The sequence below is a fragment of the Halichoerus grypus genome, chromosome 1 (assembly GCF_964656455.1).
Source record: "Halichoerus grypus chromosome 1, mHalGry1.hap1.1, whole genome shotgun sequence".
Classification (NCBI taxonomy): domain Eukaryota; kingdom Metazoa; phylum Chordata; class Mammalia; order Carnivora; family Phocidae; genus Halichoerus; species Halichoerus grypus.
The window spans coordinates 209862407-209934495 of record NC_135712.1 but is presented as its reverse complement, the minus strand read 5'-3'; the positions used below and the strand labels follow the sequence as shown (position 1 = coordinate 209934495).

Below are 72089 nucleotides of genomic sequence, written 5' to 3'. Positions count from 1 at the left end.
GTCACCCCATCCCTCCCACCCCACCCCCCACTCCAGCAACCCTCAGTTTGTTTCCTGAGATTAAGAATTCCTCATATCAGTGAGGTCATATGATACATGTCTTTCTCTGTTTGACTTATTTCGCTCAGCATAATACCCTCCAGTTCCATCCACGTCGTTGCAAATGGCAAGATCTCATTCCTTTTGATGGCTGCATAATATTCCATTGTATATATATACCACATCTTCTTTATCCATTCATCTGTTGATGGACATCTTGGCTCCTTCCACAGTTTGGCTATTGTGGACATTGCTGCTATAAACATCGGGATGCACGTACCCTTTCGGATCCCTACTTTTGTATCTTTGGGGTAAATACCCAGTAGTGCAATTGCTGGATCATATGGTAGCTCTATTTTCAACTTTTTGAGGAACCTCCATACTGTTTTCCAGAGTGGCTGCACCAGGTTGCATTCCCACCAACAGTGTAGGAGGGTTCCCCTTTCTCCGCATCCCCGCCAACATCTGTCGTTTCCTGACTTGTTAATTTTAGCCATTCTGACTGGTGTGAGGTGGTATCTCATTGAGGTTTTGATTTGGATTTCCTTGATGCCGAGCGATATTGAACACTTTTTCATGTGTCTGTTGGCCGTTTGGATGTCTTCTTTGGAAAAATGTCTGTTCATGTCTTCTGCCCATTTCTTGATTGGATTCTTTGTTCTTTTGGTGTTGAGTTTGATGAGTTCTTTATAGATTTTGGATATTAGCCCTTTATCTGATATGGCATTTGCAAATATCTTCTCCCATTCTGTCAGTTGTCTTTTGGTTTTGTTGACTGTTTCCTTTGCTTTGCAAAAGCTTTTTATCTTGATGAAGTCCCAATAGTTCATTTTTGCCCTTGCTTCCCTTGCCTTTGGCGATGTTTCTAGGAAGAAGTTGCTGCGGCTGAGGTCGAAGAGGTTGCTGCCTGTGTTCTCCTTTAGGATTTTGATGGACTCCTGTCTCACATTGAGGTCTTTCAACCATTTGGAGTCTATTTTTGTGTGTGGTGTAAAGAAATGGTCCAGTTTCATTCTTCTGCATGTGGCTGTCCAATTTTCCCAACACCATTTGTTGAAGAGACTGTCTTTTTTCCATTGGACATTCTTTCCTGCTTTGTCAAAGATTAGTTGACCATAGAGTTGAGGGTCCATTTGTGGGCTCTCTATTCTGTTCCATTGATCTATGTGCCTGTTTTTGTGCCAGTACCATACTGTCTTGATGATGACAGCTTTGTAGTAGAGCTGGAAGTCCGGAATTGTGATGCCGCCAGCTTTGCTTTTCTTTTTCAACATTCCTCTGGCTATTCGAGGTCTTTTCTGGTTCCATACAAATTTTAGGATTATTTGTTCCATTTCTTTGAAAAAAGTGGATGGTATTTTGATGGGGATTGCATTGAATGTGTAGACTGCTCTAGGTAGCATTGACATCTTCACAATATTTGTTCTTCCAATCCATGAGCATGGAACGTTTTTCCATTTCTTTGTGTCTTCCTCAATTTCTTTCATGAGTATTTTATAGTTTTCTGAGTACAGATCCTTTGCCTCTTTGGTTAGATTTATTCCTAGATATCTTATGGTTTTGGGTGCAATTGTAAATGGGATAGACTCCTTAATTTCTCTTTCTTCTCACTTGTTGTTGGTGTATAGGAATGCCACTGACTTCTGTGCATTGATTTTATATCCTGCCACTTGACTGAATTCCTGTATGAGTTCCAGCAGTTTTGGGGTGGAGTCTTTGGGATTTTCCACATAAAGTATCATATCATCTGCAAAGAGTGAGAGTTTGACTTCTTCTTTGCCGATTTGGATGCCTTTTATTTCTTTTTGTTGTCTGATTGCTGTGGCTAGGACTTCCAATACTATGTTGAATAGCAGTGGTGATAGTGGACATCCCTGCCGCGTTCCTGACCTTAGGGGGAAAGCTCTCAGTTTTTCCCCATTGAGAATGATATTTGCTGTAGGCTTTTCATAGATGGGTTTTATGATATTGAGGTATGTACCCTCTATGCCTATACTCTGAAGAGTTTTGATCAAGAAAGGATGCTGCACTTTGTCAAATGCTTTTTCTGCATCTATTGAGAGGATCATATGATTCTTGTTCTTTCTTTTGTTAATGTATTGTATCACGTTGATTGATTTGTGGATGTTGAACCAACCTTGCAGCCCAGGGATAAATCCCACTTGGTCGTGGTGAATAATCCTTTTAATGTACTGTTGGATCCTATTGGCTAGTATTTTGGTGAGAATTTTTGCATCCATGTTCATCAGGGATATTGGTCTGTAATTCTCCTTTTTGATGGGGTCTTTGTCTGGTTTTGGGATCAAAGTAATGCTGGCCTCATAAAATGAGTTTGGAAGTTTTCCTTCCATTTCTATTTTTTGGAACAGTTTCAGAAGAATAGGTATTAATTCTTCTTGAAATGTTTGGTAGAATTCCCCTGGGAAGCCATCTGGCCCTGGGCTCTTGTGCTTTGGGAGATTTTTGATGACTGCTTCAATTTCCTTGGTGGTTATAGGTCTGTTCAGGTTTTCTATTTCTTCCTGGTTCAGTTTTGGTAGTTGATACATCTCTAGGAATGCATCCATTTCTTCCAGGTTATCTAATTTGCTGGCATATAGTTGCTCATAATATGTTCTTATAATTGTTTGTATTTCTTTGGTGTTGGTTGTGATTTCTCCTCTTTCATTCATGATTTTGTTGATTTGGGTCATTTCTCTTTTCTTTTTGATAAGTCTGGCCAGGGGTTTATCAATCTTGTTAATTCTTTCAAAGAACCAGCTCCTAGTTTCGTTGATCTGTTCTACTGTTCTTTTGGTTTCTATTTCATTGATTTCTGCTCTGATCTTTATTATTTCTCTTCTTCTGCTGGGTTTAGGCTTTATTTGCTGTTCTTTCTCCAGCTCCTTTAGGTGTAGGGTTAGGTTGTGTACTTGAGACCTTTCTTGTTTCTTGAGAAAGGCTTGTATTGCTATATACTTTCCTCTTAGGACTGCCTTTGCTGTATCCCAAAGATTTTGAATAGTTGTGTTTTCATTTTCAATTTTTTTTTTTTTTTAAGATTTTTATTTATTTGTGAGAGAGAGAATGAGAGACAGAGAACATGAGAAGGAGGAGGGTCAGAGGGAGAAGCAGACTCCCTGCCGAGCAGGGAGCCCGATGCGGGACTCGATCCCAGGACTCCAGGATCATGACCCGAGCCGAAGGCAGTCGCTTAACCAACTGAGCCACCCAGGCGCCCTGTGTTTTCATTTTCATTGGTTTCCATGAATTTTTTAAATTCTTCTTTAATTTCCTGGTTGACCCATTCGTTCTTCAGTAAGATGCTCTTTAGCCTCCATGTATTTGAGTTCTTTCCGACTTTCCTCTTGTGATTGAGTTCTAGTTTCAAAGCATTGTGGTCTGAAAATATGCAGGGAATGATCCCGATCTTTTGGTACCGGTTGAGACCTGATTTATGACCTAGGATGTGATCTATTCTGGAGAATGTTCCATGGGCACTAGAGAAGAATGTGTATTCCTTTGCTTTGGGATGGAATGTTCTGAATATGTCTGTGAAGTCCATTTGGTCCAGTGTGTCATTTAAAGTCTTTATTTCCTTGTTCATAGTGATTATTTCTTTGTTTATTGTTTTCCCTGCTGAAATGGGAATGGTTGCTTTATTATCTAGTGTTTAATTTTATTTTTGAAAAAATTAATATCAGTAAGATTAACTTTTTTTTCTGGTGTACAGTCCTTGGAATTTTATCACATGTATAGATTTGTGGGATCTGGGGAGACAGAGCATTAAAATTTTTTAGTACCTTCAAAGTCATTGCTCTGATATCAGGATACAGAACAGTTCCACTCCCCAAAAAACTCCTTGGTACTAAACCTTTTAGTCATAGGAAAGGGCTTTTTATTTTTTTTCTCTCTCTTGCTTACTGCTCCATTGCCAGTGCTTAGAATATTAGCTGGCATAAAGGAAACTTGGTAAATATCTGTTGAATTAATTAATTAAACATATACCGATGTCAGCAAGTGTTGGAAGTTGATACTGTAAGGGCTACCAGGACAAATCTCTCCTGGAGATGAGGCCTTAACTTTTTTAAACACAAAACAAGACAGAGATAGTTTGGCTGACAATCTTAAGAGAATTTTATTGGCGCCAGGCATCACATTGCATCCCCTCTCCCAACTATCACTGTAACTACTTGCGTGCATATGGCAGGAGGACCTACTAGGAGAAAGAGGTGTGGTTCAGCTATCAGCTGATTTTTGGTTGTTCTGAAAAAGCCCTGACCAGATGATGGGTTCCCTACAGCAAACTCCACTATTCTTAAGTTCTGGGTTTTATTCACCAGAGTATCCCCAGAAAGCATCCTCTTTCCAGCCTACAACAGGGCCAAGTCCGGAGGTCTGTTTGTTCAACTGAGAAAGTCTCATTTAATTCTCTTGGAAGGAAAGTAACATAAGCAAACTAGAAGTACAAATTATTCAAAGCCATTCTGCTTAAGATGATGTCAGCTCCTTAGCACCATCTGAAAAATTCTGGCCCCATTCACTGCTCATTCAGCCCAGAAATAGAGCCCAAACTCACTGCTCATTCCATTTGGATTGTGAATCTCCATATAAACATTGGAATGACTCCACAAAATATTGCTTTCATAGGGGCTAGAGAATGAGGAAATGAGACCGTGTAATGGAACATAGTGAGGAGACCCTAGGAAAACCTGCAACAAATATCTCTCATTTCTGTTGTGAGCAGTGTTACTACTCATGCAATCCACATGCATATATGGCAGCTGAGACATGCCTCGGCTTCCTTCTGGCTTAAACATTCAAGATTCAACTGATTGGTATTTTCCTCTTTGGCTACAAAGACTTATACCAAGTCAAATGGTCCCTTATTTTCTTAGTGCATGGTCTCAATTTCTTTCTCCCCTGTGCCTTGTACAAATTTTATCTAGTACATGCCATCCTGCTCCCCCAGAAGACAGAATAGGAATGAGGGTAGAAGGGGGACATGACTTACCTATATGCTCCCTGACTTTGGTCCCTGGAAGTGAAAGAACTCTCTGGTTCTCAGGAAAAAGCCAAACTCTTGAGTTGGTCCCAAAGTCCTTCTTGACCTGGCATTCCCCAAGGCATTCACCATAACTGGATTTTTCACTTCACAAATGCATCCTTCTCTCATTTTCTCTTGCTCTCTGACCTTTTCACATACTGGATTTTTTTCTTCTTTTTCTGATACTCTTTCCCTCATATCTGTCTGAAAAACATCATTTTATCCTTTGAGGTTTAGGATCATCTCTCCCAGGAAACCTTCCTTGATTCCCCCTTCCAGATTCTGTAGGGTGTTCCTACTCTATCCTACCCTTGCTCTCATGTGCATATTTCATTCCATTACAATTAGTATCTTCTCCCACATTCCACTATAAACTCTACACAATAGGGACCTTGTGTCTCCTGCCACCACTCCATGGCCAGAGCTTACAGCAAGCCCAAAATATAAACTCCATAAAAATTTGTTGAGAGCTAACCGGATTTTGAACCAGGGTAAATCCAATCTAATAGGGCTAGACTGATCTTTCTGGGAAGACAGCATCTGACATACCCAAAAGGACTCCTACTGGTCTCAGTAATTGAGAAAATAGTAACAGGGCCATCTTGAGATTTCCTTTTAAACTTCTGCAACTCAAAATCCAAAGTGGCTACTCTCTAAAACCATGCAACTCCATTCTTTTGCCCATGACCTTAGATGTTGAGATCTTACTTCCTGGAAGTTTCCAGGTGTCCTTATGGTCAGGAAGATGAAGTAATTTTTCTGTTGACAAGCTTCCTCAGGGCCCCCTTCAGATCTCTGTTCCTCAGGCTATAGATAAAGGGGTTCAGCATGGGGGTGACCACAGTGTACATCACAGCAGAGGCTTTCTCCTTCACAGCTGTGCACACAGAGGAAGGACACAAATAGACCCCAATGGTGTTCCCATAGAAGAGAGCAACCACAGACAGATGGGAGCTGCAGGTGGAAAAGGCTTTCTTCCTGCCCCCTGCAGAGGGGACCTTCATGATGGCCACAATGATGCGAGCATAGGAGGCCAGGATGCAGATGAAAGGCATGGCTATCACCATCCCAGCCACGATGAACACGAAGATCTTGTTCACAGAGGTGTCAGTGCAAGAAAGCCTGAGAAGAGGAGTGAGGTCACAGAAGTAGTGAGGAATCTTATTGTTCCCACAGAAAACCAGGCGCACCATCAAGAGGATATGAGTGAGGGAAATAAAGTAGGAAAACACCCATGGGCCACCAGCCAGCAGGCCACAGAGGTGTGGGCTCATGATGGTGGTGTAGTGTAAGGGGTGACATATAGCAACAAACCTGTCATAAGCCATCACAGCAATTAAAACACTGTCCATAATGCCAAAGAAATGGAAAAAATACATCTGGGTCAGGCAGCAGGGATAAGAGATTGACTTGCTCTTGATTTGGATGTTCACCAACATCTTGGGGACAGTGTTGGTGGCTAGACAGAAATCAACCAACGAGAGATTAGCCAGGAAGAAGTACATGGGGGTGTGGAGGTGTGAATCTGAGCTGATGGCCAGGATGATGAGCAGGTTCCCCACTACTGTGACCACATACATGCAGAGAAACAGAGCAAAGAGGAGGGTCTCCTGCTCCGGATTTTCTGAAAGTCCCAGGAGGATGAATTCAGATGCACTGGTTTGGTTCCTTGGTTCCATGGGTATGATTCCTCTGGAAGTATTGAAAGGGTGACATTACAGGAATGCTATAGAGATGATGCTGGAAAATCAGATGAGATTACAACCAATTTCCCATCCGGACTAAGTATAACACCTGTTTATATACAGGTTACATCTTGAACTATTGATGAAGTGTTTACAGCAACTCATATGTCAAGGTTTGGTAGTAGGACCCTCCCATGAGTATTCTCATTTCAGAAAAATATTGAGAGAGTTTACCATGCATGAAAACTTACTGGAAAAAAACTAAGGGATTTCCTTCAGGATAAAACAAATTGAATTAAAGATAAGCAATATACAGGAAGCAATGAACAGACAAATAACTTGTTTATATGTAGAAAAAATTAACAAGATGCTGAGTTTTAAAATACTATAATAATTCCACATAAACAAGATGGATTAAGATACTAGATAGGGAACAATTATATGTACTACAAGAAGAGGAATTAGAATAAGTGTTGAAATGTTCTTGCATTGAGTTGCAGGAGAATAGAAATGTTGAGTATTTTGGACTTTCTACTACAAGATTTAAGTTTAGGTGTAACCACTAAAATAATGGATATAGAATTTATAACTTGTAAATTATAGTAGGGTTGTAACAGAACTAAAGAGATTTTGGTCGAACCAGTATAAGTCAGGAAAGGAAATATAAAGAAGCAGAAAAAAATCACAAAATATATGGGTAATTACAAAAATGTTTAAATGGCTTTAACTAATCTTTAAAAACAGAGACATTTAGATTGGACGAAGGAACAAAATTCTGTCATCTCATGTGTACAAGAGTTACGCCTAAACTGTAATGATGTAGAAAGTTTGACCATCAGGAAATAATAAAGGTATATCAAGAAATACTGACCAAAATTAAGATGAACTGCTTATTTTAGGATATGTGCTGCTGAAGCAAGCAGGAAAATGGACAGCTCGTTGATATCAGACAAGACATACTTAAGGCAAAGGCATTAAAAGGGATAAGGAAAGTCATTATATCATAATAAAAGGAAAATTCACCAGAAAAAGAAAAAAAAAAACAAAACAGCTACTAATATGCATTTAATAGCACAGGCTTCCAGTATATAAAGAAAAAAACTAACAGAACTGTAAGGAAAAAATGATAAACCACATCATATTAGGAGATCTTATCATATCTTTTTTTAGTAGTTGAGAGACTGGGGGCGGGCAGGCGGAGAGAGTAGAATTTTGGTAAGGGTATAGAAAATCTGAGTCACACAATTAACCAGCTTGATTTGAGCATTACATGAAATTATTAGAGAATCCACATTTTTTTCAAGGACATATATCTGCAAAAATTAGGCCATAAAGCAAATGTTAATACCAAAGAATACATATCAAGCAGAACATATTTTCTGATCATAATGTAGTCAAAATAGAAATCAATAATAAAAGATAATCAGCCTCTTCCCATATGTTTGGAGCTACTAAAAGCACATTTAAAAATAATGTATGCATCAAAGCAGACATCATCATTGAAACCAGGAATATTTATACTTTTTAAAAAACCTATCATCTATCTATCTATCTATCTGAGTAGATATATAGATATAGATATACACAATGTAATATTATGCAGCCTTTTAAAAGGATGAAATCTTGCCATTTGCAACAACATGTGTGGACCTAGAGGGTATAATGTTTTGTTTTGTTTTGTTTTGTTTTGTTTTGTTTTTTAAGATTTTATTTATTTATTTGACAGAGAGAGACACAGCGAGAGGGGGAACACAAGCAGTGGGAGTGGGAGAGGGAGAAGCAGGCTTCCCGCGGAGCAGGGAGCCCGATGCAGGGCTCGATCCCAGGACCCTGGGATCATGACCCGAGCCGAAGGCAGACGCCTAATGACTGAGCCACCCAGGCGCCCCTAGAGGGTATAATGTTAAGAGAAATTAGACAGAGAAAGACAAATGCTGTATGATTTCACTCATGTATGGAATCTAAAGAAACAGATGAACAAACAAAAAGCAGAATCAGAGCTATAAATACAAAGAACAAACTGATGGTTGCCAGAGGGAGGGGGTTGGGAAGATGGGCAAAATGGGTGAAAGGGAGTGGGAGATACAGGTTTCCAGTTACAGAATGAATTAAGTCACAGGAATAAAAGGCACAGCAAAGGGAACATAGTCAATGATGTAATAACGTTGTATGGTGACAGATGGTGGCTGCACCTGCGGTGAGAATAACATAATGTCTAGAGAAGTTGAATCCCTATATTGTCCACCTAAAACTAATGTAACATTGTGTCGACTGTACTAAAAAAAAAAGCACCCCCCAAAACAAAAAACTTACCTAATCAAAGGAGATGCAGGTAAACCAGTATGTAGAAGTAAATTCATAGCCTTAAATGCATAATTTAGAAAAGAAAGCTTGAACCTTTAAAACAGTTGAAGGTCCTAAGAGGAGACTTACACAATTAGACAGATTACATGATCATGCTCGCTCAGTTCATAATCCTGTTTCCCTTTAGTGATCACTTCCTGGGTGATGTCAAGGAGATGGCAGAACAGTTTTCCATCTTCCCTGCAAAGAACACCAAGTTTGACAATTACCCGTTGACCAGAGTATGTGCGTAGGAGCCCGGGGTCCAGCAGAGAAGTTCCAGCACATAACTAGAGCAAAAACAATCTGAGACTTAACACTTTGAAGAGGTAAGAGGAATAGCTTCACTGTAGCTATGGTCACACTTCCCCAAAGCAGCACAACTCAGTGCCAAGGAGACACCCTCAGCCCTTGATTTTCCCCACGGGGTAAAGTGAGAGCGTGTGAGTGAGTATTTGACTCCCCCAGCTGTGCAGGATGCTGCCAAAGAGACCCACTTCTTTCTCATCCCATGCAGAACACTGAGGGGAGCTACCTGAATGAAAGCAGGGAGAGGCTGGGAGCAGAGCAGGCAAGTCTCATCATGCATCAAAGGGATGCAGATCCTGCTAACTATTCCACTAGGAAGCCTGCCCACACACTGCTGGCAATGCTTCTCAATCTGTAGACCCTCCCATCTCTCCTGCAGGGACTTCCAGTGCCCTGTATGCCTCACCCACGAACACCACCAAGCCATGGCTGGCTGGCTCCCTGTGCATGCCCCCAGGGGCGGCAAGTCTGGGCATTTGCAGATGGCTAGTGAGCAAGTGTAGAAAACCAGTCCAACTCTGAGGAATTGAGAGAAAACACACAAACTTGAGCATTTCAGGGCACCACCCTAGGGAAAGCAAACCGGAGGCTGTCAGCCTCTGGCCTGGCTTTGTAGGATCAAGAGAAGGCGTACAGTCTTAAGAATGTCCCCTCCCATAGGGAACAAGAAGTGTGGAGCAAGGGAATTCATTGAAAAGGTCTAAGAATCCATTGAAAAGCCTAAGAATCCCTAGAAGGGTTAACAGAGGGATTTTTTTCCCCCAAAGCCAGTCAGTAAAGCCTGGAGGAGGTAACTGTTTCTTCAAATGTGAAAACGTCAAGGCATGATTTCAGGGAACATTAAAAGTCAACAAAACATGACACAACCAAATGACACAATAATTTTCTAGTAACTGACCCTTAAGAAATACAGATCTATGCGGTGCCTGGGTGGCTCAGTCAGTTGGGCAGCTGCCTTCGGCTCAGATCATGATCTCAGGGTCCTGGGATCAGGCCCCGCACCAGGCTTTCCACTCAGTCAATGCGAGTCTGCTTCTTCCTCCCCCTCTGTGATCTCTCTCGCTTTCTCTCTCTCAAAGAAATAAATAAAATCTTAAAAAAAAAAAAAAGAAATACATATCTATGATCTGCCTGATAAAGTTTTCAAAATAGATGTTTTAAGGAAGTTCAATAAGCTACAAGAAAACACAGAAAGGGGGGCACCTGAGTGGCTCAATAGGTTAAGTGTCCGATTCTTTTTTTTTTTTTAAGATTTTATTTATTTGACAGAGAGAGTGAGAGAGCACAAGCAGGGAGAGCAGCAGAGGGAGAGGGAGAAGCAGGCTCTCCGCCGAGCAGGGAGCCCGATGCAGGACTCAATCCCACGACCCTGGGATCACGACCTGAGCTGAAGGCAGACGCTTAACCATCTGAGCCACCCAGGTGACCCTAAGTGTCCGATTCTTGATCTCAGCTCAGTTCTTGATCTCAGGGTCCTGAGTTCAAGGCCTGCATTGGGCTCCACACTGGGTGTGGGGTCTACTTAAAAACAAACAAACAAAAAAACCACAGAAAGATAATACAATGAAATCAGAAAAAAAAAAAGCACATGATCTTATATATAGAAATCCCTAAAAACTAGACACACACACACACACACAAATGGTTGAAACTAATAAATGACTCAGTGAAGTTGCAGGATATGAAATCAATACACTGATTTCTGATATCAGTTGCATTTCTATACACTAACAATGAACTATCTGAAGAAGAAATAAGTAAAACAATCCCATTTACAATAGCATCCAAAGCAATAAAACACTTAGGAATAAATTTAACCAAAAAGGTAAAAGATCCGTACACCAAAAACTAAAACATTGATGAAAGAAACTGGAGAAGACACAAATAAATGGAAAGATACCCTGTTACACTAATTGGAATAATTAATATTGTGAAAATGTACATTCTACTCAAAGTGATCTACAGATTCAATGCAATCCCCATCAAAATTCCAATGGCATTTTTCACAGATATAGAGGACACAGTCTTAAAATTTGTATGGAACCACAAAAGACCCCCCAAAGCCAAAGCAATCTTGAGAAAGAACAAAGTTGGAAGCATCACATTTCCTGATTTCAACTTTATCACAGAGCTCTAGTAATCAAACAGTATGGTAACGGCATAAAAACACATAGATCCATGGAACAGAACAGAGAGCCAAGAAATGAACCCATGCATAAAACTGCATATTCACATTCAAAAGAATGAAAGTGGACTCCTATCTTACACCATTCACAAAAAATAACTCAAAATGCATTAAAGACTTAAATGCAAGATCCGAATTCATAAAACTCCCAGAAGAGAACATGGGAGAAAGCTCCTTGACATCAGTTTTGGAAATGATTTCTTTTTATATGACACCAAAAGCATAGGGAACAAAAGCAAAAATCAGTAAGTGGGACTACAACAAACTAAAAGGTTTCCACACAGCAAAGGAGACAATCGACAAAGAGAAAAGGCAACCTACGGAATGGAAGAAAATATTTGCAAACCATATATCTGATGGGGGATGTATCCAAAATATATAAGGAACTTACACTGCCCAATAACAAAAATGCAAATAATCCAATTAAAAATGGGCAAAGAACCTGAATAGACATTTCTCTAAAGAAGAGGTATGAATGGCCAACAGATACATGAAAAGGTGTTCAACATCAGGGAAACACAAATAAAACTCACAATGAGAATGAAATCACACCTCATACCTTTTAGATGGCTTTTACCAAAAAGACAGTATATAACAACTGTTGGTGATGATATGGAGAAAAGGGAATCCTTATACAGTCTTGGTGGAAGTGTAAATTGGTGTGGCCTTTGTGAAAAACGGTGTGGAGGTTCCTCAAAAGTTAAAATAGAACTACCATATGATCCAGCAATCCCTTTTCTGGGTATGTATCTGAAGGAAACCAAATCAGCATCTCAAATGGATATCTGCTCTCCCACAGTCATTACAGCATAATTCACAACAGCCAAGATATGGAAACAACCTAAGTGTCCATCAATGGGGAATGGATAGAGAAGCTGCGGGATATATATAAAATTCAGTCATGAGAAAGAAGGAAATCTTGTAATTTGTGACAACATGGGTGAACCCAGAGGACTTTATGCTAAGTGAAATATTCCAGGCGGAGAAAGACAAATATTATATGACCTCATTTATATGTGGAATTAAAAAAAAAAGTCAAACTCATAGAAATAGTAGAATGGTGGCTACCAGGGGCTTGGGGAAATGGGGAGATTCTGGTCAAAGGGTATAAACTTGCAGTTATAAGATGAATAAGATTTGGGGATCTAATGTGCAAATAGTTACTAATACTGTATTTTATACTTGAAATTTGTTGAGACAGTAGATCTTAAATATTCTCACTTTGGCTCTCTTTTCCTTCACAATTTTAGTCCTATGATCCTTTGGAGATTCTGCTAAACTATAGGACTCCCATCCTCCCCGACCCCCACCCCAGGAAAATATACATCTTGACATGACTTTGCATACCATTTCAGGGTGTTCATGAAATGTCCTAACTCCACATTAGGATCCACTTTTAAAAACTTTCTTTGTAGAGGTCTGATAGTTTTCAGAGGTGATTCTCAGACTTACAATTCCAGGCTTCCAACACCCAGATCTGAATTACTGCCTGCAAACTCAGTATTTCTACCTGGAAATTTTTTATAAATACTGTGTGGAATGATGAGAAGCACCCAGATAATTGGATCCAAATAGACCAGAATTAAAACCCTGGCTTCTTAACCTAGTGACTATTAACCTCTCTAAACTTCATTTTCTGTATCTTTATACTTGGGAGAAATAATACCCACCTCTGAGTTTTCTTAGAACCTGAAGCGAGGTGACATATAGAAAGTGACCCATGTAGCGCTCAGCGTCACAGCATGGTCTCAGCCAACATTGGGCAGCATCACCTCAGATGTTAAGGAAGGACTTTGAAAAGAGAAACACCTGGATATGCTTCATGGGCTCACCACGTACCAGCCAAGTGACCTTGAGTAAATTGCCTAACCACTAAAATCTCACTTTCTTCAAAAGGGAATGATGATAATGGCATATAATGGATAGAGTTTTCTTGAGGATCAAATGAGATATGTATATAAAATTATCTATAGTGTTTGCCCCAGAATAAAATGGTTATATTAAGCAGTGACATCTCTTTTTTGTTCTGCGTGGCAAGTTCATTATATAAAAAACAAAGTCTATTTTCTTCTAGAGCCTCTCTTTCTGTGAATGAAATCACCATCCCTCTAAACAACTGTGATGGAAACATTTCTTCCACCACCAAAGGCAATCCATCAATGAGTTGCTACATCTTCCAGAAGGTGAACATTCTATTCGTACACTCATTTTCCATCTACCTCCTCCCACCATTACTTGAGAGTAAATCAAGGCTCCCATTCCTTCTGGGTTGCAAGTCCTAGTTCTTGATTAGCTTTTATGCATCCATTCTCCTTCCTCCAAACCATTCTGAAATCACTGCCAGATTAATCCTCATGAAGTATACCTCTGACTATATCATTTTTATTCACTTTTCCATTTACCCACTCATTTATTCCATAAACAATTATTGATGGTTGCCATATACCAGGATTTGGGCTGAGTGGTGGGGACAAAGACATGAAATGACACAGACCCTGTCCTCCAGACACTTGAGAGTGGGGATTATATGTCTTTGCTCGTTTTTGTGGCCAGCATCTTGTCTGGGATATAGAAGGCATAAACACAATTGTCCAATATTTGCATGAATAAATGATGATTCTCTTTTAGATTGAGTGCCTCCTGTAACACCAGATACTGCTCTAAGTTCTTTGCCAATTTGCTACTCGCAACAACCTGCTGAGCTTGGTTCTGTTTCACATACAAGGAAATGGAGACACAAGGAGATTAATAAAATCAAACGGTGCGTCACAGACAGCAGGTGGAAGAGCTAAGCCAAGCAGTCTGAATCTAGCACCTGTACTCTTAATCTCTACAGTTTCAAGAATCTGGAGTGAACTGATAAATTCACAGTTTAATAAAGGAAACAGACTCAAGAAGCATTTATCAAATTATGGGGAAATGGACATAATAGAAAATTACCCTGAAATTTTGTTGTAAGAGTCCTCAAGAAATGCAACTGAATCAGGCAACGATTCTTGGAAAGTCTGCCATCCACACAGGAGACTTTATGAACCACCATTGTCCACTGAACAAAATCCAAATGTTTACCTTCACATGAAAAAAATCTCCTGATTCTACTGCAAATCTGCATGTCTTGCTCTATTTACTACTGTCCTCCTAAAATTATGTTTTACACCAGATTTGGGCAATATGCCAATCTGCACTCACTACCCATCCTTCCCTGTCATGTCCTGTCTCCATGCTTCTTCACATTTCATATTAATGAATTCCTAGTATGTGCCAAGCACTATAATAGACATATTACATATATGGCATGTCATCCTAACAACGAATTTTGAGGAAGGGATTATAATCTTACTTCTTTTACAAATGAGATGATTGAGGCTCCAAATGGGGAAAAGATGTGTAGCTCCCAGTTATTAAATGGTGAGCCGCCACTGTGTGTCTGCCTGAGTCCAAAACTCACAGCCCTTCCATTGAGCCACGCTGCCCTTCTGCATGCTCTCTTCCTGAAGTTCCTTAGCCCCCTTACCATCCTCCACCAAATTCCCACTCACTTCCTCTGTCACTCCCGGTTTTTCCACAACTCTTGGGAGAAGTTTAAGTCTCCAGAACCGGGAGACTCACTTGCTCCCTAATCATCTTGATGACGCTCTACTCGAAGAAACAAAAGTCCTATCTCACATGGAAACTTAGAGCTTGGTGTCCACGGTTTCTCAGCGGGGAAGATCAGGAATCTCAATGACTTCAGAGACTCAGTGATGGAAACAACTCAAACTTATGCCAACAGAGCCTGGTGAAAACACTTTCTTCTTTGAGATCCTCAAGTAGACTTGGAAAAGCGGGTCCAGATACTAAGACTGTGTTACATGCTTGCTGCAGAAGAAGGAAGACTCCTTATACTTAATGTCTCCAGTTCAAAGAATTGTTGGTCTAAAGAAACATAGTTATCATTTAGCTATTGAATTTGAAAACCTCAAGAGTTTCAATGACTAATTTTTTTAAATTAACCCAAATGACATGATAAATGTTCATATAAAAGGAAAGTTTCAATTTAGTTTTTAATAGTGGTTTAATGCCTTTTTTGAATTACTGGTTTAACCTAAATTAAAAAAAAATGTAGTGTATTAATACACATACCATAATCTTAAATAATAGGGAGAACATTAATCGCATTTAGCAAACATTTTTACATTCAAACCTGGATATTAAAATAAGTGAAATGATTACTTTGAATCACTGTCTGTCAAGGTTCATGATTCACATTTTGGGATGGATTCTTTTCTTAATGCAATACCTAACTTTTGATAATTTTTTAAAATTAATATTTGATCACATAATGTAAGTCAAAATGCAGACAATCCTTTAAAAGGACACATTATTTGTCTATGTAGCAACAGCTCCAAAGTATTTTTGGGCAGTTTGATACCTTTTATATTTGAAGTATACTTAACCAGAAAACTGAAAATTTAAATTGACAAAATGATATTTTTAAGACTTCAAAGTGATAAATAATTTTTAATAAAATTGGCCTCAAACTAATAAAATCTGTAAGCAAATCAAAATTAAATATTAGTTTAATGACAAAAACTGAATATTTGTTAGAAGCTGTCTCTCTTCACTGGTGATTTACTTTTAATTATAAAATTTCCAGCAAATCTTAACTTTCAAGGCCCTTAATATTTGAAATAGTGAGATGCTTGGTGAGGAAATTACACTTGACTCTAGAATTATAAAAATCTCAGCTTTATAAAATGCATCTATTCATGAAGGTAATTTCCCTAAGTGGTGAACAAAATGTAAAATTTAATACAGTACTAATATCTCATTGGAGTGTATACATGTTTCTGAATAATTTTTAAAATAAAATTTATAGATTAATAAAAAAAGATTATGCTGCAAATTATGGGCTGTGGAAAGGGCTTGCTAGCATCACGGCAGGACTATGTTGAGCAGATGCGTGAGTGGCCACTGGATTCAGGACTGAGACCTAGGTGCTAACTTGAGCCCAATAGAATCACCCAGTTCTCTGAGAACACAGTGTCTATCTTCTCTTTCTGCTGCCTGCATTCTCTCCAATTGCTCTCAGACTTTCATTCTTGCTCTCACTCTCTCTCTCCTGTTCTCTCTCACTCTCTCCTCTTATCCTCCAAGTCCACGTCCTATTTTTCCTCTTCTTGACATTATCATTGAAGCAAACTTCACTCAGTTTCCTCCCTGGTGATGGTCAATAAAGACGCTGGCTCTGCTTCCATGAAAGGACAAGAATGATGAAGTTATATCTTGGAGACAGAGGATGCCTCATAGAGGCGCAAGTAGGTATCCACCTGGCCCAAAGAAGAAAAGCTAGGGTGGGGATGAACTGTAAGAACAGAGGGAATATTTACAATTTCTGGGCCAATAAGAAGTCAATTCCCAAGGCTCCTTGTTAAACAAATTGTCCAATTTCACTTCTATTCCCTGAATAGTTGTTTCCTATAGGGGTTGAGACATGACAATAGGAAGCCTGTATTGACTATTTGAAGCCTTCAGGAGGCAACTTGTTGCAAGCTATAGATTTCCCAACGTGCTCTACACCCTCTCATTGGGGAACAAACTCTCCTAGCCTCCTAAACTCTGTCTCCCCAAGGTCAAGGGCTTCTCCTAGAGGAAGTATCCACTCTTCTTTGAAGCCAGTGTTCCTCAACAGTTCAAGAAACACCTCCCTACATTCGCCCAGTGATCTCACACTGAGAAACAAAGGCTGCTTCCAGCCTCACTTACCCTCAAGAGGGCAACTCTCTGTAAAGATGCCATGACTTCCTTCTAGTTCTACTAATGGAACAAGTAGAATCTTACCTGATGGGCACACACGAAGACAGAGGCTGGCTGAATGGGTCCACAGCCAGATCTTTGCTCTGAGTATTGGTCCCAGGGTGGTATCACTGAGAGTCTCTACCTTTGCATTTTTAGGAATTCAGTTTTATGAGGTCACTGCCAGATTATTGGGTCATGGGTCAATAAACACCCATGGAACCAATTGATACATTAAGTACCAGTTTTTAAAAACCTTGTTATGGAAATCACCCAAGCATAGACAAAAGTAGAGAACATAGTACTAGACACAGTCATATGAAATTGCCAACATTCCACCATTTTTAGCCAATAAAACTGGCTTTCTTGCATGCCTGCTGCTGGAGTTCTCGAGCAGGCAGTCCGGTACCTGGATTGCCAGGTGGGCAGGTCTGGTGCTTGGATACATGGGGACCAACCAGGCTTCCCTGGGATGGGCCCAAGACCTATGTCTGTATGAATGGGCCTGGGTGAATGGAGGCCAAACAGGCACCAGAGACCACTGAAATTGGTTTGGTGTTTGGGTTTGTGGTAGCTGGCCTGGAGGCTGGGGGCCCAGGGGCCAGCCTGGGACTGGGAAAGACCAGAGTATGGGTTTATGGGAGCCCACTTGGAGCCTAAGGCCACAGGGGTCAGCCAGGTGCTGGGGCCAGATGGGAGCCCGGGCCTGGCCTGGTGCTGGGGCAAGGTTGGAAGCTGAGTCTGTGGGAGCCCGCCTGGAGACTCGGGTCATAGGGGCCAGTTCAGTGTGATAGTGGGTTGGGAGTCCGGGTTGGTGGAAGTTGGTCTGGATTCCAGGTCCACAGGGGCAGGCCTGGTGCTGGGGCAGGCCAGGAACCTGAGGTCAGGAGTGAGCTGGGAACCTAGGTCTATAGCAGCTGACCTGGCACTGGGTTTGACCAGGAGCCTCAGTGCCTGGGAATTTGCCTAGAACCTGGGGCTTCCAGAGCCAACCCAGTGCTGGGGTGCTCCAGGAGCCTGGGCTTGTGGGACCTGGTTTGGGGTCTAGGTCCACAGGGGCTGGCCTGGCACTGAGGTGGGCCAGGAGCCTGGCACCATGAGAGTTGCCCTGGTGCTGGTGTACGTGGTGAAAAAGGGTGCTCACTTCACTCCCCCTGTGCTACAGGACGATGTCTCTGTCCATGCTGTGCTGCCTGGTCTTGGGGGATGGTTGTTGGGGTAAAGTGAAACTGATTTCCCCTTCTTCTCCGATGCATTTTCTCCTACCTCTGTGCTGTAATCCCTCATCTGAGTCCTTAGCTCTCCTGAAAGTATTTTCCTGTGTGGATCGTCATTTTGAAGGAGGAAGGAGGTTTCTAGGAGCAGACGCTCACCACTGACACTCATGCTGCCATCACTCTTCCCCATGTGGACTTTTTAAAATTTTATTATGTTATGTTAGTCACCATACATTACATCATTAGTTTTTGATGGTGTTCCATGTTTCCATGATTCATCGTTTGCGTAGAACACCCAGTGCTCCATGCAGAACGTGCCCTCCTCAATACCCATCACCAGGCTAACCCATCCTCCCACCTCCCTCCCCTCTAGAACCCTCAGTTTGTTTTTCAGAGTCCATCGTCTCTCATGGTTCGTCTCTCCCTCCGATTTCCCCCCGTTCACTCTTCCCCTCCTGCTATCTTCTTCTCCTTTTTTTTTTAAACATATAATGTATTATTTGTTTCAGAGGTACAGATCTGAGATTCAACAGTCTTGCACAATTCACAGCACTCACCATAGCACATACCCTCCCCAATGTCCATCACCCAGCACCCCCATCCCTCCCACCCCACCCCCCACACCAGCAACCCTCAGTTTGTTTCCTGAGATTAAGAATTCCTCATATCAGTGAGGTCATATGATACTGTCTCTGATTGACTTATTTCGCTTAGCGTAATACCCCCATGTGGACTTTTAAAACGTGATGTACGGCACCTGGGTGGCTCAGTTGGTTAAGCGTCCAACTCTTGATTTTGGCTCAGGTCATGATCTCTGCATCGTGAGACTGAGCCCTGTGTCGGGCTCCACGCTCAGTGGGGAGTCTGCTTGAGGGGTCTCTCCCTTTCTCTCTCTGCCCCTCCCCCTGCTCATGCTCTCTCTTTCTCTCTCTCAAATAAATAAACAAATCTTAAAAAAAAAGACAACAATGTGTGATGTAACCATGAATCTTGAAGCTGTTGTCAATGGTTGACTCTTCAAAACACCACCCAAAAATGCTGTAGAGCAAGGGGCTAAGCTTATTAGACCTACCATAGCAAAGAAGAACACCACCTTGAGAAGATCTCAATAGTGTCTCAGAGGTTAAATCAAGGAAGGATATTTGTAGGTCCTTAGTGCCTGGGCTGGCTGATTTCAAGTTGGGGTCTTATAAGGCAGGGCACTGGTTAGGATAGGGTGGTTTATGACATGGTAGTTTTGCATGGTGATCCCAGAACAGTGAGTCTTAATGAGCCGGCTGTTAATCTTGATAAGTAAATTTAATTGTTTCATACTCTTAACCTCAAGGAGGTAAGTCAGTTTTGCTTGTTTTCAGTATGCTGTTTTCAGTTCTCACTAGGCATTTGAGCTGGGTGTTAGAGAAATCTGCTCTTAGACCTACCTTCTGGGAATTACATTTGTAGATAAGGAGCTTCAATTCCTTTGCTGGGCATTTCTGTTTGACTTTCTCCCTTTGGGTCTAATTATAATGTGACCACTACTGAGACTAGACAGGTAGAGAATTAATTTTTTTCACCTTTTAGAAGTACTTTTCTGTGTTTATAAAAGTAATGTTTATTACATAATTTTTTAAACATTCAGATATAAAAAAATAAAATGATCACTTCCAAAAGAAAATTGGCATTGCTAGTTTGGTGCATCTATGTCATGACTTTGGCCTGTTACTTAATAATAACTAAAAATACAAGCATATATGTACATGTGAAGTTACAGTTCAGTTCTTAAGAACCTGGGCTCTAATACCAGATTGCCTGTGTTTGCATCTTGGCCTCACCATCACTCTCTATGGGCATTTACTGCAACTTTTTAAGTCTCAGTATCTTTATCTGTAAGTTGTGCTAATAATTGTATCAACTTCGTAAAGTTACTGTGTCTATTAAATGACACAGTACATATAATGGGCTTAGAATAGTTTCTGACAACGAGGAAGCATTAAATACAAGTTAGCTGTGATAACAGTAACAATTATGATGATGATGATGATGATAATTTATACATGTGTCTATTTCTCCAGAGGAAATAAATGCAAAAGGAAATAAATTTAACATAGCAGCACTTCATTTTGAACATTTTGAACATTTTTATTTCATATACAAGTATACAACTCTGAGACAATCTAAGCCTGTAGAAAATCACTTGATTGTTTCAGTTTCAATTTTGAAGTCTATTCTAGGTTTTCTATCTAACTAATTTGGTCTACATATTCCTGAGATCAGTACCACATCATTTAATTTTTTTTACTTTATTTTGACAATTGCGGTAAGTACATCTATTATTCAGCTTTTCTAAAATATTCCTGGAATTCCTATCTTTTTATTCTTGTAAGTAAATTTTAGGATTTTTAATTATCTTCTAATGTGGTTTGGTATAATTTCGCAAATACTTTAACCTTTAGAATTATTTTGGAATGAACTGAAACTTTACGATATTGAGTCTTTCCATGTAGAGACTGGTAGAAAATTTTAGAGAATTTTTTTTGAATGCCTTTTGTTTTCTTTAAAATGAAGTGAATGTCAAATTTTTCTCCTGACATTAGCTCACAAGTGCCCTCTGGTTGTCATCTTTCTCTATCCTCTTTCTTTGCCAGTTGTTCAAGACAGCTTGGAGGGCAGTAGAGAATAGGCCCCTTCAGCTCTGAACCGCACAAATTAGAATTAGCCTTGATGTGAAATTCAGTGGGGAGTTTGTCTCTCACTGCAGCTTATTGTTAGCTTGGGATGCTGTCAATTTGAGTCTTTTTTATTGCAGAATCTGTGAAAGCAGTGATTCTCAACTTTGGCTGCAGTTTTGGATCATTGGAGAATTTTAAAAACCTGGCCTCCAGAGATTTTAATTTAATTGGTCTAGTATGAGTCTCATGCACTGGAATTTTCAAAAGCCCACAGGAGGTTCAAAAGCACAGCCAGCCTGAGAGCTGTCACATTAGGGAATTGAGAAAGAAAAGACATGCATGCATGCATGTGGATTAACGTACAAAGGGGCATCCTGGAGTGATTTCTTTCTTTCTTTCCTTTTTTTTATGATACAGGCTGGCACACACTGAGACTGGAAATAAATTATTCATAATTTCAAGTATGACTATGTCCTCTTTTAGTGAACTGAGACTTTGATGAAAGGCTTCCATCTGATTTCAGTGTGAATGCATGAAGTCTGTCTTTTCTGTGTTTTCAAAAGGAGCTCTGTTTAAATCCCAGTAAGGCATATAGTTTTAGTTAATAGTATTGCTCTAAGGTCTGTTTCCTGGTTTGGGTAATTTACTAAGATTATGAAAGATTATGTCACCATCAAGGGGAGCTCTGGGAAGTGTACAGCAAAATCTTGGTGCTATTTTTGCAACTTTTATGTGAGTCTAAAAATATTTCAAAATAAAAAGTGAAAAAAGCATGAGCAGGATGGGAACTCTGCCTCCTATGAGATTAAAAAATCAAATAAAGTTTTTGTTTTATTGGAATTTACTATGGTTGACTGCCTTAGTGTTTCTTTTTTTTTTTTTTTAAGTATTTATTTATTTGAGAGAGACAGAGAGCACAAGAGAGAGTGAGCATGAGCAGGGGGGGAAGGGCAGAGGGAGAGGGAGAAGCAGGCTTCCTGCCCAGGACTCCAGGATCATGACCTGAGCCAAAGGCAGACGCTTAGCCCAGGCACCTCTGCCTTAGTGTTTCTTATTGGCATTCAGAAAGAGAAAGTTGATTTGATCCTTCTTGCCTAAAGCCTCAACCTGGATATATATATATATATATATATATAATTTTACGATCTGTAATCTATTTATCTATATATATAGATTTATAAATTATATATATAAATTTATATATATAAATTATATATAGATATATATAAATTTTCCTTTCCTTAGAAGAAAATGATATTCTATTAGACACACAACTGAGTCAGACTATACTGTGGAGAATTGTGTACACACACACACAGAAGGAGTTTGTTCTGTGCTGAGACAAAGCCTACTCTATGACTACAGGTACACCTAAGGCATGTGGAATGAGATGAGTAAGGATGGGCACCCTCTGACATTGAACTCTGGGATATGATCAGTAAGTGGGTGACTGTTGCCCATTTACAAGGAAGAGGAACCCCTGTCCCTGAGAGCCCCAGTTGATAAGAATTCTATACCTGGAATAGGAGTTTACCTGAGTGTGTCAGCCTTGGGTAGACATCACGACCTCAGTGGAGTACCATCTTGAAATTGTCAGCTAGTCCTTAGTAATGATTTTTCCATTGTTTAAATATGAATGTCATTCCTGAATGTGTATTTCCTTAGTGCATTGAGGCAGAAAGAGGTTAAGATAGTGGTTTTCAAATAATGCAATATATGTTAAGAAAGAAAAAAAGAAGAAGAAGAATGTAGCAGGAGGGGAAGAATGAAGGGGGGGAAATCGGAGGGGGAGAAGAACCATGAGAGACGATGGACTCTGAAAAACAAACTGGGGGTTCTAGAGGGGAGGGGGTTGGGAGGATGGGTTAGCCTGGTGATGGGTATTGAGGAGGGCACGTTCTGCATGGAGCACTGGGTGTTATGCACAAACAATGAATCATGGAACACTATATCTAAAACTAATGATGTAATGTATGGGGATTAACATAACAATAAAAAAATTAAAAAAAAAAAAAAAAAAAAAAGATAGTGGTTTTCAACCAAGATGACTGTGTCCCCCAGCAGATATTTGGCAATGTTTTTGGAAAAGTTTTGGTTGTCACAATTGAGGGGAGTGCTCTTGGCCTCTGCCAAGTAGAAGCCAGGATGCTACTAAGCTAACCCTTTAATGCACAAGACAGCCCAGTGGCGTAGGTACATATAATGGAATATTACTCAGTCATAAAAAGGAATTGAGTTCTGGTATCCGCTACAACATGGAGGAACCTTGAAAACATTCCGCTAAGTGAAATAAGCCTGACACAAAAGGACGTATATTGTATGATTCACAGACACAGAAAGTAGGTTAGAGATTTCCAGGGCTGGAGGGAGAGGAAATTGTAAGTGCTCGCTTGATGGTTACAGAGTTTCTGTTTGGAGTGATGGAAAAGATTTGAAAACAAATCTTGGTGATAGTTGCAAAACACTGTGAATGTAATTAATGCCATTGAACTGAATGAACACTTAAAAATGGCTAATGTTTTGTGATTTCACTGATACGTGGAATCTTAAAAAACACATGAATAAACAAACAAAAAGCAGAAACAGACCCATACATACAGAGAACAAACTGATGGTTGCCAGAGGGAGGGGATGGGAGGGATGGGCAAAATGGGTGAAGTGGAGTGGAAGGTACAGTCTTCCAGTGATGAAATGAATAAGTCATGGAGATGAAAGGTACACATAGAGAATGATACTAAAATAGCATTGCATGGTGACAGATGGTAGCTACACTTGGTGAACACAGCATAATGTACAGATTTGTCAAATCCCTATGTTGTACACCTGAAACCAATATAACATTGTGTGCCAACTACACTGCAATTAAAAAAACAGTTAATGTTGAATTTTACGTTAGGTAAATTCTACTCAATTTTATTTTTTATTTTTTTAAGATTTTATTTATTTGAGAGAGTGAGAGAGCACGAGTGGGGAGGAGAGGCAGAGGGAGAGGGAGAAGCAGACTCCCCACTGAGTGCAGAGCCCAATACGGAGCTCAATCCCAGACCCTGAGATCATGACCTGAGCCGAAGTCAGACACTTAATCGACTGAGCCACCCAGGCGCCCCGTACCCCAATTTTAGAAAAATAATGCATTAGCCATAAGCACTTCTGACACCTGAAATGGCATGACTCATAACTTAAACATCTGCTCTGGGGATCTACATGGTGCTCTGGGAAGAACTTTGATTTTTGGCCAATGTCATTGAGACAAGAGGTGATTGCCTGAAAGCCATGAAACTCTGTAGGTTGTGATGTTAGCAACATTCACAACACATTCTGCTGCAGATTTGGGGAATGATTGGAATGGCAGAAGTACATTGGTAAAAGAGAAGATAAATCAGTGAATTTGTCAAATCCTTCCTGTCAAATAGCATTAATTCAACAAAATTTGATCATGCAATGTGTTTAAAATATTAATTTTTGCATAAAGGCTATAGAATTCTATACTTCCTTTACTTTACTTTTTTTTTTTTTTAAGATTTTATTTATTTGACAGAGAGAGAGAAAGAGCACAAGCAGGCAGAGGGAGAAAAAGGTTCCTGGCTGAGCAAGGAGCCCGATGTGGGACTTGATCCCAGGACTCTGGGATCACGACCTGAGAGAAGGCAGACGCTTAACAACTGAGCCACCCAGGCGTCCCTTCCTTTACTTTTCTTTTAAACATATTACATTCACTAATGATGAAAAGTTTGTAATTATTAACATTGAGCACCATCTTTACCTATTAAATTAGGGCTGAAATCTCATTCTACTGAAAGTATGGATGAACCAGCATACTATTGCTTTACTAGTGACATTGAAATTTCTTATAACTCTACTAAAAAAAAAAAATGAAATCTTTCCATTTGCAACGACAGAGATGGAGCTAAAGAATGTCATGCTAAGTGGAATAAGTCAGAGAAAGACAAATACATGATTTCACTCATACGCAGAATTTAAGAAAAACAAATGAGCAAAGGGAAAAGAGAGAGAGAGGAAAACCAGGAAACAGACTCTTAACTATAGAAAACAAACTGATGGTCACCAGAGGGGAGGTGGATGGGGGAGAAAGATGAAATAGGCGATGGGGATTAAGGAGTGCACTTGTGATGAGCACTGGGTGTTGTATGGAAGTGTTGAATCACTATATTGGTCATCTGAAACAAACATTACACTATATGTTAACTAAGTGGAATTTAAATAAAACTTAAAAAAAAGAGTAGCAGAATGATTAAAAAAAAAGAAGTGTCATAATTTCAACCCACTAATGTGAAGAAAAATGTACACTGAACCCATTGTGATGAAATTGGAAATGGTGTTTATGAAATTCTAAAGTCTTGTCTATATTGATCACAGTCAGATTAATTTACAGATTATAGATTAAAATCTGCAGTATGAACTATACAGAACGAAAATTAATGTTCAGGAAACATTTAATGACTCTTAGGAAAAAAATCACTGATTGTTTGCATTTTTACATAGCTTAGCTGTATTTATAAATATATATTTTTATACCCACATATATAAACTGTGTTTTCACACTTAAAGTTAGAATCTGGCTTCCTGATATCACTAATTAGATTGAGACGCCTTTGCCTATATCTAAAAACTGAAGACTGGAGTTCAACTAGAGAGGGGTGGTGTGTCTGCGTGTGCAAGGTCTGTGAAATGGGGGTGAGGATGGGCAGGTGGAGAGAATCACATGGTGTACACCTGGCCACACATGGTGAGGGATTAGACATCACGAATTCCTCTCTTCTATTGTGTTGGTCTTTAAGGATTTGCATGGCCTGGGGATAAGAATGATACTAAAAATATCTGTCTAATGAGGAGCTTTGGATATTGATTCCCCAGGGATATATAGAGACACTGTAGAGTCATCCTGTGACAACCTCATTCAACAGCCCTTGCCTAGTCAAGGAGAAGCACACCTGAGCCTCCATCCAGGAATGATCTTTCTTGACCACGAGCCCATTGCCTCACTTAGTGTTCCTGCCCCTCCTGAAGACAGACTGTCTTCAGGATCCAAGCGATATGTCAGGCATCATTCCACACTGATGCCAGCCAGGTAACTGAAAGTCCCTTAGTGAATGCTTCTGTAAGGAGGGCAGTTACTTTACTGCAGATTCATCCAGGGAAAGAAATGAGGAGTGTGCATGCATGAAATGATGAGAACTGAGTGTCCCATGCACTCCAGCCTGCCTTCCTGTTGACAAGTTCCCATGTATGTTTGTACTGATACACTGATGCTCACCCCGTTCTCAATCTGCTGGTCTCCTAATTTCTCTAAAAAATGGCAGAACCCAGTTATTCTCCTACGCAGAAAAATCTGCCCCTTCTCAAACAAGAGGACTGTTATAAAACTTACTGGTATTTACTTGAATTTTTGTGGTGGTCATGGGGAGGGGTTTTGGTCAGCTTTTCCTTTTATTTGCATTCCTGGTTCTTTTTTTTTTTTTTTAAGATTTTATTTATTTATTTGACAGAGAGAGATAGCTAGAGCAGGAACACAAGCAGGGGGAGTGGGAGAGGGAGAGGCAGGCTTCCTGCCGAGCAGGGAGCCCGATGTGGGACTCGATCCCAGGACCCCGGGATCATGACCTGAGCCGAAGGCAGATGCTTAATGACTGAGCCACCCAGGCGCCCAACATTCCTGGTTCTTGATACACCATTGCGCAGAAGAGTATATTATCCCTGTAGCTTGCTTGAGGATGGTGAGGAGAAATTGGAGACTCAGAGAGATCTGGCTGGCTCCCTTCTTAGTACACCCGTTTCTCTATAAAATTAACAATGATTTTATATAAGAACAACAGAGATAGTATAATAAATTAAAAAACATCCTTCAACTCACTCCAGAATCAACAAATGTTAACCTCTGCTATACAAAGTTCAGGTCTTTTTTGTAAATTAACAAAATAGGGGCACCTGGGTGGCTCAGTTGGTTGAGCATCTGACTCTTGATCTCAGCGCAGGTCTTGATCTCACAGTTGTGAGTTTGAGCCCCATGTTGGGCTCCACTCTGGGCATGGAGCCCACTTAAAAAAAATGCATACAGAAAGCACCTCTTTTGTATCCTCAACTCTTGTTCTTCCCTTCCTGAGACAACGTCATCTTGAATGTGATGGTGTCTTCTATACATGGCTTTATATTGCACATGTCTTCATAAACATACATAGGATAAAAGGCATTAACCTATCAGGGAATGGAGAAATAAATCATGACATAATAATACAGTGGATTACTCTCTGGTAATTAAAATTAAGTGGAATTAAATATATTAACAATAAAGAAAAGACAAATCACATAAGAATTACAAATGTAAATGACATGTCCTATATGGTTCTTTTTATATAAGGCCTTTAAAATTGAAAATAATGTAGTTGTGGGGCATCTGGGTGGCTCAGTCTGTTAAGCGTCTGCCTTCAGCTCAGGTCATGATCCCAGGGTCCTGGGATCGAGCCCCGCGTCCAGCTCCCTGCTTGGTGTGGAGGCTGCTTCTCCCTCTCCCACTTCCCCTGCTTGTGCTTTCTCTCTCTCTCTCTCTGTGTCAAATAAATAAATAAAATCCTTTAAAAAAAGAAAATAATATAGTTGTTTATGTCATTATATTAACAATAATACTAATTATAGTAAAAATTGCTGGGGAATAATGTGTATGAAGTTCGTGTAATGATTCCTCTGGGGAAAGAAAAGAATCAAGATTCTTCAAATACATGATTTGTAAACCTGTATTATTTATTGCAATAAAAACACTAAGAATGAAGGACCCCTGGCTGGCTCAGTAGGTGGAGCCTGTGACTCTTGATCTCAGGGTCTTGAGTTCAAGCCCCACCTGGGGTGTAGAGATTACTTAAATAAATAAAACTTAAAAAATATATTTTTAAAAACCCATTTAGAATGAAGATGGTGATGTGTGTGAATTTTATGCTGTTGATTGGTGGGTATCATCCTTCATTTATCTCTACGGGTTTTTTTTGTTGTTGTTTTTGCTTGAATAATCCATAATAAAAATAAAAGTCTGTTATGTTTATTATTATTATGGATTATTCCTTGTAATGGTTCAAAATATACTTAAGATTTTCTAATAATGTATACTTTATGTCATTCAAAAATATTTCCCTGGGCGCCTGGGTGGCTCAGTCGTTAAGCGTCTGCCTTCAGCTCAGGTCATGATCCCAGGGTCCTGGGATCGAGCCCCACATCGGGCTCCCTGCTCAGCAGGAAGCCTGCTTCTCCCTCTCCCACTCCCCCTGCTTGTGTTCCTGCTCTCGCTATCTCTCTCTCTGTCAAATAAATAAATAAAATCTTTAAAAAAATATTTCCCTTATAGCTTTTCATTATTTATACTTATTTGTACATCTAACACATTTTTTATGTAATTTATTTTAATGGCCACATATTTTTAAAGCTTTTATTCATGAGAGAGAGAGCACACACACATGCACAAGCAGGGGCAAAGGAAGAGGGAGAAGTAGGCTCCCCACCAGGCAAGGAGCCTGACATTGGGCTCCATCCTGGACCCTGGAATCAAGACCTGAGCTGAAGGCAGATGTTAAACAGACTGAGCCACCCAGGTGACCCTAATTGCTATATTTTTCATCATATGTCCTTATCTTTTTTTTTAAGATTTTATTTATGTATTTGAGAGGGGGGTGGAGAGCATGAGTGGGGGGAGGGGCAGAAGGAGAGGGACAAGCAGACTCCTGGCTGAACTTGGAGCCCGGCAGAAAGGCTTGATCCTAGGACGCTGAGATCATGACCTGAGCCATAGTCAGACATTTAACCGACTGAGCCATCCAAGCACTCCCACCATATGTCCATTTCATTTTATTTTTCTCTTTTTTTAATTTTTAATTTAATTTTATTTAAATTCCATTAATTAACATATAGTGTATTATTAGTTTCAGAGGTAGAGTTCAGTGATTCATCAGTTGCATATAATACCCAGTGCTCATTATGTCACGTGCCCTCCTTAATGCCCATGACCCAGTTACCCCATCCCCCCACTGTCTCCATTTCAAATGAATATTGATATCATTGATGAGTCCTTCATTCTTTTTCTACATGATAAAAGTTCCCAGCTCATAATCTTTTCCCAGAAATTTGCAGTTATCATGCTAGGGGTATTCTTTCTTTCTATTGTCTTTCCTGAACTTACCCCATCCCACTGCTTCCTTGTGAGGAGTGAAATGTACAAGGTGCATTTCATGGCAGCACAAAAACACACACACACACAATAGGAAATGTCAGTACAAGGGTCTTATATACTGAGTAAGTGCCAGATGATTTTCCTCTATTCATTTCCCATCATTGCAACATCTCCATGAGGTTTTATGATAGTTCCCATTATACAAATGAGGACACCAAGCTTTTCATAAGTGAACAATTCCACCCCTTCCCCCCAACACACAAATCAAGTACTGGTCTGGATTAAATTCAGTATTTAAGCTTAAGTAATACACCAAATGATAAAGGCTGTCATGGCTACTTCTGTCTCCTTCAGGCAAGGAAGGACCACTGCTTTACAGAAGTACTACTGTTAAAGATGCCTGATTATCTTATAATTATCATATAAGTCCAACTTACCTTATAATTCTCTGTCTTCCAAGGGACCGAAAATTGTTGCTATTTTCACCTGTTTTTTTAGAAGACTATGCTTTCTTTCTCTCTCATTTAGCTGGGTTTTTTTCTTTTTTCTTTTTTAATGATGTTCCTGCTACCTATCACCTAGGGAAGAAGTCTCCTTAGGATAAGATAGAGAATGTCATTGACATTTGCCCAGCTTCTCTTAGAATTAATTGCTAATGCTGGCGAGTAGTGTTTCCATGGGGGAGTCTTATGACCTTCAAGTTTATATGCAACATTTTCAAATCTTTGCTCAGGTACGGAGCATATGCTTGGATGGATGTCATGCACCTGCTACATGGTACTTCATGGGTAGTGATGGACATATGCTGTAGACAAGGGAAAAGATTTGGGGCATTGTTCAAGATGAATACATTAAGATTTTAAAGGAAGTTTTATGAGATCTGAGTGTTGGTTTAAGAATGCTAATTCTGTATTATCCAGAGGCATTAACAATGATTTGTCTAGACAATCAACTCAGCTGTCAAACCATTTGAGTTCACACCTTGTCTTCTCCAGGCACTGCATACTTCACCCCACCTAAATTTCCCTATAGATAAGTGGACAGTATGACATAACTCATCTGTAATTTGACAAGCCCTTCATCTGATTCTGAGGCACACCAAGGGTTGGGCACCATCTTCTGCGACAGAGATTGGATAACTTCATTCTCGTCTGTTTGTTTGAGGCAAGGAATATTTCTGAAAGAAATGCCATGGTTTATTCTTTGTCTCAGTCTCAGCACTTGGCACAATGTGTGAAAAAGAGCTGGTGATCAATAAAAATTTGAGCCAAAAATTTGAGTGCAGGAAAGAAAAGTAAGAGATGATGATGATGGAGGAAGAAATTAGCAGAGAGAAAGATTTGAATATTCTCTTGGCTTCACCATATACATAAGTTTTATTTATTTTTACTTAAGCACTGGCTCTCAAACTTTACCATATATCAGATTTATCTGGAGGGTTTGTTAAAACTTAGATTGCTCGTCCTTACCTCAGAGTTTTTCAGCAGTGTATCTGGAGCAGTACCAAGCATTTGCATTCCTAAGTAGTTTCCAGGTGATGCTGCTTTTGCTCATCCAGGGACCATTCATTTTATTTTATTTTTACCCCATCTTTTCCATTAGATTCATCAACAACATGGAACCCAGAAATCACACAGATGTTTCAGAATTCTTTCTCTTAGGATTGACAGATGATCCAGAACTGCAGCCCCTACTCTTCAGCCTACTCCTGTCCACATACCTGGTTACTGTCCTGGGAAACCTGCTCAACATCCTGGCTGTCATCTCTGACTCCCACCTCCACTCTCCTATGTACTTCTTCCTCTCCAGTCTGTCCTTTACTGACATCTGTTTAAGCACAACCACCATCCCAAAGATGCTGGTGAACATCCAAGCACAGATTCAGAGCATCAGTTATACAGGCTGCCTCACCCAGGTCTGCTTTGTCTTGACTTTTGTTGGCTTGGAAAATTTTCTCCTTGCAGCCATGGCCTATGACCGCTATGTGGCCATCTGCCATCCCCTGAGGTACACTGTTATCATGAACCCCCAACTCTGTGGCCTGTTGATGAGTGCTCTCACTGCTCATTAGCATTGTCAATGCCCTGCTCCATAGTCTGATGGTGCTATGGTTATCCTTTATTTTTTTTAAAAAAGATTTTATTTATTTGACAGATAGAGACACAGCAAGAGAGGGAACACAAGCAGAGAGAGTGGGAGAGGGAGAAGCAGGCTTCCCGCCAAGCAGGGAGCCCGATGCGGGGCTTGATGCGGGGCTCGATCCCAGGACCCTAGGATCATGACCTGAGCCAAAGGCAGACGCTTAACGACTGAGCCACCCAGGCGCCCCTATGGTTATCCTTCTGTAAGGACTTGGACATCCCCCACTTCTTCTGTGAACTTGGTCAGATCATCAAGCTTACCTGCTCTGATACTCTCATCAATAATATCCTGGTGTATTTTTTGGCTAGCTTACTTGGGGGTGTTCCTCTTTCTGGAATCATTTTCTCTTACACTCAAATTTTCTCCTCTGTTTTGAGAATGCCATCAGATGGTGGAAAGTATAAAGCTTTCTCCACTTGTGGGTCTCACCTGTCAGTTGTGTCCTTGTTCTATGGGACAGCCGTTGGTGTGTACATTAGTTCTGCAGTTAGTGACTCTTCCAGGAAGAATACCATGGCTTCAGTGATGTACATCATGATTCCTCAAATGATTAACCCCTTTATCTACAGTCAGAGGAATAGTGACATGCAGGGTGCCTTGAAGAAATCTGTCTGTAGGATACCTTCTTTTCTGTGATTGTGCCATGTACCTTGGGCTGGGTTGTAAAAAATAAATCAAAGTTATACAAATCACAGGAGACCCAGAATGCTTACTATTTCTGTCACCAAATGTTTCTAACATGACTAGATAACATAACAGCCAAGTACATTTAAACTTAGGGTTGAAACCTAACTTTTATTTTTATTCAGCTTTTTTATGTTTGACAAGTTATTTCAATTCTTACTTCAATGTTTTACTCAGTTCCATAGAGGTAGAACCTGAGGCAGAGGTCAAAGTTTTATACTGTTTGTATGGATGACTCTCAGAAGAAGGAAAGTTGTACAATATGGATAGCTCAGAAAAGTATACTAGACTTGTCTCCAGAGGCAAGGGAAACAAAAGCAAACATGAACTGTTGGGACTTCATCAAGATAACAAGTTCGGCACCGTGGAGGAAACAATAGACAAAACTAAAAGGCAACCTACAGAATGGGAGAAGATATTTGCAAATGACATATGGGATAAAGGGCTAGTATCCAAAATCTATAAAGAACTTATCAAAATCAACACCCAAAACACAAATAATCCACTTAACAAGTGGGTAGGGGGCTCTTGGGTGGCTCAGTCAGTTGAATGTCTGCCTTCGGCTCAGGTCATGATCCCAGGGTCCTGGGACCGAGCCCCACATTGGGCTCCCTGCTCAGTGGTGAGTCTGTTTCTTCCTCTCCCTCTGCCCCTCTTCCTGCTTGTGCTCTCTCTCTCTCTCTCACTCTTCCAAATAAATAAAATCTTTAAAAGAAAAAAAAATGGGCAGAAGATATGAACAGGCATTTTACCAAAGAAGATTTCCAGATGGCTAACAGACACATGAAAAGATGCTCAACAACACTTATCATCAGGGAAATACAAATCAAAACCACAATGAGATAGCACCTCACACCTGTCAGAAGGGCTAAAATTAACCACACAGGAAACAACAGAGTAGGTGACAATGCAGAGAAAGGGGAACCATCTTACACGGTTGGTGGGAATGCAAACTTGTGCAGCCACTCTGGAAAACGGTATGGAGGTTCCTCAAAAAGTTAAAAATAGAACGACCCTATGACCCAGCAATTGCACTACTAGGTATTTACCTAAAGGACATACAAATACTGTTCTGAAGCACACACTCACCCCAATGTTTACAGCAGCATTATCAACAATAGTCTAACTATGGAAACAGCCCGAATGTCCATTGATTGATGAGTGGATAAAGAAGATGTGGTATATATCAACAATAGAATATTACTCAGCCATCAAAAAGAATGAAATCTTGCCATTTGCAGCAATTCGGGTGGAGTTACAGTGTATTATGCTAAGTGAAATAAGTCAGTTAGAGAAAGACCAATACCATATGATTTCACTCATGTGGAATTTAAGAAACAGAACAGATGAACATAGGGGAAGGGAAGGAAAAATAAGATAAAAACAGAGAGGGAGGCAAACCATAAGAGACTATAAACTATAGAGAACAAACTGAGGGTTGCTGGAGGGGAGGTGGGCAGGGGGATGGGCTAAATGGGTCATGGGTATTAAGGAGGGCATGTGTTGTGACAAGCACTGGGTGTTCTATGTAAGTGATGAATCATTAAATTCTACACCTGAAACCAATATTACACTGTATGTTAACTAACTAGCATTTAAATAAAAACTTAAAACAAAAAAAAATAGATGAAATAAAATAAAATAAAATTTGTTGTTATAACAAACAGGCCCATTGATCTATGTGTCTGTTTTTGTGCAAATACCATGCTGTCTTGATGATCACAGTTTTGTAATACAGCTTGAAGTCAGGCATTGTGATGTCTGCAGCTTTGGTTTTCTTTTTCAACATTCCCCTAGCAATTCGGGGTCTTTTCTGGTTCCATACAAATTTTAGGATTGTTTGTTCCAGGTCTGTGAAAAATACTGATGGATTTTTATAGGGATTGCATTGAATGTGTAGCTTGCTCTGGGCAGCCTAGACATTTTCACAATGTTTATTCTTCTAATCCATGAGCATGGAGTGTTTTTCCGTCTCTTTGTGTCTTCCTCAATTTCTTTCATAAATATTCTGTAGTTTCTATATATAGATCTTTTACCTCTTCTGTTAGGTTTATCCCTAGGTATCATATCATTTTTGGTGCTATTGTAAATGGAATCAATTCCTTAATTTTTCTTTCTTCAATCACATTGTTAGTGTACAGAAATGCAACTGATTTCTGTGCACTGATTTTATATCCTGCCACATTGCTGAATTGCTGCATGAGTTCTAGTAATTTGGGGGTGGAGTTTTTTGGGTTTTCCACATAAAGTATCATGTCATCTGTGAACCTCAACAATATGGTCAACTAATCTTCAATAAAGCAGGAAAGAATATCTAATGGAAAAAAGACAGTCTCTTCAATAAATGGTGCTGAAAAAATTGGACAGCCACATGCAGAAGAATGAAACTGGACCATTCTCTTACACCATACACAAAGATAAACTCCAAATGGATTAAAGACCTCAATGTGAGACAGGAATCCATCAAAATCCTAGAGGAGAACACAGGCAGCAACCTCTTCAACATCAACCACAGCAACTTCTTTTAAGACACGTCTCCAAAGGCAAGGGAAACAGAAGCTAAAACTGAATTTTTGGGACTTCATCAAGATAAAAAGCTTCTGCACAGCAAAGGAAACTGTCAACAAAACGAAGAGGCAACTCACGGAATGGGAGAAGATATTTGCCAATGACACTACAGATAAAGGGCTGGTATCCAAGATCTATAAAGAGCTTATCAAACTCAACACTCAAAAAACCCCAAATAATCCAGTCAAGAAATGGGCAGAAGACATGAACAGACACTTCTCCAAAGAAGACATACAAATGGCCAACAGACATATGAAAAAATGTTCCACATCACTAGCCATCAGGGAAATACAAAGAAAAATTGCAATGAAATACCATACACCAGTTAGAATGGCAAAAATTAACAAGAGCGCAAACAACAAATGTTGGCGAAATGGAGAGGAAAGGGAACCCTCTTGCACTGTTGGTGGGAATGCAAGCTGGTACAGCCACTCTGGAAAACAGTATGGAGGTTGCTCAAGCTGTTAAAAATAGAGCAACCCTATGACCCAGCAATTGCACTACTAGGTATTTACCCCCAAAATACATATGTAGTGAAAAGAAGGGGCATATGCACCCTAATTTCATAGCAGCATTGTTCACAATAGCCAACTGTGGAAGGAGCCAAGATGTCCTTCAACAGATGAATGGATAAAGAAGATATAAACAATGGAGTATTACTCAGCCATCAGAAAGGATGAATACCCACCATTTGCATCGACATGGATGGAACTGGAGGGGATTATGCTACGTGAAATAAGTCAAGCAGAGAGAGACAACTGTCATTTGGTTTCACTCATATGCAGAATATAAGGAATAGCACAGAGAACCATAGGGGAAGGGAGGGAAAACTGAATGGGAAGAAATCAGAGAGGGAGACAAATCATGAGAGACTCTGGACTCAAGGAAACAAACTGAGGGTTACAGAGGGGAGGGGTGGGTGGGTGATGGGATAACCGGGGGATGGGTATTAGGGAGGACAGGTGTTGTGATGAGCATTGTGTGTTATATGCAACTAATGAATTGTTGAACACTACATCAAAAACCAATGATGTACTATATGTTGGCTAATTGAACATAATAAAAAAAACAGGCCCAAATCTTATTACAACCTCAGAGTCATATGCTATCACAGATTGACTTTTATCTGATAATTTGTAATTTACTGCAATAATATTGATAACCAAAACCCATAATTTTAACCCATGACCCTTAATGTGAAAAAAGTATATTGAAGTCATTAATATTGAATTGGGAAGAGTTGAAAGTGAAATTTCTTTATAAAATTGTACAAATGCCTGGTACATTTGAGTATACAGAAATTATTAGCAACTGCTAAATATAATATGCACAAGCAGCATCACCATTCAATGAGCCACACATAACATTAGCCCTGAGTGTTTGCATTTTTAGGGTACATTTCCTACATTGTCACATATATTAATCCAGGTAATACTTATCTATCCATGTAAGGAAACCATATTTTTTAGCTCAAATGTACTCTGTCTTCTTGAGATTGTAATTAAAATAGACTTGAATTTAAATATACCTTTAACCAAATCTAGAATCTAATAACAGAAGGAAGATGTGGTTGGGTGTGTAGGTGACTTGAAATGGATGTGAGCCAAGAACTGTGGAGGAAGAAGATAGCATATGTTTGACCAGTCAGGGTGAGAGAATCAGACAAAGCAAAGTTCCTCGTCTCTGAGCCTCGCTCCTCCAAGATTAGCACTGCCCTGTGATCACATGAGAATAAGAGTTTGGCTAATGAGGAGCTTTGGATATTGAACCCCCAAAAGACAGAGACTGCAAACAGTCTGCCTGTGATCACCCCACTCAACAGCCATGCCCAGGTCATTTGCAGGCCACCTGGGCCTCATCCCAGGGTCCAGCAGCTCTGCACAGGAGCCCAGTGTTCCAGTATCTTTCTCTGCTCACTGAGAACAGAGCTCCCATTTTTCTTCTTCACATCCAGGGAAGAACTGAATGTCATTCCTTACTGTTGACATCCAGGTAATCTGAAGTCCCCTACTTTATATTTTGCAATAAGGACAGTTCTTTGTTTAGCAGTCCATCTGGTAACTGTGAGGTGAGAACATGCAGAAAATAAGCAGAGTTAGGTGACCTTCGAGGTGCCTGCCTAAGGATCCATCAATCTTCTCCTCGACCTGTTTGCTTGCACCTTTGCACCAATGCTTGACCATCTCTCATTCTGCTTATCTCCTACTTTGATCCTAAAGTCCTGGGACTTTTTTCTGTTCTCAAGAGCAATCTACTTTGGCTCAATTTTGAAGAATATTCTAGAATTCTCTAACATTTTCTTTCATTTCTTTGGCAAAGGGCAGAGGTATGTGGCCAGCCTCTCCTTTCCTTCCCACTCCTGGCTCATGATACTCCTTTCTAGAAGAGTTCTTTGCTTTTGACACTGCTTCCTGGTTTTGAGTGTTCGGAGACATAGGAGGTAGAGAATGAGGCAGATCTGAAAACTACACCCCATGCCACCTGCTTCCTTTCAGTAATCTAGGAAATATTTAAAAGGCAAAAGACCTAGAATAATAGAACAAATAAGCAGGTACCCATGCTTCCAGAATTCATAAAATTTGGTATTTTGCCATCAGGGTTCTTTTTTTCTTTTCTTTTAATTTTATGTTTTTATTTTAATTCCAGCTAGGTAACATACAGTGTTATATTAGTTCCAAGTGTACAATATAGTGATTCAACACTTCCATACAAAACCTGGTGCTCATCACAACAAGTGCACTCCTTAATCCCCATCATTTATTTAACCCATCCCCTACCCACCTCCCCTCTGGTAACCATCAGTTTGTTCTCTGTAATTAAGAGTCTGTTTCTTCATTTGTCTCTCCCTCTCTACTCTCTCTCTCCCTCTCTTATATTTCCCCTTTGCATCTTTGTTTTATTTCTATTTATTTATTTTATTTCCACATGTGAAATAAAACATAAGGTATTTGTCTTTCTGTGATTTCATTTAGCATTATATTCTCTAGTTCATCCATGTCATTGCAAATAGCAAGATTTCATCCTATTTGATGGCTGAATAATATTCCATTGTATATATCTACCACTTCTTCTCTATACATTCCTCAATAGATGGACTGCTTCCATATCTTCATTACTGTAGATAATGCTGCTATAAACATAGGGGTGCATGTATCCCTTTGATTTTGTGTTTTTGTATTCTTCGGGTAAATACCCAGTAGTGCAATTGCTGGATCATAGGGTAGTTCTATTTTTAACTTTTGGAGGAGCCTCCATACTGTCTCCCACACAGAGTTCTTCTCTTAAATAACAAAATAACATGGAAAAAACTGGTAGTTATCAGAGCGGTGTTGGGTTGGGCATGGGTGACATAGGTGAAGGGGATTAAGAGTATGCTTTTCATGATGAGCACTGAGTAATGTACAGAATTGTTGAATCACTATATTGGACATCTGAAACTAACATAACACGGTATGTTAACTATATTAGAATTAAAATTAAAATGCTTTTGAAAGTAATAAGTAGCATGAATTAATAGAGCATCCCTTTATGTTCCCCTCCATTCCCAGAGGCAACCACAGTCTTGAATTTGGTTGTTCTCCACATGTTATTTAAATTATTTACACATTGTGTGCGTTTGTGTGTATGTATAAAAGGCAACTATAAAATGCCTCAGTTGGAGAATGGATAAATAAATTGTGATGTAATAAGACACTGAAAATAAAGTAAGATATTTAAAGTTAATGAACCAGAGAAAAATGTACCAAGACATTGAATGTACTACTTTTAAAAACCAAATGCAAAATGTACAATATGTCAAGTTTAAAATGCAAAACAGAAGTTTATGCATTTTTATTCAAATATTAAAACCACAAGGGAATCATGAATGCCAAGTTCAGTATGGTGGGTCCCTTGGGCAAGAAAAAGTTATTAAGGATATGGAAAAATAAATATTAATTTAATTCTTAAAATATTTACTGCAAATATGAGAATATATTTCAATTTCATGGTCCTTAGTGCTAGATGCTCAGGACTTAGTTTTCTCCATAGTTTTTGTATACCTGAAATGCTTTATAATAAGAAATTAGAGGTTTAAGATCAGTGCTACTTTAAAACATTAAACTGTATCATGATATAGGTCTTGTTAGGAAAATTACTTGCTCCTTGGAGTTTTTAATATTTGTGTTGATAATCTGGGTCTAATTTATTCATTTTAGTTGCTATGCATTTTATCATATGGCTATGAGAAATGAGCATTACCTCTTGATGTTCATCCAGATTGTTCAATTCTGTTTCCCTACATAAGCAATTATCCCACTAAGAGATTCAACACATCCATTTTTCCTTGAAATTGATGGTTGGCATGCTAACAATATTCTTTGTTTCTCCTCTCTTCCTACACCTTGCCCGTCCTATCACTTCCCTTTTATAATGAGCCATGCCAGGTGGTACATTTGTGTCCATGGCAGAAACAAATCACGATAGGAAATATTAAGAATGTCTCATATATCAAACATTGTGCTTGGTGATTTCATCTACTCATCACTCATTCTTGCAACATTCCCATAAGGTTTTATAATGGTTCCTATTATCCAAATGAGACTGAGGTTTCTTGCACAGTTGAAAAGAAAATGTCCTTCTTTACAAAGCAAGTGATGGAGACAGAATCAAACTCGTATGTGCTTGAACTGAAATATCGATTGATGCTATTGGTTGCTTGTTTTCATGACTCCATGCTAAGGGCTCATAGTTTCTTATTAGTGAAACAGAGATTACCTAGGGCCATTCAGTTCTAAACATTAGTATCTTAATGAGCTGTTCACAGAAGAGACCTTTACAGACTTTTCCTAAAACATTGGTTCATAAGAATATTTGGCAGATCCACTGATGCACCCAGGACATAGCCATGTCTTGTTTGTTTTGGGTGATCCAATAACAGTATTCTCAGGAGTTCACTGTAACAAAGGAAACAGAGGTATCCTTGAGTTCTTCCTGATACATAAATTAAGGATTCCTTTGGAAATGAGGGGCCAAGGCTGCCTGACCCAGACTTTGATGTGGCCTAAAACACATAGAAAGAGGAGAACCTGAAGTTCTATGATTGATTTTCAACATTTCTTTCCTTAAAATTGTCTGTTATATAACAGGGACAGAATTGTTATTAAAAAAAAAAAAAAAAGCAATAGAAAATCCATTAAACTGCTGAGTAGGAAGGGATTATTTCCTTAATCTACATAAAAAGTGGGAAATAAAAGAAGGGATAGATCTCATTAAGCTACCTTGGAAAAGAAAAAAAGTGCCTGAGTGGCTCAGTCTATTGAGAGTGTGACTCTTGATTTTGGCTCAGGTCATGATCTCAGGGTGGTGAGATCAAGCCCTGCTTCAGGCTCCACTCAGCATGGAGTTGGCTTGTCCCTCTCCCTCTGCTCCTCCCCCTGCACTCTCTCTCTCTCTCTCTCTCTAATAAATAAATAAAATCTTGAAAATGTATTTAAAAAATGTGACTGGTAGTCAAACAAAAAGAGTATGCATGTATTTATTTCATATGTTGTTGGGTGGGTGGGTCCCTGGGTGCAGGGGGAGGTAAGTATTTCTAAAAATAAGGTCTCACTTTCTCATCCAGTTGACATGATCATCCTAAATAACAAGTGCTTCACACTCCGCAGGCACTAAGCTCATTTATATGGATTAAATTCTTTAAGCCCAACCAGCAAGGCACTTGAGGTATCCAGATATACCTTTCTCAATTTCCTTTTTCCCTCTTAAAACTAACTTGACAATCTTTTCCTCTTCTTACCACTGTAGCAACGCTCCTGTCAAACAGCCTGGACATTAGTATCAGTAGATTTTATCTTTCTCATTCCAGGACTCTGCTTTTAACACACTAACAAATTGTTGCTTTTTTCTTTTTTCTTTTCTTCAAGACCCCAGGCAATTCCTCCTTCCTCAAATTCTTCAGTATGGGGGAAAAACATAGATGTGTTATGTGTCACCTTAGGAGAATGTTTTAATATTCTAATGTTGGAAGAAAAGTGAGTCTCATTGAAATAATAACCATAACAGCTTAAAGTACCATATTATAATCTTGATCTCTGGCTCTGAGTGCGGATCCTCTTTTGAAGCTGTCACTTGCTACATACTACCTACGTGGTCAGAGATTAGAAGAACTTCAGGCAGGGAAAACACTTGCAGTCTTATGCAGGTGGAAACTTTCAAAGGCAAGTGATGAAGTCTGATCAACCCTTTAGGACACCTAAATCTGCACTAGACAGAGAATGCATCACATGGTGTTCTGAGTTCAGCTCCAAAGTCTGGAAGCCTGAGTTCAATTCCCTGCACCACATCTCACTGGAGTGTCAAGATTTTGTATCCATAACTTCACTTCACTTGACCTTTCTCTTTTTTTATTTTTTAAAAGATTTTATTTATTTATTTGAGAGAGAAAGAGAGAGAGCATGAGAAAGGGGAGAGGGAGAAGCAGACTCCCCATTGAGCAGGAAGCCCAATGCAGGGCTCAACCCCAGGACCCTGGGATCAAGAACTGAGCCAAAGGCAGACACTTAATCGAGTGAGCCATCAAGGTGCCCCTTGACCTTCCTCTTTACTTGAGGTCAGGGGTAAACAGGAGGATGGTAGAAGCACCTGACTCATAGGGCAGTAGAGAGAATAAAATTAGTGAGCATGAGAAAAGTATTGAGGACCCTGCCTGGCAACAGATGCTGCGTTAGAGGTAGTATGTGCAGTTAAAATAATCATATTTATTTGTATAATATCTGCTATTACCATTAATTACAACAATTATAGCAAGGGTTTTGTTATAGAATCCAATGACAAGACACTGAAATGGAAATGGGATATTCAATAGGCAGATTCTGAGGACCCATTGAAAATGAAGAGGCTTAAATAGTGATGATAGATTCTATTTTTTAATTAAGAATGAGTTAATAAAAGTAGAGTGTTACTTTCAGGAAGGAAGGAAAGAAATAAAGAGGCTTCACTGAGACATGGGTTTGAACTCCCAGCAGGCTCACTCTGCAGAATGTTGATGAGCCAGGTCACCATTTTCCCCATAGTTATGCTGGGTCTGCTCTAACCTGTGGTCAAGTTGATTTTCCATGCCCACAATCTTCTATGCTGTAGAATTGGGTCCTTAAAGTAAAACTCAGACTGAGAGCAGCAACATTGGGAATTTGTTAGAAAGGCAAATTGTCAGCCCAATGCTCAAGCCTGAATCGCATATTCAGAGTGGGGGGTCAGCAATGTGAGTTTTAATAAACCTTCCAGTGGATTCTCATGCAAGGCACAGTTTTAGAAACTCTGCTCTGAAACCCTGATTTAATATTGCTTGGTTGTGAGTTTCCTGCTTGCTAACTGGAAGCTGGAGAATTTTAAAGGAATAAAAACATGTATTTTTCCTATCGTATTCCTATTATTTGGCACAGTGTGAGGAACAAGTAAATAAAATTGGAGTAATTGAGTAGTGTAAGAAAGAGGAGGACAAAAATAAGAGAGGTTGATGAAAGGAGAGAGACCAAAAGAGAGGTAAAAGGCAAAGGAAAACATTTTAAAATATTATATATTTATTTGAGAGAGAGAGAGCAGAGCGAGAGAGAGAGAGCAGGGGGGAGGGGCAGAGGGAGAAGGAGAACCAGGCTCCCCACCTAGCAGGGAGCCCAATGCTGGACCTTGATCCCAGGATGCTGGGTTCATGACCTGAGCCCAGGGCAGATGCTTAACTGACTGAGCCACCCAGACGCCCCAGAAAAGATTAATAATATTCAATTCTGTGATGAGCCCTGGGTGCTGTATGGAAGTGTTGATCACAATATTGTAGACCTGAAACTAATATTACACTGTATGTTAACTAACTGGAATTTAAATAAAAACTTTTAAAAAAAGAAAATAATATTATTCATGTCAGGATTTTCTAAAACAAGAGATCCTTGTACATCTGTTATGTGTCCTCTCCTCTGTATTTTTTCCATCAGCTTCATCAAGAACATGAGACCAGAAAACCAAACAGGTGTAGCAGAATTCCTCCTCCTGGGTCTCTCAGAAGATCCAGAATGGCAGCCCCTTCTATTTGGACTGTTCCTGACCGTATACCTGGTCACCATGCTTGGAAACCTGCTCATCATCCTGGTTATCAGCTCTGACTCCCACCTCCACACACCCATGTACTTCTTCCTCTTGCACCTGGCCTTCACTGACATCTGTTTCAGCACCACCACCATCCCCAAGATGCTAGTGAACATCCAAAGACGGAGCAAATCCATCAGTTACACAGGCTGCCTCACCCAGGTCAGCTTCGTCCTCTTTTTTGCAGGCTTGGAAAACTTCCTCCTTGCAGCAATGGCTTATGACCGCTATGTGGCCATCTGCCATCCACTGAGGTACACAGTCATCATGAACCCCCACCTCTGTGGGCTGCTGATTCTACTCTCCTCGAGCATCAGCACTGCAGATGCCCTACTGCACAGTCTCATGGTGCTGCGACTCTCCTTCTGCACAGACCTGGAAATTCCCCATTTCTTCTGTGAACTTGCTCAGGTCATCAAGCTTGCCTGTTCTGATACCCTCATCAATAACATCCTGGTGTATTTAGTGACTAGCATATTGGGTGGTGTTCCTCTCCTTGGGATTATTTTCTCTTACATTCAAATTGTCTCTTCCACTCTGAGAATGTCATCAGCTGGGGGGAAATATAAAGCCTTTTCTACCTGTGGGTCTCATCTCTTGGTTGTTTCTTTGTTCTATGGGACAGCTTTTGGGGTGTACATTAGTTCTGCAGTTACTCATTCTTCCAAGGATACTGCAAGTGCCTCAGTGATGTACACCGTGGTCCCTCCAATGTTGAACCCCTTTATCTATAGCCTGAGGAACAAGGACATGAAGAGAGCCTTGAAGAAATTCATCTGAGAAACATCTTGTTTGTTATTGTGTCATCTGCCTTGGTCTTGGGCTTCTAGAATGAGTCAAAATACAGGAGTACTGGGTGAGTCAGATTGTCTGACCCTTCCCTCAGCAAGTTCTTAGTTCTTATGTTTCAGTGGTTAAATACCATAAAGGGAGTTCAACTTAGGTTCGAAAACTGACTTTGGTTTCTCTAGTTTTGGTATTTTTGAAAATTTATGTGAACACTCTGAACTTGATTTTTGGGGAACCATTGAAGCAGAATCAGAGTAAGGGATTCCTTCTATGGTTATTTTAGGGGACCTGTTCTCAGGAAAATTTTAGTGACAGAAGGATAGGGTGGGGAAAATGCTAAACAAGGACGTCATTATAGCCAGAGGACCGGCCTCAGCCTAGATTTGATGTGTTCTTAACCGCCAGACACGAGAACAAAGGTAACTATGTGAGGAGATAGGTATGTTAATTAGCTTGCCCATAGTAATAATTCCATTATGTATGTATATCAAATCATCATTATGTACAGCTTAAATATATAATTAAAAAAGAGAGGGCGCCTGGGTGGCTCAGTTGGTTAAGCGACTGCCTTCGGCTCAGGTCATGATCCTGTAGTCCCGGGATCGAGTCCCACATCAGGCTCCCTGCTCAGCAGGGAGTCTGCTTCACCCTCTGACCCTCCCCCCTCTCATGCTCTCTCTCTCTATCTCATTCTCTCTCTCAAATGAATAGATGGAATCTTTAAAAAAAAGAAAGAGAGAGGCGCCTGGGTGGCTCAGTCAGTTAAGGGTCCAACTCTTGATTTCAGCTCAGGTCATGATCTCAGGGTCTTATGATCCAGCCCCAGGACAGGCTGTGTTCAGTGGGGAGTTAATTTGAGGATTCTCTCCCTCTCCCTCTGCCCCTCCTCACATTCACATACTCTCTCTCTGTCTAAAATAAATAAAAATAAATCTTAAAAAGAAAAGTAGGTGCCTGGGTGGTTCAGTGGTTAAGCCTCTGCCTTCAGCTCAGGTCATGATCCCAGGACCCTGGGATCCAGTCCCATATTGGGCTCCCTGCTCAGTGGGGAGTCTGCTCCTCCCTCACCCTCTGCCCCACCCCTGGCCTGTGCTCTGGTCTCTCTTGCTCACTCTCTCTCTCTCAAATAAATAAATAAATAAAATCTTTAGAAAAAATAAAAAATAAAAAGTAAAATATGAATTTAAGAAAGAGAGGTGGAGAGAAAAGCATAGCATTCTCAGTCTCAGCATGAGGCAAACAGCCTATATGAATTTGAGAAAGGAATTTGACAAATTGAGGTCTCATTTCCTTTATCAATTATCCTGTTAACCTTATCCTAACAAGAACTCCAACAATGCCAGTTTCCTGCTAAGCAATTTGTTTTGTTTCAATATGTTGAGTCCTATAACTTAAAAGCATTTGTTGAATGGCACCATCCTTCCCCTGCAATGCCACATTATCCTAAGTAAACTGTCCACTGCATCTGTCCTCGATAGAATCTTCCTACATGTGCCCGTCTCATTGTTTCTATTTTTCACTCTGCTCCAAAACCATACCATTTCAGTTACTGTACCTCCATAACTAATCTTGATATATATGAAACCAATCACTCTGTTCTTATTTGCCATCAAGTCAAATATTCTTTCTCCATTGCTCTTTCATACAAATTTTAAAATCAGTCTCTCAAGTACAACAGCATCACAGATTTTCCATTAAATCTATAAAGCTATTTAAGGCAAATTGACATTTCTATGGCATTGTGCATATCTATCCAAAAATAAAATATTCTTTCGATGTATTTGGGTCTCCTTTATAACTATTTTTAATGTTTTGAGGACCTGCTATACTGTTTTCCACAGCAGCTGAACCAGTTTATATTCCCAACAAATAGTGTAAAAGGGCTGCCTTTTCTTCACCTACTCACGGGTATTTGTTGTCTTTGGTAACAGCCATGTAAACAAGTATAAAGTAATATCTCAATAAGGTTTTGATTTGCATTTCCCTGGTGTCTAGTAATGTTGAGAACATTTTTATATACATGTTGGCAATTTGTATGTCTTTTTTAAGAAGCTGTCTATTCAGGTCTTTGCCTATTTTAACATCAGATTATTTGTGGGGTGCCTGGGTGGCTCAGTTGGTTAAGCATCTGCCTTTGGCTCAGGTCATGATCCCAGGGTCCTGGGGTTGAGCCCCATGTTGGGCTTCCTGCTCAGCGGGGAGCCTGCTTCTCCCTCTCCCTCTGCCTGCACCTCCCCTGCTTGTGCTCTCTTTCTGTCAAATAAATAAATAAAATCTTTTAAAAAATAAATAAATAAAATCAGATTATTTGAGTTTTTGCTATTGAGTTCTATGAGTTTCTTATATAGTGGGGATACAAACCACTTATTGGATATGAGCTTTGCAAAGATTTTCTCGCATCCACAGGTTGCCTTCTCATTTTCTTGATTGTTCCTTTTCCTATGTAGATTCTTTTTAGTTTTATGTACTCCCACGTTTAGTTTTGCTTTGTTGTCTTGCTTTTCATGTCAAATCTGAAAAATCATCACCAAAACCAATGTCAATGAGGTTATCCCCTTCTTTTTGTCCAAGGAGTTTTACAGTTTCAGATGTTACATTGAAGTGTTTAATCCATTCTGAGTTGACTTTTGTGAGTAGTGAAAGATTGGGGTCCAGTTTCATTCTTTAATCCCCATTACCCAGAAGAGTAAGTATCCACTTACCTGTGAACATAAATCAGCAGAACCCTTTGGCTCCAGCCCACCATAGCATTTATGTTTTTGTTTTCTTGAGGTACATAGAAAGCCTTATCATTTTTTGAGCCCAGCTAAGTCTTCATATTTCCCTATTATTCATATGTTTGAAGTTTACTGGTGTTAACATGGTGAAGAGTGATATTACAATGCATTCTTGTCATAAGCCTATTTTCAAGAAATATATTTTGAAAATATAGATTAAGAAAACTCCATTAAAAAGAGTTAAAATGTGAAAGACATTGGTAAATACATGAAAATACTGAAATGCTTAAAGAAAAATGTTTTCAAGTGAATATTAACATGCAGTATCATCCACGCCTATTATTACCGATGAAATCTGAGTGATGGACAAACTGCACACTGTACTTTATCACGACACAATTAAAAATACAGAACCTTGGGGCACCTGGGTGGCTCAGTCAGTTGAGTGTCGAACTCTTGGTTTCACTCACATTATGATCTTGGGGTCATGGGATCAAGCCCTAAGTTGAGCTCTGCACTCAGTGGGGAGTCTCTGGAGATTCTCTCCCTCTTCTTCTCACTCTGTTCCCACATGCTCTCTCTCTAAAATCAATCAATCAATCAATCAATCAATCCTTAACAAAATTATGAAGAACCTTGAGGCACCTTGGTCGCTCAGCTGGTTAGACATCTAACTCTTGATTTAGGATCAGGTCATAATCTCAGAGTCATGAGATTGAGTCATGAAGGCAGTTCTGCACTGGGCATGGAGCCTGCTTGGGATTCTCTCTCTCCCTCTCCCTCTGCCTCTCCCCCTGCTGCTCACACTCACTCACTCTCTCAAAAAAGATTTAAAAATAAATAAATAAATAAAAATGAAGAACCGTAATTCATTTGAAAATCCCCCAGTGGGAATAAAAATGTGCACTGTATCTATTGTGCAGAACTTGGAACAGGTGATTACGAAAGATTAAAAAGAGAGTATAAAGTCTGTCTACATGATCACAGCCACAATGATCACAAAGAATAGATGATATATTCCCATGTAAACTATAAGAAATAGAAAGAAAGTACAGTAAACATTCAATGATCTAAAGGTGAAATAACACTAGGAGATTGAATTTTATAATATCTTAACTATATTACAAATATACTATTTACACCCAGTACGTAAATAGTATTTGCACATTAAAATTGGAATCGGGCTTCGAGATATCATTAATCACATACTGATGCCTCTCTTTGTAACTTTAAGAAAAGAAGCCTAGAATTCGTTAGAAAGAGTGTGAGTATATGTGTGCAAGGTGTGTGAGACAGAGATGAGCATGAACAGTAGGGAGGATAGATGATGTACACCTCGCCTCATAGGCTCAAGGATTATCCATCATGAATTCCTCTCTTCTGTGGTCTTGGTCTTTAAGGATTCGCAGAGCCCAGAGATCAGAAGGACACTAAAAATATTGTCTAATGGGGAGCTTTGGATATTGACCCCCCAGGGATAGAACACCATAAAGAGTCATCTTGTGACAACCTCACAGCCCCTACCTAGTCAGGAAGAAGCACACCTGAGGCTCCAAGCAGGAATGATCTTTCTTGACCCTGAGCCCATTGCCTCACTTGGTCTCTCTGCCCTTCCTGAAGACAGATCTTCCATCTTTGTATCTAGGTGACATGTCAAGCATCATTCCACGCTGATGCCATCCAGGTAACTGAAAGTCCTTTAGTTAATGCTTCAATAAGGATGGCAGGTATTTTGCTACAGATTCATCCAGGGAAAGCAATGAAGAGTGTGCATGCATGAAACGAGACCTGGGTGTCCCATGCACTCCAGCCTGTCTTCCTGTTGACAAGTGCCCATGTATGTCTGTACTGATACTGACCTTTATCTCAGTCAGCTGTTCTTCTAATCTCTCTAAAACATGGCAGAACATATTTTCCTCCTGTGAAGAAATTGGTCCCTTTTAAAACAAGAAAACCATTATACACTTTCTCATATTCCCTTGAATTCTTGTGATGGTCGTGGGGAAGGGTTTGGGTCAGCTTCTCCCCTTACTTGCATTCCTCATTCTTGACATACCATTGCAGGGATGAGTATATTATCCCTGTGGCTTGAGGACAGAGAAACAAGAGACATGTAGCCAGATACTTTCCTAGTACATGTATTTCTCTTCATAAAACTACAAGCATTTTATATAACAATAGCAGAGATGTAAGGCATTGATCATAATACCTATTAGTAAGGAATGGAGGAATTGTGATGTAACAATATTATGTAATACTCTCTGGTAATTAAAATTAGTGAATGGGACTATATATACCAACATAATAAAAAAATAAATTGCATAAGCATGCCAGTTTTAAATGGAATGTAGTGTATGGTTTCATGTATATAAAGCTTTTAAAATGCAAAAGAATTTTTTTAATTTAATTTTATTATGTTATGTTATTCACCATACATTACATCATTAGTTTTTGATGTAGTGTTCCACGATTCATTGTTTGTGTATAACACCCAGTGCTCCATTCAATACGTGCCCTCCTTAATACGCATCACCGGGCTAACCCATCCCCCCACCCCCCTCCCCTCTAAAACCCTCAGTTTGTTTCTCAGAGTCCATAGTCTCTCATGGTTCATCTCCCCCTCCGATTTCCCCCCTTCATTTTTCCCTTCCTACTATCTTTTTTTTTTTTTTAACATATAATATTATTTCTTTCAGAGGTACAGGTCTGTGATTCATCACTTACACAATTCACAGCACTCACCATAGCACATACCCTCCCCAATGTCCATCACCCAGCCCCCCCATCCTTCCCACCCCCCACCACGCCAGCAACCCTCAGTTTGTTTCCTGAGATTAAGAGTCTCTTATGGTTTGTCTCCCTCTCTGGTTTCAGCTTGTTTCATTTTTCCTCCCTTCTCCTACGATCCTCTGTCTTGTTTCTCAAATTCCTCATTATCAGTGAGATCATATGACACTTGTCTTTCTCTGATTGACTTATTTCACTTAGCATAATACCCTCTAGTTCCATCCACATCGTTGCAAATGGCAAGATTTTGTTTTTCTGATGGCTGCAAAATATTCCATTGTGTGTGTGTGTATGTATGTGTATATATATATATATATACCACATCTTCTTTATCCAAAGAATGTAAGTTTTTATGAAAGGATAAAACTAATTATAGTAAAAATTGCAGGGGAATAATGTACATAAAGTCAGTGCACTGGTTCCCCTGGGGAAGGAAAAGAATCAAGATTGTACAAACTTACGATGTGGGCTTTACCTATATCTCTACTATTAATTGCAATAAAAACACCTAGAATGAGGACAGTGAAGTGTCTAAACTTGATCATATCAACTAGTGGGAAACCCAGCACTTCACTGTTGTGTCTCTGTTATTTTTTGCTGGGGTTTTTATTTACTAGGGATTATAGCCTGGGAGATTTCAATATATATTTAAGGTTTTCTCATGCTGTAGGCTTTTGTCATATAAATATTTTTAGGTTTTTATTTTTTATCAACCTATAATTCTGATTCATTTTTTCTTTAATTCATTTTGATTGCTATATGGTTCATCATCTGTCCATGCCAAATGAATATTGACATCATTCCTGTGCACTTCATTCCTTTTCTAAACAATAGAGATTCCCAGCCAGAGTTTCAGCTCATAAACACTTCTCATGCTCATAAACAGTTATCATGCTAAGGATTTACTCTCTTTTTATTGCCTTTCCTCTGTTGCCCACCCCACTGCTTCCTTCTGAGAAATGAAATATTCCAGGTGCCATTGGACCAAAAACCACACACACACATGATAGCAAATGTTACTAGGAGGGTCCCATATGCTGAGTGTTGTGCTGGCTGCTTTTCTTCTCTGCACTGCTCATCGCTGCAACATCCCCATAAGACATGGTGACAGTTTCCACTCTACATTGAGGACACCAAGGCCTCCATACACTTGAAAAGCTTTCCCCATTTACAAAGAAGTGCTGGTTTGGGTTACATTCAGAGTTCTGAAAGTAACTAACACACCAAATGATAAAAGCCGTCATGGCCACTTCTGTCTCCCCCAGGTGAGGGAGCATCACTGCTTTACAGAAGCAATCCTGTTAGGGCACTTGATTATCTTCTAAGTACCTTATAAATCTACACTGTCTTGAAGGTCTTTGTCTTCCAGGGGCCAATAATTGTTTGAATTTTCTTCTACTTTGAAGAGTCTATACATTTGATTCTTTCTCTCATGTAGCTGCTTTTAAAAAATGATATGCCACCTACCATCTTGGGTGGAAAAGTCCCCTAAGGACAGAGAACATCACTGACACAGTTGCCTAGTTCTCATAGAATGAAACACTAACACAGATGAGTAGCATTTCCATGGAGGAGTCTTATGACTTTCAAGTTTATAAGCAACATTTTTCAACCTATGCTCAGGTGCAGAGCATATACTTGAATGGATGCCATGACCTGCTACACTTTTTCTCACTGCTACTCTATGTCATGGGTAGAGGTGGACATGCCTTGTATGTGAGGGAAAGATTTAAGGCATTTCTCAAGATGAAAATATTAAAATTTTGAAAGGAACTTAAGAAACATGAGATGGTTTAGGAATGCTAATGCTGTATCATCCAGAAGCATTACCAATGATTGGCCAAGACAGTCAAGTCATCCCATATGTGGAATTTAAGAAACAAAACATAAGGAGGGCACGTACTGCATGGAGCACTGGGTGTTATACAAAAACAATGGATCGTGGATCACCACATCAAAACCTAATGATGTACTGTATGGTGACTAACATAACATAATAAAAAAAAAAAGAAAGAAAGACTTCTGAGAAATGAAAAAAAAAGATTTAACCTTTAACTTGCTCAAAAATAAGAAAATTTACAAATTGGATAGGGATACATATGGGTGATAATAACATTGAATCCCACTGCCCATTTTAGAGGGCAAATGTGATCAAATATGGCAACCTCATAGGATTCAACCTAATAGAAGAACATGAAACAAAATGATAAATACAAAGTTCAATATAGTGTTTGTCACCGGAGAGAAGAGGGTAGTGTGGCTGGGACACCATCAAATGGATTGTCTGTGGCACGGCTTTATTTCTTCACCTGGGTGAGAGATATGTGTTTTACTATGCTACTGTTTTTTTAAAACCATAGATACATTTTATATACTACTTTGTATATATTTTAACAAGAGAACTTTAGGAAAGGTCTCATATTCCAGATTTTAAATACATTCTTTCATAGATTTCTTCCAACTGTTGCAACCATCTGGACCATAAGGGGAGCTAGACCTATGAGGAAGCCACCATGTGGATGAATAAATGAAGTCTTACTGTCCAGTTCTTGTATATCTCTACTTCTGAAGTCCTTACAGTGAAAGGGAACTCTTTTTTACAGCTCTATGGAGGTATACTTACAAAAATTGTATAAAGTTAAGGTGTACAATGTGATGACTTAATATATGTATGCACTGTGCACTGATTGCCACAAGAAAGTTAATTAATGCATCCATCACCTTATAACCCTCTTTATATTTTGAACATATTAGAGTCAGGATTTCTTTTTCTTATTACAGCCAAAGACCTTCTCACTGATAAAATTTAATTATCTCCTATCATGCCAAACCACTAAGATAACCTAATAATGCCATTTTATATATCCTGGAACTGAGTGTAGTGGTTGTTGATGTTGCCCTCCACAGGTACACTTTCCAGTGACTGGAATTTGTGATTCCTGAATTGGGGACAAAATATCAAAATATCAGCACCTGGCCTCCTAGCAGTTCCAACACTGAAGTGCAATTCTCATGGTATGATCCTAGATTCAGGTAGACTCACAACATCCTCATTTAAATTCTTTCCCTGTTCTGTCTAACCTTATCCCACTTCTCTTCTGAAAACAAACCTCACAAAATCACTACTACAAGAACCCCTGACTCAGGTTCTGCTTTTAGGGAATCTGACTCAGAAACTGAGATTAGAGATTTGAAATCACTTGCCAAACACCACATTGCTGGATAAAGTACAAGTTAGTTTTCCACATCAAATTAAAATGCACATGACCATTATGCTATCTCATAATTTCAGAAGAAGTTGATGATGCAAGAATCAGATATTCTGGCTCATCATGTATTTTTGTCACTTTGACTCATTCTAGAAACCCCAGTCCATGCAGACGACACAGTCACAGAAGAGAAGGTGTTCTATTTATGAGTTTCCTCAAGGCTCCCTTCATGTCCCTGTTCCTCAAGCTGTAGATGAAGGGGTTCATCATTTGAGGGACAACAGTGTACATCACTGAAACCACTGCAGTGTTTCTGGAAGAGTTAGTAAGAGCAGAATTTATGTATACCCCCAAACCTGTCCCATAGAACAAAGACACAACTGATAGGTGAGACCCACAGGTGGAAAAAGCTTTATACTTTCTGCCCACCGATGGCATTCTCAAAACAGAGGGTACTATCTGAGTATAAGAGAAAATGATTCCACACAGAGGAATACCACCAAATATGCTGGTTGCAAAATATATCAGGATGTTATTGATGAGGGCGTCAGAACATGCAAGCTTGATGACCTGAACAACTTCACAGAAGAAGAGAGGGATTTCAAGGTCTGTGCAGATGGTCAGTTGCAACGCCATCAGACTGTGCATCAGGGCATCCACAATGTTAATGCACAAGGAGAGTAGAACCAGCATGCCACAGAGGCGGGAGTTCATGATGACTGTGTACCTCAGTGGATGACAAATGGCCACATAGCGGTCATAGGCCATTACTGCAAGAAGAAAACTTTCCAAACTAGCAAAAACCAGGACAAAGTAGATCTGTGTGAGGCAGCCTGTGTAAGTGATGCTCTGATTCTGTGCTTGGATGTTCACCAGCATCTTTGGGATGGTGGTCGTGCTTAAACAGATGTCAGTAAAGGACAGGTTGGAGAGGAAGAAGTACATGGGGGTGTAGAGGTGGGAGTCAGAGCTGACAGCCAGGATGATGAGCAAGTTTCCCAGGATGGTGACCAGGTATATGGATAGAAACAGAATAAAGAGGAGGGGCTTCAGTTCTGGATCCTCTGTCACTTCCATAAGAAGGAATTCTGAAACCCCTGTTTTGTTTCTGGGTCCCATGTTGATGAATCTGATGGAGAAGGTGGAGTGACAACACAATCAAATGTGTGTTTTCTAGACCAGCAGGAGGAGCATCACCAGAGACAAACACTGTCTTAGGATGGGATGGAGACTAATAGAGAGGGATAAGGAGTAGGTGCTTTCTGTATGCATATTATTCTGTTCCTTTAACAAAAACCTGAAGCTGATACAGCAGAGTGTCATCCACTGTTAATTCCCAAAAGGGTTAACAGGTGGCCGTTTTTTAATATTGCCCTATCTATATCATTTTGATTATTTGAAACATTTGGTAATTTTATAAAGAGAAACAGACTGGGGAGGCAGCTGAAGATTCTGTCTGGATCCCCAGAGACCTCAGAGGCAAGCACCTGAGATAATACCTAAGTATGTCAAGAACCAAGAATGGGAAGATAAAGTGAACTTTACCAAATATTCCCTGCCCTCTCACCTCCACAAAATTGTAAGTAAATGTCAGAGACTTGTCTAACAGTCATCCTGTTTTTTAAAAAAGCAGATTTCTACTCATTAAGAAATGGCCCTGGCCATACTAGAGAGTGAGTACATTAGTAAATGGAGGTACTTGAAATTGGTACAAAGTACAAGGATGTGAAGAGGATGCCAGACAGGCAGGAGGACACTGGATGACTTGATTCCAATCATCTGGTACATGTACTCTCTTCACAACTTCCCCTGGATGAACCTGTAGTGAAATACCTGCCCTCATTTTCAAACATCCACGTAGGTTACCTGGCTGGCATCACAGTGGAATGATGATTGACATTTCCCCTGAAGGCACCATCTGGGAGATTTGTACTCAGAAAGGGCAGGGGGACTGAATGAGACCTAGGCTCCTGAGCAAGAAGGATCATCTATGGGAGGAGGCCCAATTATGCTACTACTTTTCTTGGGAAGGATTGCTGAAATAAGTGGTCACAGGCAGACTGCAGTCTCTGTATCCCTAGAGGTTCAATTTCCAAAGCTCCTCATTAGTCAAACAATTTTATTGTCACTGAGATCCCAGGCAAGTGCAAATCCTTCAAGACCAAGAATCAGGAAGGAAGGAATTCCCTGACCCTGTGAGGCCCAGTGTACACCATGTACTTTTCTCCACCTGCGTCTGCTCATCTCCATTTCAAATTCTTGGTAAATGTGGACACACCATCCTTCTCTAACTGGATAAGAGTCTTCTTTTCTAAGTGATGGACAAAGATATTGCTCTCTAATCAATGACATCAGGAATTCTGATACCTATTTGAGGTGTGAGAATACAGTGTGCATGTTTATATATATTATATATATTTTAATATATCTTACCATATTATACGTATTGTTACATTATATATATTATATAAATAAGATATTTAAAAACATAGCTACATTATTATAAAAATGCAAACACTCTGAGGTTTATCTCTCCATGTCCTTAATGTTTCCTGAACATTAATCTTCACTGTGTATATACAAAGCATATACAATATGTTTTATATAATAGATTTTAATCTATTCTCTGTGACAATTCTCTGATTAACTCACAGACCTGCCACTTCCATTTTAGGTTTTCACAGTCACATTTTCTTTTTTTTTTTTTTTCAAGTTTTTATTTAAATTCCAGTCAGTTGGGGTGCCTGGGTGGTTCAGTCGATTAAGCATCTGCCTTCAGCTCAGGTCATGATCTCAGGGTCCTGGGATCGAGCCCTGCATAGGGCTCCCTGCTCAGTGTGGAGTCTGCTTGTCCCTCTCCCTCCCCCTGTGCTTTCTCTCTCTCATGCTCTCTCTCTCAAATAAATAAATAAATAAAATCTTTTTTTAAAAAGTAAATAAATTCCAGTCAGTTAACATACAGTACAATATTGGTTTCAGGAGTAGAATTCAGTGATTCATCACTTACATAGAACACCCAGTGCTCATCACAAGTGCCCTCCTTAATACCCATCACCCATTTAGCCCATCCCCACCCACTTCCCTCCATCAACCCCTAGTTTGTTCCCTGTAGTTAAGAGTCTCTTATGGTAAACAAACTGAGGGTTGCTGGAGTGGTGGGGGGTGGGAGGATAGGGGGGTGGGTGATGGACATTGGGGAGGGTATGTGCTATGGTGAACACTGTGAATTGTGTAAGACTGATGAATCACAGACCTGTACCCCTGAAACAAATAATACATTATATGTTAATAAAAATAAATTAATAATAAAAAGAGTCTCTTATGGTTTGCTTCTCTCTCTCTCTTTTCCCCCCTCCCATATGTTCATCTGTTTTGTTTCTTAAATTCCACATGAGTGAAATCATATGGTATTTGTCTTTCTCTGACTGACTTATTTCACTTAGCGTTATACACTCTATCTCCAACCACACTGTTGCAAATGGCAAGATTTCATTCTTTTTGGTGGTTGAGTAATATTCCATTGTATGTATATACACCACATCTTCTTTATCCATTCATCGGTCGATGGACACTTGGGCTCTTTCCATAGTTTGGCATTTTGATAATGCTGCTACAAACATCTGGGTGCATGTGCCCCTTCAAATCAGTATTTTTGTATTCTTTGGGTCAATACCTAGTAGTGCAATTGCTGGATTGTAAGATAGTTCTATTTTTAACTTTTTGAGGAACGTCCATACTGTTTCCAGAGTGGCTGTTCCAGTTTGCATTCCCACCAACAGTGTAAGAGGGTTCCCCTTTCTCCGCATCCTCACCAACACCTGTTGTTTCCTAGGTTGTTGATTTTAGCCATTCTGACTGGTGTGCACAGTCATCTTTTTTGTTGTTGTTATTTATTTACATTTTTAATGTACAGCTCCATTTCTTTTTTTATTTTTTTATTATGTTATGTTGGTCACCATACAGTGCATCATTAGTTTTTGATGTAGTGATCCATGATTAATTGTTTGTGTATAACACCCAGTGCTCCATGCAATACATGCCCTCCTTAATACCCATCACCAGGCTAACCCTTCCCCTCCTCCCCTCTAAAACCCTCAGTTTGTTTCTCAGAGTCCAGAGTTTCTCATGGTTCATCTCCCCCTCTGATTTCCCCCCTTCATTTTTCCCTTCCTTCACCTAATGTCCTCCATGCTATTCCTTATGTTCCACAAATAAGTGAAACCATATGATAATTGATTTTCTCTGCCTGACTTATTTCACTTAGCATAATCTCCTCCAGTCCCATCCATGTTGATGTAAATGGTGGGTATTCATCCTTTCTAATGGCTGAGTAATATTCCATTGTATATATGAACCACATCTTCTTTATCCATTCATCTGTTGAAGGGCATCTCGGCTCTTTCTATAGTTTGGCTATTGTAGACATTGCTGCTATGAACATTGGGGTGCATATGGCCCTTCTTTTCACTACATCTGTATCTTTGGGGTAAATACCCAGTAGTACAATTGCTGGGTCATAGGGTAGACACATAGATCAATGGAACAGAATAGAGAGCCCAGATATGGACCCTCAACTCTTGCATGTCAACTAATCTTGGACAAATCAGGAAAAAATATCCAATGGAAAAAAGACAGTCTCTTCAATAAATGGTGCTGAAAAAATTGGACAGCTATATACAGAATGAAACTCGACCATTCTCCAACACCATACACAAAGATAAACTCAAAATGGATGAAAGACCTCAATGTGAGACAGGAATCCATCAAAGTCCTAGAGGAGAACATAGGCAGTAACCTCCTCGACATCAGCCAGAGCAACTTCTTTCAAGACACATCTCCAAAGGCAAGGGAAACAAAAGCTAAAATGAACTTTTGGGACTTCATCAAGATAAAAATCTTCTGCACAGCAAAGGAAATGGTCAACAAAACGAGGAGGCAACCCATGGAATGGGAGAAGATATTTGCAAATGATACTACAGATAAAGGACTGGTATCCAAGATCTATAAAGAACTTCTCAAACTCAACACCCAAAAAACAAATAATCAAGTCACAAAATGGACAGAAGATATGAACAGACACTTCTCCAAAGAAGACATACAAATGGCTAACAGACACATGAAAAAATGTTCCACATACTAGCCATCAGGAAAATACAAATCAAAACAGCAATGAAATACCACCTTACACCAGTTAGAATGGCAAAAATTAACAAGACAGGAAACAACAAATGTTGGCGAGGATGTAGAGAAAGGGGAACCCTCTTACACTGTTGGTGCAAATGCAAGCTGGTACAGCCACTCTGGAAAACAGTATGGAGGTTGCTCAAGATGTTAAAAATAGAGCTACCCTATGACCCAGCAATTGCACTACTAGGTATTTACCCCAAAGATACAGATGTAATGAAAAGAAGGGGTACATGCACTCCAAATGTTCATAGCAGCAATGTCCACAATAGCCAACTGTGGAAGGGGCTGAGATGCCCTTCAACAGATGAATGGATAACAAAGATGTGGTACATTATACAATGGAATATTATACAACCATCAGAAAGGATGAATACCCACCATTTGCATCGACATGGATGGAACTATAGGGAATTAAGCTAAGTGAAGTAAGTCAAGCAGAGAAAGACAATTATCATATGGTTTCACTCATATGTGGAACATAAGCAATAGCACAGAGGACCATAGGGGAAGGGAGGGAAATCTGAAGGGGGAGAAATCAGAGAGGGCAATGAAGCATGAGAGACTATGGACCCTGGAAAATAAACTGAGGGTTTCAGAGGAGAGGAGGGTGGTGGGGAGGGGGTAACAGGGTGATGGGTATTAAGGAGGGCACGTGTTGTGATGAGCACTGAGTTTTTGTGTAACTAATGAATCACTGAACACTACATCAAAAACTAATGATGTGGGCGCCTGGGTGGCTCAGCTGGTTAAGCGACTGCCTTCAGCTCAGGTCATGATCCTCCAGTCCCTGGATCGAGTCCCGCATCGGGCTCCCTGCTCGGCAGGGAGTCTGCTTCTCCCTCTGACCCTAACCCCTCTCATATGCTCTCTCTCATTCTCTCTCTCTCAAATAAATAAATAAAATCTTCAAAAAAAAAAAACCTAATGATGTACTATATAGTGGCTAACTGAACATAAAAAAAACACAAAGAAGAAATCAAAAAGGAAATAAAAAATACCTTGAAACAAAAAAAATGAAAGCACAATATATCAATAACTATGGGATGCTACAAAAACATTTCTAAGAGTGGGGCGCCTGGGTTGCTCAGTCAGTTGGGTGTCTGCCTTTGGCTCAAGTCGTGATCTCGGGGTCCTGGGATCAAGCCCCACATCGGGCTCTCTGCTTGGCTGGAAGTCTACTTCTCCCTCTCACTCTCCCTCTGTGCTTTCCCCCTCTCTCTTTCTCTCTCTCAAATAAATAAAATCTTTTAAAAAACAGTTCTAAGGGAGATATTTAGAGTGACACATGTCTACGTTAAGGAAAAAAATATCTAAATAAAGAACAAACTAAGGTCAAACTTAGCAGAAGGAGGTAAAACATAAAGAGCAGAAATAAATGAAATAGAGACCAGAAAACTATATAAAGATTTATTTATTTGAGTGAAAGACAGAGCAAGTGGGGGAGCGGAAGGGTGAGAAAATCTTCAAGCAGACTCCCCACTGAGTGCAGAGCCCAACTCAGGGCTCGATCTCACAGCCCATGAGATCATGACCTGAGCTGAATCCAAGAGTTGGACGCTTAACCCAGGGCTCAATCTCATGACCCATGAGATCATGACCTGAGCCAAAACCAAGAGTCTGATGCTTCACCAACTGAGCCACCTACACGCCCCATGAAAACTATATAAAAAAAAAAAAAACACAACAAAACTATGAGCTGGGTTTTTTGAAATGATAAACAAAATTGAGAAAATTTAACTAGAATAAGAAAAAAGAGAGAGAAGACTCAAATAAAATAAAAAATGAAAGGGGAAACATTAAAACTGATACCACAGAAACACAAAAGATCCTAAAGACTACTATGAGCAATTATATGCCAACAAGCTGGATAACCTAGAAGAAATGGATAGAGTCTTAAAAACATAAAAGAAATCAAGACTGAATCATGAAGAAAGAAAGTCTGAAGAGATCAATAATGAGGAAGGAGATTGAATCTGTAATCAAAAACCTCCCAACACAAAAAAGCTCATGATGACATGGTTTCACTGGTTAATTCTACCAAACATGTAAGGAAGAATTTACACCAATATTTCTCAAATTCTTCCAAAAAATTTTAAAAATGGAAACATTTCCTAAATCATCTCATGAAGCCAGGATTACCTTGACACCAAATCCATATAAAGATGTCACAGTAAAATTATAAAGGAATATCCCTGATAAAGACAGATGCAAAAATCAACAAAATATTAACAAATTGAATCCAACACCAAATTAAAAGGATAATTACCATAGCCAAATGATATTTATCCAAGAACTCAAGGGTGGTTCAACATAAGAAACTAGATCAAGGAAATGCATCACATTAATAAACAAAAGGACAAAAAACTCAATCTCAATTGATGAAGAAAAGGAATTTCATAAAATCCAAAACCCATTCATGATAATAAAAAAAAACCTCAGAAAACTAGGGATAGTGCAATAATTCCTCTAGATGTTAAATGTTTTTTATGAAAAACCCACAGCTAACACCGTACTTCACAGTGAAAGACTGAAAACTTTTTCCTTAACAAAAGGACAAGGCAAGGAAGCCTATCTCACTGTTGCTGGTCACCATGGAACTGGAAGTTCTAGCCAGAGCTATTAGTCAAGAAAACCAAATAAAAGTCATCCAGATTGGAATGGAGGAAGTAAAACTACCTCTATTCACAGGCACCTGTTCCTATATATAGTAAACTCCAAAGAGTCCACAAGAAAGGTAGTGAGCAAAGAACTGTTCCAGGATATGTGATCAACATACCAATATCAGTTGTGTTCTTACACATCTGAAAGGAGCAACTGAAAGGAATATAAGAAAGTTATTCTGTTTAAAATAGCATTTAAAACAATGAAACACCTAAAATAAATTTAACCAAGGAGGTAAGAGACTTATACACTGAAAACTAAACACATGGCTGAAATGAATTGAAGAAAACCTAAATAAATGGAACCGTGTCTGGTGTTAATGGGTAGAAAGACTTCATTGTTAAGATGTCAATCTATACAAAGAAACCTAGAGGGGTGCCTGGGTGGCTCAGTTGGCTAAGCATCTGCCTTCGGCTCAGGTCATGATCTCAGGGTCCTGGGATCGAGCCCTGTGTCGGGCTCTCTGCTCAGCAGGGAATCTGCTTCTCTCTCTCCCTCTGTGTTCTCTCTCTCTCCCTCAAATAAGTAAATAAAATCTAAAAAAATAAAAGAAACCTAGAGATTCGATGCAATTCCTCTCAATATTATTTTTGTGCAAAAAGGGACAATGCCTTTTTTCCAGATACAGAAAAACTGATCCTCAGACTCATATGGAATTGCAGGGAGCCCCAATCAGTCCAAACAATTTTTTACAGAATAAAATCAGAGGACATAGACTTTCTGAGTTCAGAGAGTGCAGTTTGGCAGTTTCTCAAAAGCTAAATATAGAACTACCATACAATCCAGCAATTCCACTCCTAGGTATATAGCCAAAGAATTCAAATCAGGAACACAAACAGGTACTTTATAACAATGCTCGTAGCAGTATTACTGACAATACCCTAACTGTGGAAACACACACACACACACACACACACACACACACTGGATTATGTTTGAGCATAAAAAGGAATGTAGTTCTGAAACATACTAAAACATGGACAAACCTTGAAAACATTATGCTAAGTATAATAAACCAGATGCAAAAGAACATGTATTTTATGATTTCTCTTATATGAAATACCTAGAGTAAGAAAAATCACAGAGATAGGAAGTAGACTAGGTTCTGTGGCATTAGATCAAGTTATTGATAAATGGCTACAGATTTTCCGTTTGATTCATGATAGCTATGGAAACAGACTCAATGTTTGCCTAATGCTATGAGTGTAGTTGTGCGACCAAACTGCACATGTAAAAATCATGAAAGTTGCACAGGGTGAAAGAAAGTGGTCCAGTTTCATTCATTTCCATGCGGCTGTCCAGTTTTCCCAACACCATTTGTTGAAGAGACTGTATTTTTCCCATTGTTTCTTTTTAAGTTTTTATTTAAATTCCAGTTAGATAACATACAGTGTATTATTAGTTTCAGGTGTACAATATAGTGATTCAACAATTCCATACATCACCTGGTGCTCATCACAACAAGTGCCCTCCTTAACCACATCACCTATTTAACCCGTCCTCCCACCCACCTCCCCTCTGGTAACCATCACTTTCTTCTCTGTAATTAAGAGTCTGTTTCTTGGTTTGCCTCTCTCTATCTCTAACTCTCTCTCTTTTAATCAATTTGCTCATCTGTTTGGTTTCTTAAATTCCACATATGAGTGAAATCATATGGTATTTGTCTTTCTCTGATTGACTGATTTTGCTTAGCATTATACTCTTTAGCTCCAACCATGTCATTGCAAATGGCAAGATTCCATTCTTTTTTCTGGTAAATAATATTCCATTCTATATATACACCACATTTTCTTTATCCATTCATCAGTCAAAGGACATTTGGGCTATTTCCATAATTTGTCTATTGAGATAATGCTGCTATAACATGTGCATGTAACCCTTTGAATTAGTGTTTTTGTACTTTTTGGTTAAATACCCAGTAGTGCAATTGCTGGGTCATAGGGTAGCTCTATTTTTACCTTTTTGAGAACTTCCATACTGTTTTCTACAGTGGCTGTACCAGTTTGCATTCCACCAACAGTGCAAGAGGGTTCCTTTTTCTCCACATTCTTGACAACACCTGTTGTCTCTTGTGTTGTTGATTTTAGTCATTCTGACAGGTGTGAGGTGATATCTTATTGTAGTTTTGATTTGTATTTCCCTGATGATGAGTGATGGTGAGCATCTTTTCATGTGTCTGTTAGCCATCTAGGTGTCTTCTTTGGAAAAATGTCTGTTCATGTCTTCTGCCCATTTCTTAAATGGATTATTTGTGTTTTGGGTGTTGAGTTTGATAAGTTCTTTATAGATTTTGGATACTAACCCTTATTGCATATGTTGTTTGCAAATATGTTCTCCCATTCCATAAATGGCCTTTTAGTTTTGTTGATGGTTTCCTTCACTGTGTATGGTGGAAGTCCTAGCCACAGCAATCAGACAACAAAAAGAAATAAAAGGCATTCAGGGGCGCCTGGGTGGCTCAGTTGGTTAAGCGACTGCCTTCAGCTCGGGTCATGATCCTGGAGTCCCGGGATCGAGTCCCGCATCGGGCTCCCTGCATGGCAGGGAGTCTGCTTCTCCCTCTGACCCTCCCCCCTCTCATGCTCTCTCTCTCTCAAATAAATAAATAAAATCTTAAAAAAAAAAAAAAAGAAATAAAAGGCATTCAAATCAGCAAGGAAGAAGTAAAACTTTCACTATCTGCAGATGATGCAATATTCTATATAGAAAACCCAAAAGACTCTACCAACGTATGGAATGGGAGGATATATTTGCAAATGACATATCTGATAAAGGGTTAATATCTAAAATCTATAAAGAACTTATAAAACTTAACACCCAAAAAAAATGAAAATCCAATTAAGAAATGGGTGGAAGACATGAACAGACATTTTTTCCAAGGAGACATACAGATGGCCAACAGATACATGAAAAGATGCTCACCATCACCGATCATCAGGGAAATACAAATATCTTTATTGTTTTGGCATTTTATAATCAGGATTACTTTCTTAGTAGATATGATAGCTTCCTCACTGATCAGGATCAAAGGTCTAATGATCATCTCAAACCAATAAGATAATCACATTATAGATTATAAAACTGAGTATAGTTAATGCTGATGTTGCCCAGCGCTGACACAGTTTACCAGTGACAAGTCTCAGGAATTATGGGAGTATGAAAGAACAGCTCCCACCACACACACACCAGGTCATACATTTGGCTTGTCTCTGGAGTGCAATTCACATGGCCATAACTGTGAGATCAGGCAGAATCAAATCTCTGCTATAACCACAGACTTATCTGATCCTCTCCCTGACCTGTCCAACTTCTCTCACTTCTCTTCTGACATTTCAGTATCAGTATAACCCTTGTCTTGGGACAGCTTGTGAGGATCCCACCAAAAATACCAGGCTTAGGAATTGGAACTCATTTTTGAAACATCACAGATCTATTCAAAGAACAAATCAAGTTTTAACCCAAAATTAAGATGAACTTACCTGTTAGGTTCTCTAGTCATTCTAGAAGAACTTGGTGATGCAAGAAACTGACATTCTGGCTCACCATGTATTTTTGTCATTTTGACTCATTCTAGAAACCCCAGTCCATGCAGACGACACAGTCACAGAAGAGAAGGTGTTCTATTTATGAGTTTCCTCAAGGCTCCCTTCATGTCCCTGTTCCTCAGGCTGTAGATGAAGGGGTTCATCATTTGAGGGACAACAGTGTACATCATTGAAACCACTGCAGTGTTTCTGGAAGAGTTAGTAAGAGCAGAACTTATGTATACCCCCAAACCTGTCCCATAGAACAAAGACACAACTGACAGGTGAGACCCACAGGTGGAAAAAGCTTTATACTTCCCACCTGCTGATGGCATTCTCAAAACAGAGGATACTATCTGAGTATAAGAGAAAATGATTCCACACAGAGGAATACCACCAAATATGCTAGTTGCAAAATATATCAGGATGTTATTGATGAGGGCGTCAGAACATGCAAGCTTGATGACCTGAACAACTTCACAGAAGAAGAGAGGGATTTCAAGGTTTGTGCAGAAGGTCAGTTGCAACAACATCAGACTGTGGATCAGGGCATCCACAATGCTAATAAACAGGGAGAGAAGAATCAAGAGGCCACAGAGGCGGGAGTTCATGATGACTGTGTACCTCAGTGGATGACAAATGGCCACATAGCGGTCATAGGCCATTACTGCAAGAAGACTACTTTCTAAACTTGCAAAAACCAGGATAAAGCAGATCTGGGTGAGGCAGCCTGTATAAGTGATGCTTTGATTCTGTGTTTGGATGTTCACCATCATCTCTGGGATGGTGGTTGTGCTTAAACAGATATCATTAATAGACAGGTTGGAGAGAAAGAAGTACATGGGGGTGTGGAGGTGGGAGTCAGAGCTGACAGCCAGGATGATGAGCAAGTTTCCCAGGATGGTGGCCAGGTACATGGATAGGAACAGGATGAATAGAGGGAACTGCAGTTTTGGATCCTCTGTCACTCTCATGAGAAGGAAATCTGAAACATGTGTATCATTTCTGGATTCCATATTGTCGATGAATCTGATGGAAAAGATGGAGTCAATCAAATGTGTGTTTCCTAGACCAGGAGGAGGAGCATCACTAGAGGCAAAATCTATCTGGGGATGGGATGGAGACTAACGGAGAGGAATAAGAGATGGGTGCCTTCTTATGTATATTATTCTGTTTCTTTAAAAATAATAAAAACCTGGGATGCCTGGGTGGCTCAGTTGGTTAAGCATCTGCCTTCAGCTCAGGTCATGACCCCAGGACCCTGGGATCAAGTCCCACATCAGGCTCCTTGCTCAGCGGGGAGACTGTTTCTCCCTCTGCCTGCCTCTCTCCCTGCTGTGCGCTCTCTCTTTCTGACAAATAAATAAATAAAAACCTTTAAAAATAATAACAATAAGGGAGGGTATGTGCTATGGTGAGCGCTGTGAATTGTGTAAGACTGTTGAATCACAGACCTGTACCTCTGAAACAAATAATACATTATATGTTAAAAAGAAGAAGAAGAAGAAGAAGAAGAAGAAGAAGAAGAAGAAGAAGAAGAAGAAGAAGAAGAAGAAGATAGCAGGAAGGGAAAAATGAAGGGGGGAAAATCGGAGGGGGAGACGAACCATGACAGACTATGGACTCTGAGAAACAAACTGAGGGTTCTAGAGGGGAGGGGGGTAGGGGGATGGGTTAGCCTGGTGATGGGTATTAAAGAGGGCATGCACTGAATGGAGCACTGGGTGTTATACGCAAACAATGAATCATGGAACACTACATCAAAAACTAATGATGTAATGTATGGTGATAACATAACATAACAAAAAAATAAAATAAAATAATAAAAATAATAATAATAAAAACCTGAAGCTGATAAAGCAGAGCATCAACAGCTGTGAAGTCTGGAGAGGGTTAACAGGTAGTCATTTTTTAAAATTACACTGTTTTTGATGTTCTGTTTATTTAAAACATTTTGTAATTTTAGGGGCACCTGGGTGGCTCAGTCAGTTAAGTGTCTGACTTCGGCTCAGGTCATGATCTCAGAGTCCTAGGATTGAGCCCCATGTCAGGCTTTTCTCTCTCCCTCTCCCTCTGTCCCTCCCCATGCTCATCCTCTCTCTCTCAAATGAATAAATAAAATCCTTTAAAAAAATAAACTAATATATAGAATGTGAACAGCTTGTAATGCTTAATTTCTTTTTTTATTATTTTTTATTATGTTATGTTAGTCACCATACAGTACATCATTAGTTTTTGCTTAATTTCTTGATCAGACTTAGTAGTTATGTGGGTTTATTCCACTTTAAGAAAATTCATTAATTAGTACACCTTTCTTTGTGTATGTTACACTTCAATAAAAATGTTTACTTCTGAAAAAAATAAAACATTTGGTAATTTTATAAAAAGAAACAGACTGGGAAGGCACCTGAAGATTCTGTCTGGGGGGCACCTGGGTGGTGCAGTCGGTTAAGCATCCAACTCTTGGTTTCAGCTCAGATCATGAACTCAGGGTTGTGAGATCATGCCCTGCTTTGGGTCCATGTGAGACACTATGAATGCCAGGCAGGGAGCTGTTTCTCAGCTGTGGTGCTGAAAATAAAACCATCACTCAACCTCCAATAACAACAGAAGGTTCTTTAGCAACTCCTTTGATTCTCCTGAGACCTCCACTGTTTAACCCTTTCCCAGAAGAGGTGATTCTAACTTATGGACCTTCTTTTCTGCGTTTATGGGGAAAGTAATGCTCCCAATATTGACAATTTCCCTTTCCTCCACTCTTGTACTCAATATCTCCTTGTCTAAAAATAGATAGATAAATAAATAAATAAATAAATCTTAAAAAAGGAAAGATTCTGTCTGGATCTCTAGAGACTTCAGAGGCAGACAACTGAGATAATACATAGATGTGTCAAGAACCAAGAATGAGAAGATAAGGTAAATTTTTCCCAAACTTCCTGCCCTCTTACCACTACAAGATTATAAGTAAATGTCAGAAAATTTTATAATGGTCATATTTTTTAAACCTCATTTTTTTTTAAGATTTTATTTATTTATTTATTTATTTTAGAGAGAGAGCATGAGACCGGGGTGAGGGGTGAGGGGCAAACGGAGAAGCAGACTCCCTGCTGAGCAAGGAGCCCGATGCAGAGCTCCATCCCAGAACCCTGGGATCATGACCTGAGCCAAAGGTAGATGCTTAACCGACTGAGCCACCCAGGCCCCAGGTGCCCCAACAGTCATGTTTTTTAAAAAGCAGATTTCTACTCAGGAAGAAATGGTCCTGGCCATACAAGTGAGTGAAAAGATATTAGTAAATGGAGTGATAGCAAAAAGCACAAAGAAACATGTGAAGACAAGACAGGTGGGAGGACCATGGGTGACTTGGTTTCAATCATTCGGTGTATATACTCTCCTCACAGCTGCCCCAGATGAACCTGTAGTAAGACATTTGCCCCCATTTCCAAACACCGAGTAAGGGGTGTTAGGTTACCTGCTTGGTATCATAGTGGAATGATGATTGACATTTCTGATGTACCTTATGGAAGATCTGTTCTCAGGAAGGACAGAGGGATTGAGTGAGACCCAGGCTCCGGAGCAAGAGGGATCAACTGTGGGAGGAGGCTTAGGTGTGCTACTACTTTTCATGTTGAATGAGGTGGTCACAGGCAGATTGCAGTCTCTGTATCCCTAAAGGTTCAATTTCCAAAGCTCCTCATTAACTAAGCAATTTTTTTTTTTTGTCACAGACATCCCAGGGCAGTGTAAATCCTTAAAGACCAAGACTCTAGAACAGTGGAATTCAGGATGGTGCTTTCTTGACCCTAGGAGACCAGGTGTACATCATGTACATCTGGGTCTGTTCATCCCCATTTCAGATGCTTTGCAAATATAGACACACTATCCTTCTCTAAGTGAATTTCAGTCTTCTTTTCTTAGGTATTAATGAAGGGATCTCTATCCAATGAATGACATCAGTAAGTCTGATACCAATTTTAGCTGTGAAAATATAGATTGTATATATTGATATAAATAATACATCTGAAAATATAGCTGAGTTGTTGTAAAATGGGGAACTCTCAAAAGTTTTTCTTCTAAGAGTCACTGTTTCCTGAAGCTTAATCTTCATTGTGTATATTTATAAGTAGATTCTAATTTATTCTGTGTGACAATTTGTCTCTCGTCAATGCAGACAAATCTGTTACTTCTTTTTACATATTTGTAACTATTTTTTTCTAATTTTTTCACAATATTTTCAATGTACATATTTGTTCACTCTAGGGTACTGTGGGTTAAAATTATCTAAAAAACTCATGTGAATTAATAAGAAAAACATAGGAGCACCTAGGTAGCTCAGTTTGTTAAGCAACTGCCTTTGGCTCAGATCATGATCCTGGAGTCCCAGGATCAAGTCCCACATTAGGCTCCCTGCTCAGTGGGGAGTCTGCTTCTCCCTCTGACCCTCTCCCCTCTTGTGCACACTCTCTCTCTCACTCTCTCTCTCAAATAAATAAATAAAATCTTTTTAAAAAAAGAAAACGTTTAAAAAATAAGTAAGATAAACATAAACTCAGTAGAAATACCACAAACAAATATTTAAAAGAAAGGGAAGTTGACACCTGAAACCATAAAAATCCTAGAGGAAAGCACAGGTAGTAATTTCTCTGACATCAGCCATAGCAACATTTTTCTAGATATGTCTCCTGAGGCAAGGGAAACAAATGAATCACTGAACATTATATCAAAAACTAATGATGTACTATACCTTGGCTAATTGAATTTAAATAAAAAAATAAATATAAAAAAGCAAAATTAAACTATTGGGACTACATCAAAATGAAAAGTTTCTGTACAGCTAAGGAAACAATCAACAAAAGAAAAAACAACCTAATGAATGGGAGAAGACATATCTGATAAGGGGTTAGTATCCAAAATATGCAAAAAACTTACACAACTCAACCAAAAAAATAAATAATCCACTAAAAAGGGGGCAGAGGACATGAATAGACATTTCCTCAAAGAAGACATACACATGGCCAACAGACACATGAAAAGATGCTCAACATCACTAATCATCGGGAAAATGCAAATCAAAACCACAGTGAGATGTCACATCACACGTCAGAATGACTAAATTCAAAAATACAAGAAACAACAGGTGTTGGCAAGAATGTGGAGAAAAAGGAAGCTTCACATACTGTTGGTGGGAATGCAAGCTGGTGCAGCCACTGTGGAAAACAGTATGAAGATTCATCCAAGAATTAAAAATGGAATTACCATATGGTCCAGTAATTCTACTACTGGGTATTTACCAGTAGTAAGAATCCAAAAATATTCATTCAAAAAGATATATACACCCCTATGTTTATTACAGCATTATTTACAGTAGCCAAATTATGGAAACAATCCAAGTGTTCATTCACTGATGAAAAGATAAAGAAGATGTGGTATATATACATACAATGGAATATTTCTCAGTCATAAAAAAGAATGAAACCTTCCCATTTGCACAAAAATGGCAAGATTTGTCAGAGAAAGACAAATACCAGGGGCGCCTGGGTGGCTCAGTTGTTAAGCGTCTGCCTTTGGCTCAGGTCATGATCCTGGGGTCCTGGGATCGAGCCCCGCATCAGGCTCCCTGCTCCGCAGGAAGCCTGCTTCTCCCTCTCCCACTCCCCCTGCTTGTGTTCCCTCTCTCGCTGTGCCTCTCTCTGTCAAATAAGTAAATAAAATCTTAAAAAAAAAAAAAAGAAAGAAAGACAAATACCATATGATTTCACTCATAGGTAGAATTTAAAAAACAAAACAAACCATCAAAGAAAAAGATAGACAGGGCACCTGGGTGGCTCAGTTAAGCATCTGCCTTTGGCTCAGGTCATGATCCCAGGATCCTGGGATCAAGTCCCGCATCGGGGACTCTGTTCTCCCTCTACCCCTCCCTGACCTGCTCATGCTCTCTCGCTCGATCTCTCTCTCAAATAAATAAATAAATAAAATCTTTTTTTAAAAAAAAGAGAAAGACAAAAAAAAAAAACAAAAACAAAAAACCCAGACTCTTAAATATAGAGAGTAAACTGATGGTTGCCAGAAGGAAGGTGTGTGGAGGGCTGGGTGAAATAGGTGAAGGGGATGAAGAGTACATTTATCATCATGAGCACTGAGTAATGTATAGAACTGTTGAATCATTCTATTGTATAGTGAAACTAATATAATACAGTATTAATTATACTGGAATAAAAATTTTTAATTAAAAAATTATAAATAATAAAAGAAAGTTAATATGTGAAGACGCCCAGCCACATAACATTAAGATATGCCAATTAATAAATTATTTTTACTCCCACCAGGTTATCAGTATCCTTGAAAGTATATTGATGATGATATAGATTATCCAGACCTTCTAATGTGTGTAACTGGCTCTCTTATTTCCACCAAGGGACATATATGAGAATATTCCAACAGCTTTATTCATAATAACAGAAAACCAGTTACAAACAAAATTTCCATCAATATTGGACAGGATATCTACTTTGAAAAGTCACCCCTATGTTTACTGCAGAATTATTTACAATAGCCAAATTATGGAAATAGCCCAAGTGTCCACTGATAGATGAATGGATAAAGAAGATGTCATATATATGTATATATATGAATAATATTCCATTGTATATATATAATATTCATTGTATCTCTATATATTATACATAGAAATAGATATATAAAATGGAATATTATTCAGCCATAAAGAGAAATGAAATCTTGCCATTTGTAACAACATGAATGGAGCTAGAGAGTATAATGCTAAGTGAAATAAGTCAGAGAAAGACAAATACCATATGATTTAACTTATGTGTGGAATTTAAGAAACAAAACAAATGAGCAAAAGGGGAAAAAAGAGAGAGAGAGGCAAGCCAAGAAACAGACTCTTAACTACAGAGAATAAACTGATGGTTACCAGAGGGGAGGTGGGTGGGGGAAATGGCTGAAATAGGTGATGGGGATTAAGGAGGGCAGTTGTTATGAGCACTGGGTGTTGTATGGGTGTTGAATCACTATATCACCTGACACTAATATAACACTGTGTGTTACCTAACTGGAATTAAAATAAAAACTTTTTAAAAAAAATATAACATTCTTTGCTTGTGTCTATTAGAGTCAGGGTTACTTTCTTTTAGCAGAAACAAAGGGTTTTTTTAAAGATTTTATTTATTTATTTGACAGAGAGAGACAGCGAGAGAGGGAACACAAGCAGGGTGAGTGGAGAAGCAGGCTTCCTGCTGAGCAGGGAGCCCGATGCAGGGCTGGATCCCAGGACCCTGGGATCATGACCTGAGCCGAAGGCAGACACTTAACGACTGAGCCACCCAGGCACCCAAAACAAAGGTTTCTTCACTAATTAAGATAAACAATTTATCTTCATTTACCATCATCTCAAACTACCGAGATAATCAAATTATAACAATTTTATAGATGATGAAACTAAGTGTAGTAGATGCTGATAGTGCTATGCACAGACACAAGTTACCAGTGACCACTCTTGGAAATTACCAGATTAGGTATAAAAGATCCACTCCTCCCATGTTTCATAGTAGGCTTATTTTTGAAGTGCAATTCAAATGGTGCAATCTATGGAATTGGCAGAATTATGTCTCCATGACTACAGACTTATTTGGATCCTCTCCACGATCCATCCAACTTCTTTACTTTTCTTCTTCCTTGAATATCCAAACAAAATCACTGTATGCCCTGCCTCAGGTTCAGCTCTATGGACCTGACCAAAGTAACTGCGTTTGATAATGGAATTTATTTTTGAAACATCACAGAGCTATTCAAAGAACAAATCAAGTTTCAACCCAAAGTTAAGATGAACTTACCCATTAAGTTCTCCAGTCATTCTAAAAGAACTTGGTGATGCAAGAATCCGACATTCTGGCTCACCCAATATTTCTGTCACTTTGACTCATTCTAGAAACCCCAGTCCATGCAGACGACACAGTCACAGAAGAGAAGGTGTTCTATTTATGAGTTTCCTCAAGGCTCCCTTCATGTCCCTGTTCCTCAGGCTGTAGATGAAGGGGTTCATCATTTGAGGGACAACAGTGTACATCATTGAAACCACTGCAGTGTTTCTGGAAGAGTTAGTAAGAGCAGAACTTATGTATACCCCCAAACCTGTCCCATAGAACAAAGACACAACTGACAGGTGAGACCCACAGGTGGAAAAAGCTTTATACTTCCCACCTGCTGATGGCATTCTCAAAACAGAGGATACTATCTGAGTATAAGAGAAAATGATTCCACACAGAGGAATACCACCAAATATG

At 39.5% G+C, this 72089-nt stretch overlaps 5 protein-coding genes and 1 pseudogene across 5 annotated transcripts in view; 2 read left to right on the top strand and 4 right to left on the bottom strand.

Moving 5' to 3' along the window:
- Positions 1-5802: 5802 nt before the first annotated feature.
- On the bottom strand, positions 5803-6744 carry OR1M1 (olfactory receptor family 1 subfamily M member 1). Its single transcript, XM_036120277.1, has one exon. The coding sequence runs from the start codon at positions 6742-6744 to the stop codon at positions 5803-5805; it is 942 nt and encodes a 313-aa protein (XP_035976170.1).
- Positions 6745-31015: 24271 nt separating this feature from the next.
- LOC118553301 (olfactory receptor 7G2-like) lies at positions 31016-32178 on the top strand (annotated as a pseudogene).
- A 10596-nt stretch (positions 32179-42774) lies between these two features.
- LOC118553289 (olfactory receptor 7G2-like) lies at positions 42775-43692 on the top strand. Its single transcript, XM_036120262.2, has one exon. It carries the CDS (start codon positions 42775-42777, stop codon positions 43690-43692), a length of 918 nt encoding a protein of 305 aa, XP_035976155.2.
- An 8902-nt stretch (positions 43693-52594) lies between these two features.
- On the bottom strand, positions 52595-53533 carry LOC118553281 (olfactory receptor 7G1-like). Its single transcript, XM_036120254.2, has one exon. The coding sequence runs from the start codon at positions 53531-53533 to the stop codon at positions 52595-52597; it is 939 nt and encodes a 312-aa protein (XP_035976147.1).
- A 10330-nt stretch (positions 53534-63863) lies between these two features.
- Positions 63864-64802, bottom strand: LOC118553273 (olfactory receptor 7G2-like). Its single transcript, XM_036120243.2, has one exon. The coding sequence runs from the start codon at positions 64800-64802 to the stop codon at positions 63864-63866; it is 939 nt and encodes a 312-aa protein (XP_035976136.2).
- Positions 64803-71761: 6959 nt separating this feature from the next.
- LOC144380098 (olfactory receptor 7G1-like) overlaps positions 71762-72089 on the bottom strand; it is a 974-nt gene continuing 646 nt past the window's right edge. Inside the window, 1 exon segment of the mRNA XM_078062070.1 lies at positions 71762-72089. This exon segment is cut by the window's right edge and continues 304 nt beyond it. Within this exon segment, the coding sequence (XP_077918196.1) occupies positions 71762-72089 (328 nt within the window).

Excerpts from the sequence above, each read along its gene's own strand:
- OR1M1 (XM_036120277.1), bottom strand. The coding sequence starts at position 6,744 with ATGGAACCAAGGAACCAAACCAGTGCATCTGAATTCATCCTCCTGGGA.
- LOC118553273 (XM_036120243.2), bottom strand. The coding sequence starts at position 64,802 with ATGGAATCCAGAAATGATACACATGTTTCAGATTTCCTTCTCATGAGA.
- LOC118553281 (XM_036120254.2), bottom strand. The coding sequence starts at position 53,533 with ATGGGACCCAGAAACAAAACAGGGGTTTCAGAATTCCTTCTTATGGAA.
- LOC118553289 (XM_036120262.2), top strand. The coding sequence starts at position 42,775 with ATGAGACCAGAAAACCAAACAGGTGTAGCAGAATTCCTCCTCCTGGGT.